Genomic DNA, 72,089 nt, shown 5'->3' with positions numbered 1-72,089 from the left:
ACCACGTAGAAAAGAAAATGACATACTCTGCGCTGTCAGAGTAGCAATTTTTTGCAAATAAAATGATTTTGATAAGAGATGGTGACAACTTCTCCAAATAAATACGAGAACAACATGAGAGTTATTCCTAACTACCTGATTACCTGGCGTTGCCCGGGTATTTATTTATCCCAATCTTCTAGTAGACAGGAAAATAATGAATTCTAACTATAGTGTAAAATGAACTTGGAGTTGAACGGCATTGGGAGTCTCACAATTCATCTTAGCGACCCCGAAAACTATGGATTCCACACTATCGGTAGTTTTCGATTATTTTTACATGTCACCCCTTCCCACCCCCATCCCTTGGGGTGCCAGAGGTGTCTTACCCTCACAGTATTTCTTTATACATTGTAAGTGATATGTGTACCAAGTTTGGTTGAAATTGCTCCAGGCGTTCGAGAGTTATGCCGGAACAAACATTATATACACACATACATACACCCATTTTTATATAGATAGATAATTATTCCTCTGAATTCTTCTAGATTATTAATTCCTCGCGTTATTTATACATATACATACGTATGTACATATTTATACACATAAAGCACCTGTGTCGACTTACATATTTAAACATCTTCGATAATGCGACAAAGTTTGCGAGAAAATGTAAGTAAATTTTTATCCTGTAATATACGGTTATTAAATGTTAATATTATGGTCATAATGTTCTAAATTTTGATTTTAGAAACCACAAATAATAAACTTGTGCAGTTATAATGCAATTCAATAGATTGTTAAATATGCAAATTAAGGACAGACCTAAAAATTACTTCCTGAAACATTCGTCCTCGGTTATGTTTCATTTCCCTGACATCACTTTGCAATACAAAATGAATAAACACACTGATGGACAATTTGCCTACTAATTTCTTTGCTTCCGACCGTTCCATTCATATTTATCACTATAGCCCAGATTTTTATGTAATTACATATCTTTTCCTTTGTATGTAGATAAGCAAGAACCACAAATGTTCACGAATTACGATGTTAGGAACCGTTATGTGAATGTCATGTTACATATTTTTACATATTTTGAGGTGTATTATGTATTTCCTGTTCACATTACTGATTTGTACATAAAGTGCGGTATTTAGACCATTTTTCTGGTTTTTCGTTGAGTAAGGAGCCATAATTGTGGGACAAACATTCAAACTTCGACTTCTACAAAAATTAAAATAGAAAACACTTCTCAAAATGTATTTAGTGGTTCACACAAACATGGCATGTACTGAAACAGGAACACTTTATATTTCTTTAAAGAAATAATGCATTGTTGCATTAAATGTACATTTTATTTTTTGCCTGGCAAATCAATTTGTTCATTCAATGAGAATATTCTTCAACATTGTAGAAATTTGAATGCATCTCTCGAGGTGAAATATATCAAGTGACACTGTACTCAAAGAGTTCACATTATCATATTACGAATTTTTCAATGCAATTTAGCACATTTTAAATTTTATTATTTCAAGAAAACTTCTTAAAATAAAATACATAATATCGAGAAATTAATTTAGAATACATACTAAATTTTACTAATATTTTAAAATACTATTTTTCTTACAGAAATTATGTAAAGAATAAGCGTATTAGATCATGGACGTCCGGAAGGGGGGGAAAGGGGGGAGCACGTCCCCCATGGAAAATGAGTATCCACATACAAATTATATATTTTCAACATAATTTCAATTTAGTCACATTAATTTATGTTAATTATTATGAGGGCGTTGATGGAACATGATAATTTTAGACTAAAACATTGTTTTTTGAGGAGGCGTCAATATTATGGCAAAAAATATGTCTCGTTTGTTTCTTGGGAAAAAAATCCTTGCTTGCCCCCTCCCTGGAAAAGTCCTGCGGACATCCATATATTAGATATTTAAAAATGCGGTTATTTTGGTTTTTGTTTTTTACATATTTCGCCCATTTCTCCTATATATTTCGCATGTTTTTCCTACATAAAAAACCGGGCCTTATTTCTCACAAACGTCTTCCGTATGTTAACCTTCAGTCCCAGTACCTGGAACTCGCCGCTGAACGTACTCACCAGAAAAAGGGCAGAGCAGTACGACGGCCGTTGCCAAATAGAGCCACGGGCTGGCGGCCATCTTGTGCACCAGCTGTTGGAACCACAACAATCGGGATGGTATCACTTTTCACAAGAATCCAGGCCCTTTCCTTGATCGCCCACGGAAGGATCAGCTACGCAAAACACAGCCGACATCTCACTCTTAGCAGCAACCACCAAGACATTGTTGCCAGACCTTGAAGTTTACTTTCATTTACTCCTCCATCCGTAACCAGTTGCCGGCGCTCCTGACGCACGGGAGTGAGTTGGTTGCGAAGTTCTTGCCTGGTCATCGCTAAATGCGATGACTGATTGCCTCTGCTGTAATTGCCATGGGCAACTTCGCTCGTCTATGCCGTGAACGTTGTTCACACGCCAAACTTGGCTTTTCAAAAGCAATGTCAACAAGCAGTGACTTTCTATCTGTGGGAAAATGTTACGGTACTCTTCCTTGGTCAGTCAGGATGACAGGACCTTTGGCATGCGAATGGGCGAATATTTTCAAATTTTCATCTCCATTCGATAAACTTCTTGCATATTTCAAAATATGAAAAATTACATGCGCTTAGAATTCCTTCTAGAGCAGGAGTTTCCAACTGCCGGCCCGCGGTGACTTTTTTTTGCGGCCCGTGAAGCCAGTTTGCAAAATACATTAATTTTATGTATTTTTATTAAAATTCGTTCTATTTGTGGACTTCTTTAAATAACTGGCGTTTCTAACAGATATCACAGGTCATCTAAACGAACTGAACTTGCAACTGCAGGGAAGAAACCAGCTGGTGTCAGATTTAATGGGAAACATAAATGGATTTCGTAATAAACTGAAGATTTTCAACGTTGCTTTCGAGAGGAATAACCTGGTCCATTTTCCAAGCTGTCGGCAGCTACCAAGAGATGAAGAAACACTGGACTTTTCTGCAGTGTAAATAGTAAAGAAATAATGGATGAGTGTGACTTCAGATTTAAAGATTTTGAAGAACTTAAAAGCAGCATCCAGCTATTTAGCAATACTCTTGGCGTTAACATCGAAGAATAAGAAGCTTCTCTCCAACTTGAATTGTGTGATTTGCAAGGCGATGTGTTCCTTCGAACCAGGCAAGAAAAGGGGCCAGAGTTTTTCAAATACCTTTCAAAGGAACGCTTTCCAAACCTTCGTAGTTTTGGGCAAAGAATGACGTCGATGTTCGGCAGCACATACACGTGTGAAAGTGTTTTTTCTTATATGAAGTTCATCAAGAACCGCTACAGAAGCCGACTGGCAGATTCTTCACTGCTTCACCTTCTGAGACTTTCAAATACAGAAATTGAAGTGACTATTCCAACTTTAATAAAAGAAGTGGATCGTCCTCAATTTTCACATTGAACACTTACTATGAAGGATTCTTATTTGTATGGTGTTTTTTTCATTTCTTTCAATTCATCCATAAGTATTGGGTCTTTGTGAAATAAATTCTAATTATACAATTTTGATTTGTGATTCCATTGTTTTTATTGCCTCACTTTAGACATTTAGGTCATGCGAAAGTACTTCATTTTCAGTTCAGTACTTACAATTTTTGTAATTTTAATCCCCCGCCCCAAAATGCGGCCCGCCAATCAACTGCTGGATATAATTTTGGCCCTCGGACCTTTTGAAGTTGGAAACCAGTGTTCTAGAGCATTGACGTGAATTTTCGTGTTTCACTATTATCTAGATATTCCTAATAGTTTCGCGATTACGTAAGTCTATTAAACTATTGATAATATCTAGAGAATAGTGAAAGAAAACTACATGAACATTTTCGTCAATGCTCTAGAAGGAATTCTAAGCTGATGTAATTTTTCATTTTTTGAAAAAATGTCAAAGGTCCAGCCAAACCTTAAGCCTGCCATTCGTCCCGTAATATACGAAACAGTCCCCTTTTTTGGCTCACACGTCTCGTAATTTCTGTTGGTTGATTGAATGATTGATTGATTGATTTAGTTTATTTTACTTCGCGTTTTGTGCCTCTTGGCTAATTTGCGAAGATGGGGATGAGTGATGAAATGATGAAATTGATGAATGGACTTTCACAAACAACCAAGCCAGACCGGGATTCGAACCCGGGATCCTTGGCGTCGCAGCGCGATGTGCTAACCACTCGGCCGTAATTTCTGTTGAGACGGTCAAAAGTCCCGTATTTTGATGACTTCCACTTTTTATATAATTTTATACAAAACTATTTATAGTTTCTCTATGCTATTTTAAATTATGCCTAAAAAGTAACAAACTAGGCAAACTGATTTCAAATTCTGATGTCAGCAACACTGAACTCGGCATATACCGGCGACCATCCGCTGTTACCTACACACTGCTCACTGGCATGGTCTGGGTTGGTTACATATTACGTGCATTGTTCGTGATTTTACGAGAAGAATACAATATTCGTACAAGAACAGCAAAATAGTCCTAGACGCAATTTTTACTACATAGAACACTTTTTTGATTCTGCCCCCTCTAGGCCTCAAGTTAAGCCCATGCTGTAAACTTTACAATGATCCCATTGACTAATTCCACGTCAAATCACCCAGGCTGGTATATATGGTTTTTCATTGAAGGAGACATACTACTGTCAAATTATTTTTTATTCCTGTTTCCAAAGTCATCGAGAAATGAAACACCAAACAGAGATTGCATTTAACTGTGTAACATACTTTATTCCCCACAATATTGAACATACGTATGTTTATATATGCAAGGTCAAAGGTCACATGATGTGACCTTGCAGTGAATATTTCAATATTTTCATATAAATATATTTTCTGTGAAAAATATGCTCCCTTAGCTTCAAAACAAGCGCAAGATGAAAGTTATACCATAATTGGAAGCAAAGTTATGAATTGTTTTATTTGACCTGTAAGCATTTAAATTTTACATTTGTTATAAGGTTGGCAATCCTGCTGTATGAATACCATGTATCACTGAGGACTAAACTTTTACATTTGTAAGTTACTTCATGTCTTCTACATCCTAGCAAATTTCATAAAAATCTGAAATGGTCGGGTTGAAAAGTTCATTTTTTTGTGATTATTTGGCATGGAATAACCCATATCAATGTACATAAAATTTGTTTTAATAAAGATTTATTAATAGAAGCAGTGAGAAAGCCACTACTTTTATTTGATATCCTTTTAGAACATACTTTAAGCTTCAATGTGAAAAAAAAATGGCATGATAACTGTAGTGCCCTTCAGCGATGTCAGACGTTGACACAAAAAATCAACATAATTTACAATACAATGTTTTTTCTGACTCTCAGTGCAAAGGAATCTTGCTGACAACTTTTCAAACAGAGTACACATATATCTATAAACGTGCAAAAAATCTGAAACTTTAGCCTCGTGTTTCTCAGTAACTATGAGGTCTAGAGAGAAATAATTGTGTTCATACCATGCTAGTCTTAACAAATACACCAAGTTACATTAAAATCTGAATAGGTGGGATACATTTTGATTTTCTTTTTGGGTGAATTGATGTGGAATCAGTCCATTGCAAAATAGAATATTGATCTTGAGAAAAGGTATCCCGTAATTTGCTGAAAAAATACGGTAAGCTTAGCAAAGCTATATTTCCGCCGTTGTACTAACCGGTGTGGAATCACAGCACAGAACGACCATTTTGACAAAATCCTGTTTCCCTGCTCGCTGACTGGCTGTTAACAGCGGGTGACTGCCATAAAGGCGGTCCACGCCGGTTCCTGACCCGGCGCGGCTTTAAGCTCATGGACGCCCGCAGAATGGGTGAAAACGAAAATCCTGTGTTGTGAAATTCAATATATTCTCCTCACAAAAAGTTTCGAATATTGTTATACGAGTGTCCGAAAAGTCACGCAACCCGGTGTTTACGACCGTATAACGGAATAGCTAAACGGAATGAGAAGAAACGCTTTCTGCCAAGAGAATGCCCTGTATATTGGGAAAATTTAGAGAGACAAACATATGTAAGAACATGCATGTTTTAATAACAAATAAGCAAAGTGTTGCTAAAGGCGGAAAATGTATTTTTTGCAAATCGTGTGTATTGATGCACAGAACTCACTGAGGTAAATTATTGCAATATTTCACAATACCAACGAACAATTTGGATGGCCATCTATTGAATTTGACAGAAAAAGAACTTTGACGAAGTTTCAAAAACATTGCACAAGGGAATAAATTACGAGGGACACTGGCAACACTGTTGCTGTCACGTGACACTAACAGACGTGTTTCACCTCAGGCTATCACACTAAGGCACTTTTAATGACAAAGGAGAAAGTTGGTTATTCTCGAACATATGCAATAAATTACATACACCTTGCAACCCTGAAATGTGGGTATCCCTACAAATTAAAGCAAATGTTCGAAGTGTCCACCATTTTCTTGGACACTCTGTATTAAGCAATAGGCGATAGGCACGGTGGCACATGTCGGTGAAAAGACGAGAACGTCCACCATGCGTTGTTGCATTCCAAGGCCGTGTCTGTCACCTATTGTCTAACGTAAAAATATTCCAAACTTTTTGTGAGGAGTGTATATAGCAAATCGTGACGTCATGGTTACGGGTCATTATAAAATAGAAATGTAAGACAGAGAGAATGAAAGAACGAAAGAAGGAACAGATAAAAATTTAGAGAGAGAGGAATAGATAGAGAAAGGAACAGAAATAATGGAGAATAATTGAGTGAGTAAAAGAAAGAGAGAGAGGAAACAAACAAAAGCTCAAGAGATAAAGAAGAGAAAGAAAGGAAATTCGAGAAACAAAGGGGGAGAAAGAAAGAGAGAGAGAGCGCGAGAGAGAGGGGGGAGGAAAATGAGAAAACGCGATAGAAAATTGGCAAAGACGAATTTAGAGGAGGGGTCCAGGGAGCCTGGACTCCAATCCTAAAGACTTTCCAAAATGCAAAATACTTGTTTACCGAGTTAATATAAGTTTGATTTATTTCCGCAGGTAGAGGTAAGAATTGAGGATAAAGCATGGCACATTGCACAGTTTAACGCGAAAAACGGTGTTTGAATTATTTTGGCACTTACAGCGTTTACCAATTTTAGTCTTCAATTAGATTGCCATTAGACTCCTTTGCGTTGACAGTGTCGGCGAAAAATTATGCATACCACTACTACAATAATGCGCATAAAAATAATAATCGGGGACTTTTTATCAGCTGGGCCTTAACCTTTTTTGGTATTTAATAATTAATTCATTAAAAATAAATAATAGCTAATACAAATAGATTCTTCTTGCCTTAGTGAATTACAGTTCATGGGTGCGGTATATGTATGTATAAATAATAATAATAATAATCTACGGCGGTGATAGAAGTTGCCATTGAAAATATGCTACAAAAATCACATTTCGCCTTAGAGTTAGGCAACACACATAACGCCTTGCACAGAATCTTCTATTTCAGGATATAGGTGTCTCATTTTTATTGCCTATGCTTGTACAGTGTCTCTCAAAAGTTTTAGGACAACGACATTTTAAACTAGGCAACCCAATTTACACAAGGCGTTGGTGGGTTGCGTGTAGAGTTAGGCTCAATTTCAGGGTTGCCACATGCACAATAGATAATTATAAAATGCACGAAATGAATAAAATCAAGTAATATTGTATAAAATTATTAAAAATATCACTATTATATCGCAAGTGCCAAAATTCTTTTTGAAAGAAAAAAAAGGTTTTTTAGTATTTCATCGCTGATGAGTCTACAGAAAGGAAAAGAGGTGAGAGAAAACGAAAGGTGACAAAGGAGAGGAGAAAGAGAAAGCGAAAGGAGAAGAGGAAAAGTAGAGGAGAGAAGAAAGAGAGGATAGACGAGGAGAGGATATGTAGTGAAGAGAATGGAAAAAGATTCTAGGAGAGATGAGGAAAATGGAGCAAAGAAGAGAAGAAGAGGAGACGAGAAGAGGGGAGTGGAGAGTAAAGTAAAGGAGAGAAAAAGAGAAGAACGAAAAGAAGAGGAGAAGAGTGCAGTGGAGTCGGAAATCTAAGACAGGAGAGGAGATACGAGGAGTGGGATGGAGATAAGATGCGAGAAAAGTAGGGAAGGCGATATGAGATAAAAGCAGAGCGAGCAGAAGGAGGGGAGAGAAGAAGGAGAAGGAGAAGAGAAGAACAGAAGGGACTGAAGAGAAGAGGTAGTTGCAGAAAATATCGTCTCAGCGTCAAAAATTGATGCATTGGTCAAATTATCGACATGAAACATTCAATAACATTTTGAAATGTATTGGAGAATGTATTAGATCGGTTCGAAATGCTTTTTGGCTTAGTTCAGAGCAAGGTAAAATCTTCCATGTAAGATCTTTCATTTTACCTGCGATTATACCACTAAAAACATGAATGTAATTTGAATATTTATAAGAATTATCCAATTTTTGTCCACTTCTCGGTTCGTTGAAATGGAGATTTTGTAATTTAATATTTCCCCTCCCCCCGTCGTTAATTCCAAACTGAATCATTCCGTTTCACAAGGCGTGGACAATGAACACAATGGGATAGGTCTAAAACTTACGAAAATTTTCTGCCACCGGAAGGGTTTGAACCTACGACCATCAGACTGACAGTCCTGAACGGTAAACACTACCCTACAAGCTATCGCTCCTGAAAGTAAGTAGAAGGAGCTGACCAATGTGAAATGTAGATGCAACTCTCCTCCTACATGTAATGTGCAAACAATACTTGTTTGTAACAAAGAAAACAAAGGTACTAGTACGACTCGGCAAAATCATTTAATGGAGAATTATTGCACATGATGAAAACTTTTCATTCGATATTTGGAGAGGTATCCTTGCATTGAACTCGAGTGGGAAAAGGGGTAAAATTAGTATGTCCTGAATTGCCACAAATATAAATAGTTATTTCATTAATATTTGTCAATGTCTTTGAAGCAGTACACAATTATCGTTAGAGTATCATAATTCACGATCTTATACATGAAAATATCTCTTTGAATGTGTGTCAATTCATTTATTTGTTTATATTTTTATAAATTCCATATGCAGAACAATGTAGCCACTCTACACTGTTATTACAAGTAATGTTACCATGAAATAGTTGAAGTGGTTTTATTATGTTAAGTTTTTATTTAGTTCTTGCTTAATGTTAATATTCGGCGCCCACCCAGCGTCGAATAACATGGGTACCTGGGGGAAACCCTGGGGGGTAAAGGCGGTCAGGGGCGTGATGCTGATCACATCACCCCCACTCACGACCGGATCAAGAAAGTGTGGGGCGTTACCCCCACACCCCCTATACGCCATCATGGCGTGGTGCTATGCACAGGGGAACACTTTACCTTTTTTTTTTTAATGTTAATATAAATCAATTAAATTTCATAGTAATTATTGTCTTGCATTCTTGTTTTACTTTTATCGTGCGTATTGATGTAGATTTGTTAATGATCTCTTGAGAGAGAAATAGCATTGAACACTCACAACTACACTAATTTGTGTGTGTTTTCGATAAAGTATATTTGAAATTAAAAGTAATTCCTTATCTATTGTTTGTTATCTATTATTTGAGAAGGTTACATAATTTAGAACTACATAATTTGTATTCATGTCCAGATATTATTAGAATAATTAAATCAAGAAGACTTAGGTGAGCAGGCCATGTAGCACGAATGGGAGAGGAAAGAGGAGTTTACAGGATTCTTGTTGGGAAACCTGATGGTAAGAAACCTGTAGGAAGGTCAAGACGAAGATGGAGGAATAACGTTGAGATAGACCTAAAGGAAATCGGTAGGGATGGAAAAGAGTATATACATCTTGCTCAAGATAGGGACAGATGGAAGGCCTGTGTTGCGCTGCAGCCATAAACCTTCGGGTTTAAGAAGGGTAGAGAGTTAGTTAGTTAGTTAGTTATCTATTGTTTGTTGTAACAAAAACTCTCCCCCTCGGAAATATTTCGTGGGGGATTTTTGAGGCCAAGATTGCTGGTAGGGGGAAATCCCTTTGCCCCCCCCAGAATTTCGCACCGTGCTAACACTCCCACAAACGCTATTCGTTAATTGTGTTACCTCTATATGTCTGCATAATATATTGCCCATACTTTGCAAATGAATAAATTATGTGCAGTTGTTTTGAATTTGCCTTACGAAACCATGTTTATATTCGGTGTAAATTAGTTTCTGAACCACAGAGAGGGGAAGTAAAGGGGGGAAGAGAACATTGGTGCCCCCCCACCCGTAATCAGATTGTGCACGCAATATATCCTATTTCAGAATTGAGGTTTTGCTCTATTATGCATACTGTATTTTGATTGTTCCAATGTTTTTCCGCGCCTGGTAAAAGCCTACAATGACGTCATCTGGTAAAATTCAATCGTTTCGCGTGCAGATACTGACTGACGTGTTATTGTGTGGGTAACAGGCTGGTTGGAGGTCACTGGGAACCTGTTCTGCAACGTGGATGAACGCTCCAGCGCCTCTGCTGGAGGTTGTTGAATCGTCTTCCAGGGCTGGAGAAAAGGAACCGTCAACGTCATATATGGAATTCCCATAAAATGCTCCACGGGGCAAGGTTGAGGTGCACTGAACGATAATGCTCCCCAAGACAATTACAATGGTAATTTCAATGTACTGTTCCTATGCTTATAGTCCTTAAGCCTGGTCCACACGCAATGTCTTGTCAGTCTTGCATGATAAGGTAAATTTGACAGATAAGACTGACGCAAAACACGCGGCTACACTATTCATGCTTTCTCCCAGTCTTTTCTTCAGTTTTTCCAGAATAACTTGGATGAAGCATTATTGACAAGTATAATTTAAGTGTGTACGGTGAGAATGGAAAAAAAGCGCATCAGTCACTGTGGTCTCGAGAGTGGTTACTTGGGTAAATTCTCACATGTTAATTTGCTCCGTGATTTACGGCAGGAACATGAGGATCGGCATAATTAATTACGTATGGATGTGAACACCTACTGTAGATTTTTGACGCTAGTAACCCTAGGAATTGAAAAACAAGACATTACTCGTCCAACATCAACGAGAACCGGTGCAAAATTATGCGAAGTTTCACCGTTTTGTTTGAAAACATATCTCCAGCCCATCCGTCTTTCGAGCGGTCGTCAAACCTCATTCAGCTCATGCAAGAAAGATGTCAAACTTGCCGTCCACACGTAAAGCCTGGTCCACAGGCATGGGCGTATATATAGTTCACGTAAGGAGGGGAGGGGGTTCAACTTTTGGTATGATTAGGGTTGCTATATTTCATAAGTGAAAATCCGGGACACTGCTGACCGGAAGCTTGTCGGGGAGCGGGTGTGTGTGTGTGCTGGACCCGACAAAGTTGTGTGTATGTACATATCCATTATCATATTCTTTACACTTCTTAAAAAGAAACAGCATTCCATTTCGAAGTACAACTTGTATATAATTAATCTTGCAATTCTCTTTTGGTGCTTCACGTCACGTTACTTAGTATTGATACTTTTCTGTTCTTCTTGTGTCAAACAGCATTGGAATGTTACGAAATTTCCCTGGTTTTCTTGCACTGCATTTTTAATAACCAAATTTCTTTCAGAAGACTCGAGCGAAAAAAAATATAACTGATTTGACAGTCGCAATGCAGTTTCTTGTCGCAAGAATTCCGAAATTATCAGGAAATTGGAGACATTTGTTCTGCAGTCCCATCTGGTGTGTGGAATTACGTAATTTCCTTCCCATCCGTATCCAGTCCTATTCGTCTCTAATTTAGGAGAATAAAATAAGTCTGAATTTTTTTATGAAGAAGCGGATAGAACAGGTAATCTGGAAAGTTTACTGAACAAAAGGGGGGGTTGGACCCGTTGAACCCCCCTTAAATACGCCCATGTCCTCACGTAATGTTTTGTCAGTCTTACATGATCATGCCAGACGGATCAAACAAAATATTACTTACTCATCATTCACCAGATAAGTGAATATCAAACATAACTGTTTTTTCCTGTTACTTATTCAATTTTACCCATAGTGTCTACCTCTATGTAGTGTGTCCTCTCACCAGATATTCTTTGGTTTAACTGGCAGAAGACGAAAATAAAAACTGGTTCCTGTATTTGCACTCAATTTTTTCGATTTAAAGCATTTTTCTTACTTCGTTATCACGTTTGAATAATAACTTACTGAACTTTATTTCTGTTATTGTCAATAAAGTAACAAGCTGTCTGTTCCTTTTGTAAATGAAATGAACACTGCAATGTCCAGAGGGGCCGGGGGCGACCCCTCCTGACGACCATGCTTGGAGTGCAACTTTTCCTGTTGTAACATGAACAAGCCCTGCAACGTCTGGACCCAAGTTCTTCTTTGAGAAGCGGTCAAACCATTTCCGTCAGTTCCGCAAGCTATTGTGGGAAGGAATGTTGAATTTCGTGTTTTTTCACTATCAATTGAATAACCTCCGGCGAGAAACGTTGTTGCAAAGTGCTCTGTTTTGTACATACGGGAGGGATTCACTGTTCACCTCTACGAAGTCAGACCTAAGTTGTGACGTCAGGGTGAAGGCACGTGATAGTTTGGCCTCAACTTGTGATGGTATTGGTGGGAGAGTTTGACTCAAAATGAGGAATCTTTGCTATACCCAGGCTGCGTGCGGGTCAAATTGCAATCACTTTGTGAAGGACTGATTCTACACCAAAATCCTTGGAGAGAAAATGCATGTACAGAAATGAGTTACAACACTAGAGAATTGCTTCAAGTAGGTAAACAAGTTATGGGAAAAATACAGGTTGTGAGGAGCTATGTAAACGTCCAGGGGTACCCTTAGTGGGGATTTTTTACCCTTAAAATATTATAAAATGCACCATGTGTACATTTTTGTAAAAGATATGCAGAAATAAGTGTACGGCTTAGCACCATGCTGCAATTATGTGCAAGGGGGAATCAGAACATATTTCCTCAGTAATTCATTTACTTTAGCTGGTTCCAACTCACTTTTGCTACTAGGTGCACAATATTTAATCCTTTAGATGAAGAAAAGAAGAATTTATGAAGTGGTCAAGTAAAGAGTTCAGTACATCTATAGAAAAGTTACTTTTGGTAATAGGATACTAGTAATCATTCTGTCGTAATTATACTCTATGGAAATTAGTCATGATTTGGGAGGGGGGACGAGCCGTTGGCTGTAGGGGATGCTGTATAAACGACAGCAATTTATTTTGCTTTAAACTGCAAGTCGCAGATTAGCCTTTCTGAGCATAAACATGACATAAAGTAAACTCTTACTGGCAGTCTGTGCTTAAACAAAGGTTTCAAAAGTGTCTATTATGTCCAGATTGAGTTGCTGTTGTCGAGAAAGAGCTAACTTGTCCTAAAAATATGAAAGGCTTTCTTATACCTAAGATCTGAGGTATTATGTAAATATGAAACTTGTTCAATACCAATAATACTTGAAGAAAAACTGAAGATTGGAGTAGAAGTTTACATAATATCGACATACTATGCATTACTACAAAGAATAATAGCTAGGGTCAAGGATGTAGATGCCTTCACATATGAAAACACATTCTATAAAATATCTAACGACCTCACATGGCTGCTGTTAAGTAAGCAGCTTCATTTTAACTTTTCTACAAATTAGAAAAGTATGTAGTAAATTATACACAAGTAAAAGTACCCGTCAAATATGCAATTATTGCACTACAAGACTTCCTCCAATTTTTATGTTTAGTGCTACCAGAATTCCATGAAGAGGAAATAAATTGAGCCACGCAATTTCTTTGTAACAATACAATGACTTGCAGAAATAATTTAATCATAAAGAAGAGGCTTACCTATTACCGGAAATATTGTAGAAACGAAACAAATGCTGGGATATAGAAATGAATGGGAGTACGTACTACAAGAACAGAAACTTTGCCACTGCAACTCGTTGGCCTCTTAACATTATTCCTTACATTGCGTGCAAATGAATTGCGGAAACACATTTTTTCACATAATTCTGCAAAAAGCGAAGAGGAGAATACGACGTCAGAACAGTTATTAGAACCAACTTTTTTTCTGCATACATTCCGAAGGGGAGAAAATCCAGGAAGAGAAATTGTTATTCCCACCAACGATACAATTAAAGTTCATCTCGAATGAAGAAGCAGGGAACATAAAAAGGCATAAACACTTTTTGGAAGGCCAAGTTAACCTCGTTTCTCTACGAAAATTGCATTGAAATAACCCCCTGTTCCTCATTACGAGAACAAAGGAGAAACTCACAGCTTTATCTGTTGACAGAATCTTGGAATCATGTTTCAAAGGAAAACATAAGCCAATAAGTAATAAACAAAACTTCAGGATTAAGATGGAGAAGGAAATTACATCTATTGTACTTCCCCTTACAATTGGTGACGTGGCAGTTACATAGAACACCCACAACAGTCCATCAACTTTCCGTGGTGAGAACATGATTCTAACTCTCAACGAGGCGACAGACATATTATGATGAACTCTTCTCAGTTGCAAAGAAAAGAGTCTAAAGTGCTTCCCTCCGTGGCGAACTGGTTACGACACCAGGAGTCCCGTCTCAGGTTCAAATCGCTCTTTGTTAGTGTACGTTCATCGATTTTATTATATAATAATTCATCCTCACTGTCGTGATTAGTCAAAAGTGGCAGAAAAGCGACGCTAAATAAGAAATATCAAAGAAGGAATAAAGAGTCTAAACTAATTCCTAGAAAAATAATGTATTCATTCTACGTTTTAAGGCAAGTATTGTCTCGTTTGATAGTAAATATGATTTGTGAATTGTATAACCTACACCTAATACATTCCATTTACATCTTGTTGTTGTTGTTTTGGTATTTTAAGTCCGCTTTATGCACAGTAGGGCTAATCGGGACTGGACCTACAGTTTAATTTGGGATTCGAACCACTATGAGCCTCCACCGAATATCGAATCCGGGACCCTTTGATTACAAAGCGACGATGCTACCACTGCGCCATTTAGATCTTGTGAATGACAGATTAAATGTTGTCTGATTATAATACAACCTACTATACTAAAGAAACTATTTTATACAGAACCGTAACAAAAACATTCAATGTGGTATCACTGAAGATAAATTAATATATCTAGTTGTCGTGTTGAGTTGTAAGTTTGTGCAAATATCATCAACTGGTAAATATGTAGAATTGCTTTTTAAATGGAAATATATATATATTTTCCTTCCTTTTAGTTTGCGAGCAAAGTGCCTTCACTTTTGGAAAATCCATAATGTATCCAACAACTTGTCTCAAGAACCATCGACTTTACCCAAGGTCACTGGTTGCTTCCATACGAGGCTTTATATTTTCTCAAGCACAAACATCAGGTTTTCCCAGAGAAAACAGCAATGTCTACTCATATCGTGACGCAGGAACATATTTTCACTACCTTTCACCATAATTGCGTTGCTTTTTGCGACGTTTCCTCCAACGTACAACCTACAATATACTAAATTATAATGAAAATAATATTGTTGTCGCTGTGTTGCTAGTTTCTGTATGATTTCAGACTAATGTTCTTTGGATTGTCTCGCCTCGTGCAATTTGGGTGTTTTAAGGTGGGATCCGAGGCACTATGTGGCCCCACCGGGTATCGAACCAGAGAGCCCTTGATTACAAGACGACGTTACCACTACGCTATCGGGTGCATTCTCAAGAAGGTAGTGGAGTTTCCTGTTCTTTCTGTTCCCAATCTTGTCATGCTAGTTACCTTTTAAGCGATGATATCATGCATAACATAATTGGATGGAGCTTGTTAATTCCGAGAACAGTTGACCAATCAAGTGTGGAATCTGGTTTGGGAAGTATGCTTTCCGGGAAATGATTTCGATAAAATAACAAGTGTACGCAATATACTGACACCCAGAAGAGGTGTATACAATTATGGAAGACCACAATTTTCCTTCACAGGTCACTCTTAGTATTGCAACAGCACTTATACAAAAACTATACTATCCTCTTTTCTCACGAGGACATAGTAACATTCCCACGCCATCCTCGTAATGTTAACGTCGTCGCCTTGTAATCAAGAGATCCAGGATTCGATCCCGATACACGCGCATTATTCAGTGACTCGGGTCTCACTATTAAGTGCAGATCTAGTCCCGATTAGCCTATCTGAGCATAAAGTGGACTTAAAACAAACGTTGACAACTAACTTTCATCAATACATAGATGTACTGGTACACCCACGAACACTTATGGATTGCAACGATGTCATTGTTTTTCATTGAGATCGTTACAACACAGTACAGTCTGCAATAAAAATGGAACACCTAGATCCTGAAATAGTCGCTCCCCTGCAAGGTGTTAAGTGTGTTGCCTACATCTACGGCGGTGGTAGAATTTGCCATTGAAAATTTACTATTAAGATCCACTTATTGCAGGGAAGCGAGTATTTTAGGATCTATGTGTTCCATTTTTATTGCTGGTGACTGTACATGAAAACGCGAAAAACATTTCCCCATCCCTTCAACTTGTACCCAACTGTACTCTCTATTAAAGATTAACAAGGAGATATCTCTGCGCAAGAACTTTCTTCAACATCTATATTTCCTGTTTTCTTTGTGTCTTGAATTTTCCCTTTGCATTAACACTTCTATTCAATTCGAATATTCATGCCCACGTGGAAAAATATATGCTGGCCAAAGTATTTTTTTAATTGAATATATTGGCTTAAAGAGAAAAATCGTTACACAAAAGCATTTCTGGTAGTTGCAAGCAGTTTGTAAATATTTCGTGCAAAAGAAGGAAATAAATTTCACAGACATAGAATAATGAATGAAAGATGATAAATTAATGCAGGAAATTTCCTAACGTAGATATATTTCTTGTAATAGCTATTAAACTATAAACTACTGTTCTATATTATCGACTTACTAAAGCGTTGTAATTCAGGTCTAAATATTAAGGGTGCATCTATACTGTTCTCTGCTCCTTCGAAGCTAAGTAATATGTTCTGTGATGAGAAGTAGAACCACGGTTCAGTTAGAGTTTAACTTCAGTTTTTGTCACTAAATTTCAAATTTTTCAAAACCTAAGTAGGGTTTTCATTTCTCAATTTTCTTGACAACTTTATTTTCTGATTTTCTGAATTCGCGAAGTGCAGACCATTAACTTTGGATTATATTTCCATTAAAATGGATGAAATAAATTAACTTTGAAAAAAACGTAATTCATGTTAGAATGCTGATGATGATCTACCCATAACTGACATGAAAATACATATTAAAATAGAGAAGACGTTTCTAAAACAAAGAAAATGAAAACATATTTTATTGATATCATTTAAACAAAAAGGCTGCAGTCATCATCATCATCATCCTTTGCCGTTTCCTGCCTCTGGCTTGGTCGGCATAGAAGTTAAGCCTCTCCATTTGTTCCCTGTTTTGCACCACTCCTCTCTTTCCACGGTATTCCAATCTTGTCCTCTTCTCCTAACACTCTCCGTTATCAGCTCTTTTCACCGACATCTTGGTCTTCCCCTTCACCTTATTCCCACTCCTTGCACATTGTAAGCTTTTACTGTAGTCTTTCTGCATCCATCCTCTTCATGTGTCCGAACCATCTCATCTGTGCCTGATCTATCCTGTCCTAAAGCTTCTCCGCATTCCTTATTCTGTCCCTTCTAGTCTTCCTTAATATACTCCTTAAGAATTTCATCTCTACGGCCTGCATCTTTCTTTTGTCTCTCTCTGTCATTGTCCAAGTCTCTGCTCTGTTTGTAATTATTGGCACATAGTATGTGTTGTTTCTTGCATTTCATAGGTACATCCCTGTTCCATATTAATCTTCGAAAGCTTTGATATAGTCCACCACCCATTTGTCCTCTTCTGTTTACCTCCTCATCTATTCTTCCACTTCTCTCAAGAGCCTTGTTTCCATGATATGAAAAACGTTACGTTTAGTTTATGTTTTTAACAAAATAAATTACTGCCTTGGTCAGCATATTTAGTTTTTCTCTCAATTATGCTTCCTAGATATTTGAAGCTCTCCACTACCGTCAACTCTTCCGTGTTCATCTTTATACTTGGTTCATTTCTGGCTCTGTTTCTTGTTGTTATTAGCACCTCATTATTTTCTGCACTGAATTTCATTCCTGCTCTTCTGATTTCCTCATTCCAACTATTAAACTGTCTCTGTACTTCTTCTTCCCTGTGTCCCCATATTACTAAGTCATCAGCGAACGACAGGGCCTTCATCTCTTCCTCTCCTATCTTCTTCCCCACCTCTTCGTTAATCGCATCCATTGTAATTATGAAGAGCAGTGGGGAAAGAGCACTTCCCTGTTTTAGTCCATTACTTATACTGAACCACTCTGTTCTTCCCACTGGTGTCTTCACACAGCTATGGTTGGCCTTGTATGTGCTCTGCACTCTACACACTATCGCTTCCTCGACACCTTTCTCTCTTAGAGCCTTCAAAATCTTCGTTCTGTCCATGCCATCGTATGCCTTTCTATATCTAGGAATGCCATAATGAGATCGTTTCCATACTCGTAGTGCCTTTCCTGCATTTGCCTTATGGTGAATATCAGATCTACTGTTGATCTCCCTCTTCTAGATCAATACTGTTTCTCTCTCATGTTCAGCTCTGTCACTTCCCTTATTCTTTTATCTAGTATTTTCTGATACGCCTTTGCTGAGTGGCATATAGTGTTATCCCTCTGTCCCCCTTCTTGAATATGGGAACTATTAGTCCCTTTGTCCAATCTCGTGGCAGTTCTCTCTCTTGCCACACTGTTTTCAACACTCTGTACAGCCACTGCACACCAATCACTTCTGCTCCTAGTATCATTTCCACTGGCACTTCATCTACTCCAGGTGCTCTACCTCTCTTCATTCTCTTCAGTGTTTTCTCCACTTCTTCATGTTCATTTCCTATTTTCATGTTCAGCAATTTCTCGAAATGATTTTTCCACATTCTCCTTATTTCTTTATCCTTTTCTACAACTTTTCCCCTTTCATCCCTTAGCTTACAGCTGTCTCCTCTTTCTCTTCTCCTCTCTCTCACTAATTCATATTATACTTTCTTGTTCCCATCTACAGTAGAGCATGTTATTGTATTTTATTTTTATTATTGATATTGCTTTTGTGCATTATCAGTTGTGCATTATCAGTTTGTACGTACACTAACATTTTTAATGATACTGCTAATTACACTAAAAGTGAAAATCTTGGGAAAATAATTATGCAAAGAAACATAAAAATGAACAGAGAAAGAAACAATTATTTTTTCTTTCGTTCTTTCAGTGTTTAAAACTGAAATAAAACGAACCTCAATTGTCGCGTTTAACGATGAGAGCCTTTATAGTGGACCTGCAATTATTTCAGTGGGAAAAAGAACATTATTGAAGCTAAGTAATATGTTCTGTGAGAAATAGAGTCACGGTTCAGTTAGAGTTCAACTTCAGTTTTTGTCACTAAATTTCAAGATTTATAAAACCTAATTAGGATTGTTATTTCTGAATTTTCTTGACAACTTTACTTTCTGATGCTTTGCAATGCCGTTCTGACTTCACAACTACCGTCGTTCCGTAACCATAAGGAAGTATTGTTACATTAAGACAATGGAGGAAAAACAGTTCAGAGAAGGTCAGAAGATATGTTATAACCTATTAACTCCATAGCAAGATGCAATTTATGTAATGGCGTTCGTAATAATTTTTAATCTATAAAGCTCTGACCTTGAGAGGCTTGCTCTATAGTTTGTCCTTGTACTGAGTTGAGTAGTTCAGCCATTTTTAAGAATGGTCCCCCCCCCCTCCAATTTGAATCAAACACGCGTGGTGGCAGGATAACAGTAATTATCTTGTAAGACGATGGAACAATTCAAGATGGCGATCGTATCAGAAGGGGAAGTAAGAAGACTGCGATAATGAGATAAGATTACACAAAAAAGTACGTGAAGGAGTGGAACTTGGTGATTAGTGCGTAGCAGCAATATTAAAAGCTCATGAATCATTGTTATGTCCTGATATTAGTGTTACGTAATGTGTTTTTTCACATACGTACTTTTTGTGCTGGAGTTTGATTTGATTTTGCCATGGCTGTCTTAGTGAGTTGTGATCTACAAAGTCTAAGATTCCAATCCACAATTCACCACCTATTTACAGAAATGGTGTGCTTGTTATCTCCACCAATCAAGAGGTGCTTGTAACACTGTATTTGGGTGGTCTATGTGGAAGAGTAGAAATTCTCAGCCTAAAGTAATGGGCATGTTCGTTCCTGGAGAAGTTAACGAACAGAACAGGACAAGAGAAATGGTTGTGATTTAAATGTCACAAACAATTTCCTTGTACTTCTGTCAGTTCTCCACAGTCGATTATTTTACTCTCCCTAACGGAACGATCAAGAATATTAATGTCACATTATGCTTGTAGTTGTCTTTAACAAGTGTTAATTATCCCAATTCGAATACTTGACCCATCAAATACTTTCTTGTGTTCATGAAATGTCGTGTGACGCCGTGTGCAGCACGTCACAAATTTGCACAAAACGACAGTTTTGGACTTCCTTTTCTTAAAAGAAAAAATACTAGTTATGGCTTTCTAAGAATAAATCAATGTAAGTGTATGTGTATGTAGGGAATTGAAAACAAAATATTATTAGTTTTAAGAATATAAAAATAAGATCTATGCATGTTTGTGATATGCATATCAAGTGTGTCATAGCTTATTTCTAAATTAAAATGCATTAATTCACAAATCTAATATGTAAGTGTTTATTTAAATATTTGCAAGTTGTATAAATTTGAACATGAGGGAACTATTGAAAGGAAAAAATTAATGAAATAAATATTTCTTGAGTTAACTTCATCACTGCTTGTGGAAATATTTGAATTTAAGTCACGTTCATGTTTTCAGTTTTGAAAATATATCTAATAACTACATTTCAACACCAGTAAAGAGACCTATCACCAAGATACAACAGAATAATATAAATAAAAGAAGAAAAAATACTGAAATTTGTGGTTTTTGTAATATAGATTGCATTTAAATACAAGAGTTTACTTTAATAGAATACTGTTAACTTAATTTTTCCACTTTGGTGATGTTGCCTTCATTAATGCATGAGACACAATGATTCCTTTGACCACAATATCACCCAAATTGCATGAAGTAAGACAAGCCAAAGAGAGGAATGAAATTTTCTTCAAGTTTCTGCAATGCTCTTCAGTTCCTCTGATAAGATTTATCTCCAATGCGTTGGACAGATGATTGATGCGATAAATCATAAATTTAAATATAAATCTTGCAGTTTATATCCCAAACGTTGAGCACTAAATGTCTGTTTAAAACGTCCTTGTGGATACTGATTTTATAGCAATCTCCTGTACATTTTAGCGGAAGACTATTATTAGAGGAGATATTAGCTGGAAGAGAAGAAGGCGAAGCATTGATTTCCATGAATAAAACATAACATTCGTTCTTTCCGTATGACTTAATGACGTACCTTAATGACCACGTACAGCAACCAGAAAGAATTTTCTCGTAATTTCGATCCCTGCCTTTACATTAGGCCACTTAACGAGCGAGGAAGATGAAGGTAGTGTTTTTGCAGTCCATTTCGAACAACCAACTTCGATGATTGGTTTTTCATTCGCGTGCAGAAGTAGTAAATGTCAACAAGATGTAAGTGTAGCCAATTATCTCGGTGAGTGAGGAAGGGTGTGCTGAAAGCCGTTTGTTGGTGCGCTTCTGTTAGATCTGTGATTATACTTATCGTATCACTCCTCCAGAAGGATAACATTGTCGCCTTGTTATTCAAGGGTCCCGGGGTCGATATCCGGTGGAGGCATATAGTAGTTCGTATCACACTTTAAACTGTAGCTTCCGTCCCGTTTAGCCTTACTGTGCATAAGGTGGACTTAAAGCACAAACTCACTCACTCATTTTTCCAGAAGAAAATCATTCTGTAAATCCCGAATCACACGGAACTGGATTTCCAGTAGGAATGCCCTAGTTGGCGCTGGACTGGCTACCCATTTGCTAGTTTTAGCCTCACCCGATGCTTTTTACCGTACTTGTCCATCGACTTTTGTTCCCATAAGACATTGCGCAGAGCAGACAATATGTAAAGATGGACAAGCAATGTTATAGGAGAATTACTGCTGTTATTGAAAATGTAAAAAAAAAATATGGACTAAAAATTGGCTCGAAAAAAAAATAGTAATCAATGCTTACCGAACAAGCTTTTTAATGAACTCTGGTATGCATATTCATACATGAGATTCGCAGGATTAATTAAAAAAAAATCAATGCACTTGTAGTAATAAGGATTTTCATTTTCGGCTAATCATGTCACGTACACATCTCATCGCTTTGCATAAATACCTAGAATTAATGAACTGAACAGGAATGCACTACACGTAATATCTTTACTTTTTTCCTTTTATAGCCGGCCCCCGTGTCGGAGTGGTTAGCACATCGCGCTACGATGCCAGGGGTCCCGGGTTCGAATCCTGGCCTGGGCATGGATGTTTGTGAGTGTCCATTCATCAATTTCATCATATTATCACTCATCCCCATCTTCGCAAATTAGCCAAAAGTGGCACAAGAAGCGAACTAAACTAAATTAAATAAAAAAATATTTACTTTTTATATCGAGAAACTAACAAAAGCAGCCAACACTCAGAAACTCTCCTTTGCAAACTCACAGATTATCTTCACATGGCCAAACTTTGCTCTGTGTTCCACAGAATCCAGTCCAGAAGAGCCAGTAGCAATTGGAACATGGCCTATTCCTCAAGACCGGTCAAGCAGCCAGCCAGGCATCACTTCCGGTCAGGTACAGTGGCGTCTCCTGACCCTGAACTTAAGGTGTTGTCAAAGAAGGAATGTTAACCCCTCCCCGTCTCATTTCTGTGACCCAATATTACTCATTTTCTCCGAACATTTTTGGTGTAAATTTAGAAATATTTAGAAAAACATTAAATTACAAATTATTTTAAATGAAGTAAATACTTCATTTCAAACATTAATATTTTTGAAGGGTAAGGACAAGCAAGGACTGTTTAAAGGAGAAAATTAATGTTCAATACTCAACACTTCGCCATACAATTAATTTTTAAAGCAGCAGTTTGCAACCAGAGGGGTTGGTGAAACTCCCATCGCCCCTACAAAAATCACCGTGGACATAAGAATGACCCGTTCATTGAAAAATCGCTAAAATGCACATTCCCGGTTTTTCCCCTTGCCCTGATCACCTGATTCCCCTTAACCTGCGCTGATCACCGCCTCATAAAATTTGGATTTATCCCCTTCTCTCAGCTTATAAAGTAATTCTTTCTCGATGGAGATAATTCAACTGACCACGCATTGTGACAGTCAGATTTACCGTCATTATTATTATCATTATTATTCATGTATGTAGCGGTAAAAAGACGTTCAAAGTGTTAAGTGTTTTAATTTGTAAGATTACATATTTGATTTTTGCCAAGCCGACGGGAGGAACGAGACATTCGCTTGTGTTAAGGGTGAGCACCTGAAGGGTCACGCTATGCGTCTAAAGCTTAGGAAATTCGACCGTAATGACAAACATTTAAATATCTCGGTTTCCAACAGTCCGATTCATGTGAAACTTATACCAGCGCAGCGGCATATGTGCAAGGACAGATGTGTGGAGTTTCGTCACGATCAAGCGACAATTACGGACGCCAGATCAAATCGGTTCTAATTGATCAGTTTGTGGACAGCGATTGCAATTGAGCTATGGGCGACAGCCAGGCGGAAGCTTAATCCGCGCAAGTCAACTTCGGACACGGTACGTCCTAGTTTGGAGACAATAGAGCAAAGTGGACTGACCTCTTCGGAAGCGTCGCTTCAACGATCGCCTAGCGTCGTTTTTCAAAATCTAAATAAAACGAAGGACATGGTTTTTCGATACACAGTCTTACCGCGATCCTTGTAGCGAGAGGAGCTCCGTGCTACCTCTCCATATACAGTTTTGCCGCGATTCTTGGAACGAGAGCACTTTCGTGCTACCTTTCGTGTACAGTGGACTTTGTTGTGTTGTGCGAACACCAGTGTGTGTGATAGGCAGTAAGTCTACACGAGTGCGCCTACCTCAACCGCTGGGGGAAGTTGAAGCGAAACCGTGTTTCCGTGATTACCTTACGCCATTTATAATTTTTGAGAAACGAGGAACACCGGAAACTATGGCGGGCTAGAGGAAGAAGAGAGATGGGGGCGTTACGTCGATTCGCCCGATGTCAGAAGAAGCTACGCCGATGATGCCTATCCGCCGCCATGAAGAGAGAGAGAACGTCGAACGCCGCCCTATTGATACGCCGACGACGCCTACCATCCGCCACGTTGACGCCCCGACGACGCCTACCAGCCGCGACAGAGAGACGTAGAGAGAGATGTTGACGCCCCGACGACGCCTACCATCCGCCACGTTGACGCCCCGACGACGCCTACCAGCCGCGACAGAGAGACGTAGAGAGAATTGTTGACGCCCCGACGACGCCGACGACGCCGACGACGCCCGCTCAGATGCGACGTCCGAACCGCGCCATACCACGGAGATCCACCGATCCCGAGGGGAAGAGGAGCCGGGGAACTAGGTGTTTGAACCCTTTTTGCATCTTCATCGTCACGACCCAGGAAACCTTTCGCGTGGATACTATGTGTTTTCAATCGCCCGTAAAGACGCCAGGATGCACCTCGGAAGCTGAGAGTTGGTAATGTATTCATCTGTGTGAACCTTAACACGTGACGGCCCGATTGATTTAGAGAACGCCCTTGAAATTCGTCGACATTTTGAAAACGCCCACTCAACTCGAACTTCATACCAAACTCCCGTCGCGCTTGTCATTTGTAATCTATTCGTCTCAGGTCAATTTTTCGTATTCCTTGTGATATTTTTTATGATCTTAAATTCATTGTTGTTTGTGCTCCTTTGTATTTGTTTAAAGTGCGTACTATTAGAGTAAAGCGCCGCCCGCTTAATTGCATATTCTACTTGAGGTTTGTTCATTTTTATGTGTCAGCGCTGTGTCGCTGCTAGCTATGTCCGGTCGCATATGTGATTATTTGTTAAAGTATTTGCCTGGTAATGCGAATTGCTCGTCGCGGCGAAGTGTTTAAGTCCCGCCTGCTAGAGAGTATATGTTTGCGCCACTCAACGGAGGTTATTTGTTATGTTTGGAACCACGTGAGGTCTTGTAAAAGGAAAACGTCCGCCCACGTGAATGTAATTGCCGTTGAGACGCCTTTGTTTATACTGGTCAAGTAATGTATGGTCACCGCGCCGACTAGTTACTTTTTTAAAAACAAAAGGTGAACTTAAGTAAGGGCTGGCTAGGATTTAAGTAGCACTGGAGCAAAATCACAAATGACCTGATTAGACAAAAAGTAAGATATAATTAATTGAGAATGCAATAATTAGGGCTTGTCGTCATAAAACCTGTACATGTCATGTATAATTTCTTGTGTCGATGACCCCATGAGGATTGAATCTGAGAGAGAATGTGAGAGTGCAAGTGTGGGGACCTGTAATAGTTCCATTTTTGTTGGTTATGAATAGAATATACTTTTTATTTTCATGTTAATTTTGGGCTATATCATTTTCGTATGCATGTCGCTACCCGTGATTTTCAGGTATGCAGCTAGCCGCTTCCCGGCTACAGGTAAAGAGGTGGTAATTTGGAAGTACATATGTCTTTGTTTTTATTCGATATGGCTTATTACTATGCACTGTTAGTCACCGGTTCCTACACACGAACTTAACCTGGACCATAACGCTATTTCGCTTGTCAGAGGGAGATTTTGCCGCCTCTATCTAGGTAGTGGTAGCATTTGTTTTCCCGGGCAAGGGAGGGCGTAGCATACATATCATTACAGAAGATCCATTGCATGTCTGGGCAAATAATTTATCCCCACACTTATATTTATCCCTTATTTCCGTCACGTGACTAAAAAAACTCCTGCAGTTTTATCGGCGCTCATGTCATGAAACCCAAGAAATCTTTCAATGACTTTTTTCTGTGAGTCCGAAAAAAAACGTAACATCGTTGACACCGGAGATTTTTTGCTAATGTCTGATGTTTCATCCACAATGATAGCCACAAAGTCTGTGTTTTGAATTTCATTGTAGATTTCATCTCTCAGAACATCGAAACTGAATTTATTAAATAATTTTGAATGCCTGCCGAAGTACCGCGAAAAACTGTAGAATTTAATAAATGTTCTTTTAATGAGGGATCAAACTCGGCACTTGCAATAAGGAATTCCATGTAATTGCCCTTATTTAGAGAGGCTGCATTTTCCTCATGGCCTCGGAATGGCAGTTCTTGCTTTGTTAAATAGCAGACGGCGTTAATCAACCTCTTTAATATTTTCCTTTTTTTTTTTTTTACATTTTCATTGTGTATCCAAAAGACCGTCAATTCTAGTAGGGGTGGCAACAAAACTACTAAATTTAAAGAAACTAGAAAGATGCAATTCAGACTCTGTGTTTTTTCACTGCAGTATTAAGATGATTCAAATCCGCATACCCTTGATAATTCCAAACACCTTTTTTAGTCGAAAGTCGGGACGGGATATTTATTAAATCCCGACATTCGGGACGGGAAAAATTCTCAATTTCCCGACAAAGTCGGTAAATTTTCGGGACGGGAAATGTTCGAAATTTTCCGAAGCTCTTGAAAAATCAAATTCTACACGTCATTTTCACCTTAAGTGATTGTTTTTGCATTTCTGATACAAAAACTAAGAATTTCCGATAAGTTCCAGACATTTGCAATGCCGAAAACATCGAGAATTAACAACGTTTTACAACCACCACACGTTTAAAAAATAATGCACAACAATCACGAGCAAAACAACGTGGAACGCGGGGTGAATGAAAGCCAAACCGTTGGGAAGGAATACAACGCCTTGAGAAGCTAACCATGGAGGTGGGTGGCAGGGTGCGCATGCGCGGTCATCCTATGTTTTGGCAGTGGTAAGACGTTGTATTTCCCCTCCAACGCCCTGGCAGTGCGGGACCTATCTGCCTGCCTGACAACAACTGCGCGCTGCGCCGCGTTCGTAAACTACCGGGCGCTCGAAACTGACAATTAAAGAAAAATGCTCAAAATCGTAATTTATAAAAGTACAGATACTTTCTTCTTTATTTCATTTTCCTTTGGCCGTTGACACACAACTTACACACCCAGAGAAATCGCCACTGGTCAGGTAGCCAGTTGAGCGCCAACTAACTGGATATCTAGTTCCGTGTGATTCGGCCTTAACTCTGTGTCACTTTGCTACCCAATTTGTCGAATTGTTGATTAGACTTTAAAACTGAAATTACGTTTTGGAGGAATGACAAGAAAGAAATATTTTGATTTTGGACGGCATATCGTCTCATAACCTTAGGTATGAAGGATCGAACCAGCCACCCCTGATAGACTTATTCGGGAATGTACAATAAAATCTCCTTCATCCTCAGAGGAGAGTCGCACTCGCTAAAAGCTGGCCTGATGGTAAGGCCCAAGAGATACTACTGTACTAAGATATGCTAATAAAGAACTAGCAATGGCAAACAGTTAACACTTGGATTTTAAAACCTTCGAACCTGAATCATACATGGTGAGGGCAGGCTAATTACCTGTCTAAATGAAATCTGATGATTGAATCCAAGAACGAATCGTTAGCCTGTGCTAAGTTTCTGCAGGCTTCTCGTTGGTTGTCAGCCTAAGTCAGGCAGACTAAAACTTGTTTTAACACAAAACAGAAGAGTGCTGTTGACTATTCCAAATCAATCCCAAGAGTGATTCTACCTTTCTCCTCCGTCCCTGTTGCCAGTGGAGACTTCCTCCACGCCGATTCGTCAAGTTTTGACTTCCTAGTCTCTTAGCAGAATTACGGCCTGTTTACCTGTGAGCTGTTTACTACATCAATACTCCAGAAAATCTGTTTACACTTGACTTTGCAAAGAGGAGCAACTGGCTGGTAGGATAAGTGAATGACCCTTGGTCAGGTTGAAGCTTCTTGAAAATGTACAGACTCACGCTCCGTTACGATATGTACATTAAATGTTTATTAATTTTTATACATATTATTAATTATGATCATGTGGAACAAAGCAACTTCTACCACCGCCGTCGAGCTAGGCAAGCCACATGACGCCTTGCAAGGAAGTGAGTATTTCAGAATCTAGGTGTCCAATTTTTACTTTTTTTTTTTCATCGCTACGTACAAGAAACCACAACAGACTCTCATGATTGACGCTCGTCCCACCAAAGTCCTCGGCAAATCCAAAAATGGAGAACTCCACCAACATTACCGCAACGTAATGGAAAGATTGGTACTTCACAAAAGAATGACGTCACCATGGAAGGAGTTTCTCCGCTACCTATTGTGATGTCATGCAGATCGGGGAACCTTGGAAGAACAGGATCCAGCGTCCATCCCGCCCACCTCTACGGTCTGGCAACACTTCTCGATTCCAAGAAGCAGCAGCGAAGGGGCGTGCCACCTGGAGAAGTGGCATAGCCAGAGGCCACTTAGTCTTATTCTCCGAGCTTGTGCTTCGAAACAATTTGGTTCTCTCACTCGTGACGTCATTCCAGATCCTGGTCAGCTAACAGAAGGTGAAAGCTTTTTGATAAACGTTTCGTTAAAAGAAAAAAGAAAAAAGGAATTGGCAATTTGCGAAAGCCACGTGCATAATATAACTGTATATTCAAGACCACTGACGTATTTTCAACAAAGCATACGTCACGTGATATTGCGAGTGAAATAAATAGCTGAGAGGTTGAGATTTTTGCCACCACCACGTCCAGGGTTTTGCCCGCTTTAGACGAAACCATTTTCCTTAACATTTACGCCATGACCAAAATGCTACCGTGTAAAGTGAAAACTTTTATGGCATTTCAGATGCCATGGCATATTTCATGGCATTTCTCAAGGATAGAACCCGTCCTATTTCCGTAACATTATTCGTAGCATAACCAATCAGAAGCAAGCTCTAGGTCACGAGTGCAGAAATAATGGCGGCCGCGTGAGATGTAAACAATGTATCACTTCACATTTTTAAATGTCGATAACTATTCAACCGAGAGGAATAACGTTTTGTATGAAAAGGTGCTAGGTAGAAATTAATGGCACTACTTAAATCCATACTTTACAACGCATACAGTAAGGAAAAGGTCCCGATTATCGTCCCCTCTCCCAATACCGTCCCTCTTGGTATTGGCTTTGTAACGTGCTGCCAACTACGGAAAACAGGCAGAACTACTTGAACGTGGCCTGTTTAGTATGCAGTGACAGAACAAATGTTGCTGTGTGCACGCTAGCGATTGTGTTGTGGAAAATAAGTGTTTTGCTGTTTACAAAAATTTAGGAATGCTGTATTCATTACCACCGCACCACAGAAAGATAGGTGTCTCACTTTACCTTAATCTAGTACATCAAAATAGAGGTTTTAAAGTATAGTTAAATGTATTTGATTGGTCGTTTCTCGTACCACGTCATGCTCAATCACGACGCCATAGTGCTTATAGGTCCGAATATCGTCCCCTATGTGTGCTAAATACCGTCCCCGGGAAGAACCTGAACTTGAGCTTGTAAGCACAGATGACGACGACAGCGATGACGATTATCCAGACGGAGACGAGGATTATGAAGACAGTGAAGAAGATGCCGTGTGCTTGTATTGTGATGGTTTATTTTCTGCCGACAGGAATGGTGAAAAATGGGTGCAATGCTCAACTTGTAAAAAGTAGTACCACGAGGATTGTGCTGGAGGACAGAAGCCACCTATATTCACTTCACCTCTTCAGTTTGCTTAAGTGCTTAGATAAATGTTTGCGTATTTTTTCAGTCCAGCGTCCATCAGCTTACGTTTTTCTCATTATGGTTGCAGGGGATGATATTAGACAACCCATTCCTTACTTTCGTGCATTTGAGCACTTTTAAGAATCTTTTTTTTTTCGTAGGTATTTTGTAATTATATTATTTATATACAGCCCACATATATAAGAAATATATATAATATTCTACTAAATCGTGTTGTTTTCCATTTTTTCACTTAGCTTTGTCAATTGAAATTTTTGTTTTAAAAAAGGGACGATATTCGGGTTCTTTCCCTTACACGTATGAAAGAATAGTTTAGTTGTTTCAATTGTAAATACCAAAACACTCACCATAGATTATGTAACTCGATTCGCCTTTAGTGCTGTATATATTATACATCGTAATCGCTAAAGCTAACTGAAATGTTACATGATATACTTCCGTGTGAAATACTATCTGCTAGGATTTTTGGAGGCATTTACATGGTATTTATGCTAGCAAAAATGTTAAAAAATATGCTTCCGTCTAAAGCGGGCCTTATAGTCGGACAAGGCCAAGTAAGAAGCAGAATTGTCCAAGTCAAATGGCCAAAACAAAATGAAACTTGATGCGTCGATTGGTGTTGGACTTATGCAGAGATTTATCCATCAACCCCTTAACACCTCTTCAAAATTTTCTCAGCCCTTCCTGAAATTTTTCACGAATGCTCAATTTATGATCACTTTAACTCTAAATTTACTGGTACACCTCTTAAATACGGAAGCATGTGCTCCGAAATAGTCAACGTTTGGAATGACTAGTCTAGTCTAGACTAGTCTAGGAAGTCTAAGAATAACTACTTTACAGCCGACCATGTATGGCTTACAGACCAGCAGCCAAATTATATGTTCAGTGGATCATGGCTCGCTATGAGTAGGGCGAGGAAGATTTGGGAGGCCATGGACCCTCCCTCGTTCGATTTTGTTTTAACTATGTCTTTTCTTACTTATGGACCACCCTGTTCCAACTCCTGCCTGATCCGGTACCGCGCCGACCGTTCATAATGAGTTTCAAGTCGATATTATACTGCTTAACGATCTGACAAATCACGTTAATTACGAGGCAGTCAAAAAAGTAATCTTAATAGCAATAAAAGATCAGAATAATCAGATGTATAGTCACGGACACTTCTGGCTTGTAACAACCCTACTGATTTTCAATATGATCATCACAACCCGGAAGTGTCCGTGACTGTACATCACACATAAGATCATTATTTTAAGATCTTCCAGGTTAAACTTAACTTCTTTAATGTTACATAACAAATGTGGGCTTGTACAGTCACCGCCAATAAAATTAGGACACCTACATCCTGAAATATTCGCTTCCCTGCAAGGCGTTATGCGTTATATGTGGATTGAATAGCAATGTATCAATTACAACTTCTACCACCGCCGTAGAGTTAGGCAACATACATAACTCCTTGCAATGGTATTTCAGGTTCTAGGTGTTCCATTTTTTAGTGGCCGCGGTGGCTCAGTCGGTAACGCGTCTGACTACCATGCTCAAGGTCCCGGGTTCGATCCCCGGCCGGTTCAAATCCGGGAACTTTTCTAACGGTGGAAGCGGCCCCGGCGCCTACCCAGCGTCGAATAACATGGGTACCTGGGGGAAACCCTGGGGGGTAAAGGCGGTCAGGGGCGTGATGATCACATCACTCCCACTCACGACCGGATCAAGAAAGTGTGGGGCGTTACCCCCACACCCCCTATACGCCTTCATGGCGTGGTTCTATGCACAGGGGAACACTTTACCTTTTTTACCTTTTAGGTGTTCCATTTTTATTGGCGGTGAGTGTACATCACATTAGGAAAATTCATTTAAGATCTTCCAAGTTAATCTTAACTTATTTTACGTGACATTGTGTGCATTGAAGGTGATCGAAGTTTTAGAAGAATTTTAGCTTATTCCAACTCTGTCGCAGCTAGGCTAATCCTCTTTGGAAGCAAGGTTGAAGCAAGGAACGAGGTTTTGCTCCAAATTGCTATAGAACGAGTGACCTTTGTTGCCTTATTGTCGTTTTATTGAAAGCGCTCTTGCGGTATTGCATTTTTATTGCAGGTAATGAAATTCAGCTGTAAAAGAGAAAGTTGAGATCATTTAGAAGACATTGAAGATTCAAGTTCTTTTCCGGGCAAATGCCTTCGAGAGCCAACATTGTTTAACCGTGATGTCTTGCTTCAAATAAAAGCAATCTTGCTCTTGGGTATAGTGCAAGCAGAAGGAAAGAAACCTGCGCAGAACCTCATAGCGCTGGCGGGTGGGGGAAAGGACAGGAGTATAAGGAGCCTTCAGCGCGGTTCACGTCAGTGTTGCCAGACCTATTGATTTCTCGGGAGAAATCCTTAATTAACTATTGTTATGGAACGTCCAACGGCCTGTTCAAAAACACGTTTCCTGCTCATCTTACTTGAACATGGAGGGGAGAGGTAGCGTGGAACTCCACTCAGCCATGAAAAGTGCTGTTTGAACTGTGAAATTATGCCAAACGATACTCAATTGTGCTAGGACATAATAATAATAATTATTTTATTACTATTACTACTGTACATTACTATTTTTAGATGGCTGTATTTTATCCCACCCCAAAATCTATTTATATTTCAGTTATTTTACGTCGCTTTTGTGTCTCTACGGGTAAGTACGACAACAAGGATGAATGAAGAAGTGATGAAATGGATGAAGTGACACAAACACAGTGAAACGTCCTTGCCTTACTAGGTAGAAACACTGACTTCGTAGCGTGGGCAAATTATTTTATACATGTGTGTGGGTGTGTGTGTGTGTGTATTTCTAGCAGATGGGGAGAATAGGTGGCACCCTAGCATAAGCGCTGCTATCTTGAATTATTGAGGAAGACATGCTGTCTAATTCACCAAATATATTTCACACACATAATGCATTTTCTCATTATGGTGCAGGACGCGTGCCCACCCCTAACGATAGCTGTACACCGAACACCATCAGAAGGCAAATTGATTTGTTATTGTTAGCATTCGACTTGAAAGATTGTGGAAAATGAAAGTTGACATAAATGTACCTATTATTTCAGACGTATGAGTTAATTTCAGTCACAGTAATTAACATCCATTATTATAATAGGGACGTAGGGACGTGATAATTTCAAATTCAAGTGGCGTTTTCTGAGAGGGCAACATTATTACGGGGTAATATGCCTCGTTTACCCGCTTGATAAAAATACACTGTTTCTCCCTCGCTGGAAAATATCTGTGGACGTCCCCTTGCCCCCCCCAGTGCGTAAGCCTATGCCGCCCCCGAGAACGTTGTTCATCCGCTACTATTAGATCATCGGATTTTGTAGCAGATCTTCTGGTTTCCCAAGGAACAATCTCCCGATTTTTTTCAAGTCTGACCTGGCAACACTGCCCCGAGCACCGATAACGGCAGGGAAGATGCGCGAACGCTTTTGACGGAAGGTTTTTTATCCTTGTGGTCGAGCTATAGTCTTTCACTTCAGTTTTTTCTGATTCGTGCACTAATAGTAATGAAAATTTATGTTATAAAAGGTTGAGATCATTAGTTCATTTGACATGGAATGACCCAACTGTAAGTTAAGTAAAAGGAAACTGTATCTGAACGCTTATGGCAGTGGATCTCAACCTTCGTGAAACCGGTGCTCGGTAAATTGTTTTTCTGCTTAAGTCAGTGCCCCGATTCCAACTGTTTTACTCGTATGTACTTTTCTAATTTGTTAAACTTTATTAATTAATAGGTATCCTCGATATTAAATATTAATGAATAAACTATGTGTTTGTGTGTGTGTGTGTGTATGTATAGTCCAGTTGGTAGGGGGTTTGACTGCCAGGCGGGAGGCGTGGGTTTGATTCCCGGGTTTGATGACTTCATGTGGGAATTTTTCCAACAATGTCTACACATGAAGCGACTCGGATGTTCACTCAGCCTCTATTTAATGAGTATCTGGGAGGGTGTGGAGCTAAAGGCTGCTGAAGTGTGGTACTGATCACACCACTTCCACAAATGTCCGAGATTGTGAATGTGTGCAGCCCTATCTTCACATACCCGCATATGCCTTCCCGGCATATTGTAATGCAGGCGGTAGCTTAACCTTTTTATCTTATATATACATATGTAGGTATGTATACCTACCCATACATATGTCAGTGGTATCGTCGTCGCCTTGTAATCAAGGAGTCCCGGGTTCGATTCCCAGTGGAGGCACATAGTGGTTCGGATTCCACTTTAAACTGTAGGTCTAGTCCCGATTAGCCTTACTGTGCATAAAGTGGACTTAAAACACTAAATCAACCAACCAACCATACATATGTTTATGTATCGAACGAAATCTCTCTCTCTCTGTGTGTGTGTGTGTGTGTGTGTGTGTGTGTGTGTTTGTATGTGTAACTGCATGAATGCACAATCATTTATTGAACATACCGCAATATTTTGAGTAGTTTTTATGACAAGAAAATAACAATAACAATGGAACTTGAAGAGTAGCCGAAAATTTCATCCCAGAAAATTTTATTCTTGTTATTAAGCGTCGCTTTTCTGCCACTTTTAGCTAATCGCTACGTTGAAGATAAGTGATGAACTGATGATATGATGAAAATGGTGAAGGGAGAATCATAAGGGACATACATGCCCAGGTTTGGATTCGAGCCCGGGATCCTGACGTCGTAGCACGCCGATAACCACTCTGTCGTGGAGGTCGGTTCTTCCCATGCTACTAGTACATCTTAGCGTTCTAAACTCCCGTTTCCTCCAACGTAGATACCTTTAGTGCCCTAAAACTTGCCATCAGCCGCCGCCGAGCCTGGTAAAAGGCGAAACCCGCTCTCTCGAAGGCCGCTGTAGCACCAGTCACCGCCTTCTTCGCTTATATATCATACAAGAAGAAGCGGCTCTCCCAGTCAGGTCGTTGCAGGCTGCCAGCATGCAGGGTCCGATAGTGTTGTGTTTTGTCTGTGCCTTCGCCGTTTTCTTCGTCCTTGGTGAGTGCACTCAAGTGTTACCATCATCTCTGTGTACTACGTCATCATCGTGTTTGTGCGGAGTGCGAGGATGATGGTGAGGGTGGGTGTCGAACTCGGTGTGGTTCAGTGGCTGTTCGCGATTCGTTTTTCGTTCATCTTGGTGCATCCTGAATGCGTCGATTTCGCTGTTGTCTAGTTTTTTCGTGTAAAGTGTTCAAGTTCAGCTCTTATTATGTTCTAGTGTCGTTTCTGTGGTTTACCTCACAGTGCGAATTAAGCTTTTTGCTTTGGGGGAGGGGGGGGATGCTCACTCAGTGGCGTATTTGTAATTATATTTTTGGAGATAGTTTTTGTTTTCTTAGTATATACATTTGTATATGTTACCAGTCCGTAAACTAAACAAACCGTTGAAGGCATATAGTGGTTCCGGCATAGGCGCAACTTGGCGGGGGCAAGGGGGAGCACTTGCCCCCTAAAATTTTCGAATTTTATTAAAATTTACAAAGTTGGGGGCCTGAGGAGCAAAGTTATAAAGAGTAATATTTGTAATTTCGCAAACGCCACAGTTATTTAGTAAATAATCCTGGACGCTATTTTTATGGGATGGAAAACTTTTTGAGTCTCTTCCCCCAAAGTTAAGTCCCAGATTTGATTCTACTCCCTCAAAATTAGACCCCAGGTCTGATTCTGCTCCCTCAAAATAAGGCCCAAGTTTGATTCTGCCCCCTCAAAATTAGGCCCAGTTTAATGCTGCCCCCTCAAAATTAGGCCCAAGTTTGATTCTGCCCCCTCAAAATTAGGCCCAGTTTAATTCTGTCCCCTCAAAATTAGGCCGCTTAATTCTGCCCCCTCAAAATTAAGCCCAGTTTGATTCTGCCCCCTCAAAATTAGGCCGTTTAATTCTGCCCCCTCAAAATTAGGCCGTTTAATTCTGCCCCCTCAAAATTAGGCCCAAGTTTGATTCTGCCCCCTCAAAATTAGGCCCAAGTTTGAGTCTGCCCCCTCAAAATTAGGCCCAAGTTACGCCTATGGTGTTTCGGATCACACTTTAAACTGTAGGTCCAGTTTAAACTTGTTGATAAGCTCAAACTTGAGTCCACCTTTTAAATAGAAACTGAATTCGTCTTGCTTCATTTCCATAAACATCTCTAAATTGTTTGTAAATACTTCTCTTCCTTTTAGACATCAAACACTTGATGAATAAATTCTCTCGGGCTATAGACCAGGTCAATTCTGGAAAAGTTTCCGAGCTTTCGAGAGCTAACGTCATTCTCATCTTCAGGGTAGAAGATGTCAAGACTTACTGCTAGAGATGACGTAATCTGCTCTGCTTCGTAGTACCTCTGATTCATGTTTTTACGAGCCGAAGGGTACTGTAAAAAATTCAAATAGCGGGACATCAGATCCCGACTTTGGGAGATGATTTCCCGACTTTTTGCGATCCCGAACAGCCAAGATCGTATTTAAAAGTAGATAATTTTTGGTATTTTCTGCACTGTAGGTGTCAGAAATTTCTTGAAATTAACACTTACCTCTTTGAGGAGTACCTAAATTGTGTGTAGAATTCGAGATTTTCACCGCGTCTGGAATTTTAAAAAAACAAATCCGACCTAGTCCGGAAATGGCGAATTTTTTTCAGTCCCGAATGTCGGGATTATGAAATGTCACTTCCAAATCCCGTTTCGATCAAACATTTTCCGTTCCGCACACCCTTTGTTATGGCAGTCAATGTGAAAACATTTTCTGTTTATTTTGTTGGACATGACAGTGAATTGTTGTAACACAGTCTTGTAAATCACAGAAAACAATATTGTTTGTAATAAAATATCGGCACACTTTCACATTCGAATTACATGAACTTTTCCCAGATATCTTAGGGGGCAAGTGTCTCCTCTGGCCCCCTTGCGGTAGTAGAGGCACTAGACAATAAATAATGTTTGAGAGGTGCTCTCTGTCGAAACATAGTGTTAGAAAAGCTCAATATGCTGCCCAAGGCAGAAATTTATTTTATTTTAAAACATAAACTAAACGTAACGTTTCAACCTTCTAGCATGGTATTCTTCAGACTACCAAGAACAAATTTGCAATTGGTACAGAGTCTGAAGAAGACCTTGCTAGAAGGTTGAAACGTTACGTTTAGTTTATGTTTTAAAATAAAATAAATTTCTGCCTTGGGCAGCATATTGAGTTTTTCATATCATGGAAACAAGGCTTAATGGTGTTATAATATTGTTAGAATAAGGAAACTCATTAGAAGCACGGTAACGATTAATGTCCAATTAACATTGTATGCTAAAGAACAATCAAAGAATTATAAGTAAAACAGTGAAAGCGAAAAATCAGGCGAAGCCAGCGCCGTCTCGGTAGCTCGTTTGGTAGAGCAATGACGCTGTTCACGGATCGAGTCCTGATCGAGCCTTCTAGTTTCACTAAAATTCCTACATAAATTAGCATTTACTTTTGCATAACATTCACAACTCAGTTTCCGTGGCGTAATGACTAGCGTGATGCACCCCAAATCCAAGGATCCTCATCGTCGCGATTGGCTTAGGCAGGTAGACATGCGGCATAAAAATAACAAAAGTAGTAAACATGTGTGTCATCCACAAATGCGCTGCAGCAGAAATTCACATGAAAGAACGTTGTGTTAATCGATGATAATCAACTTGACGTCATCACCCAGTGTACTTTGCAAAGCAATCGGGCAAACAGATTCGCGTGTGCTAAGGAAAGCATATAAGGCCTTCTTACGGTGAGAAAATTTGCTTTTCACTACATTACACACTTTCACTGTTTCTGCATGTCTTCGGAAATGGTAAAAAAAAATGCACATTCCTCATCACTTTGGCAAAGACCATACGCAAAATGCTTACCAGGTATGTATTCAACGCACTATCTGATCTGTTTTGCCAATAATATGGCGCAATGAATTGTGGGGGAAGTTTTTCACTGAATGCCATATATTTTGGAATCTAACTAACTAACTCTCTAGCCTTCTTAAACCCGAAGGTTCATGGCTGCAGCAACACAGGCCTTCCATCTGTCCCTATCCTGAGCAAGATCTATATACTCTTTTCCATCCCTACCGATTTCCTTTAGGTAGATCTCAACGTTGTCCCTCCATCTTCGTCTTGACCTTCCTACAGGTCTCTTACCATCAGGTTTCCCAACAAGAATCCTGTAAACTCTTCTTTCCTCTCCCATTCGTGCCATATGGCCTGCCCACCTGAGTCTTCTTTCTTGATTTAATTATTCTAATAATATTTGGACATGAATACAAATTATGTAGTTCTAAATTATGTAACCTTCTCCACTCACCTGTCTCCTCATCCCATACATTTAGGAATCATATATTTTAAAGTAATATGTTTTTAAATAAGGAAATGAACGAGAGGGATTGGGGAATAGGACTCACAACAGTGCGGGCATCCACCCTACCTCGCTATGGTATCGTCCTTGGAAGTGTAATAAAAAAACGTGTTGTACCTCAATTCTCAGTTAACATGGTATGACATTCTCCATTCTTATGACTTAGAAACTGGGACACAATATTTCATTGATTTATTGAACGAACTTAAAAATCACATTCATTTATATTGTTATTATCCAGATTTTGTAGACCTTTCAGTAAATTCACTTTTATTTTTCAATCTTTAGTACTTTCTAACCAGTCAGTAGGCTTTATCTATATGCTTATCGACTATACATTAGACCATATAAAGTTGATAATTTGTAGATTTTTCCGATTTTCTAAGGTATCGAAAACTAACGTAATTCCTATTGTTGCTTACTTATTGTTTAATTTCCATAGCTACACTGTACCGATTGAGATGCATATTGCAATGAGGTAGTGTCAGGTAGGCATTTTTCTCCACTAAAATTTTTATATGTAGGCTATAGTAGTTCCTGTGTAGTTTCCTATTTTTAAGCCTTTGCTGGTTGTTCACACAGATCCCAGGAACCAAAATATCCTAGCAATTGACACAAATATGTTGTCTCAAGTAACACATCATAATGCTTAAACATTTTGTGCATTAAAGGGTACTGTATCATCTGCTGTTCAGTATGATGCATCAATGAGAACATGGATGTATATAGATAGAAATAGTGTAAGGGGTTCAAATTTCAGCAGCTCAAGGATAGAAATATTTTAGTAGCTGTAAAGAGTTATAAATCAACAGTTAACAACTAATTAATCAATATTATAGTTTATTTTAAACACTCTCGCTGTATATATCAATGCTCACCTATTCACAACAATATTATTATTTTTCATTATGTTTAATAGGAGTACATTCATATTTCTATTTTTGAACTTTTGAAAAAAATCATAATATGTCTGAATTTTCACCCTTTCAGACTAAGTACAATTAATTATTGCCAATTACAGAATATTTTTTCCACAACAAATTCTGAAACATTCTTAGGTAATGATGAAAAATACATGATTGAAATTGAATTTCGGAATTTCCATTATAAATACATTTTTCAAATTTCTTCCAAGTAATGTAATGAAATGATGGATTGTTGATTTGCTTATGTAATCAGTGCAAAATGTTTACTAAACCAATAGGAGGGGTTTGGACTCGTTAAGCTCTCCACTTATATACGGCCATGAATGGGAAGATCTACCTCTCTCTCTCTCTCTCTCTCTAGCATTCTTAAACCCGAAGGTTTATGGCTGCATCAACACAAGTCTTCCTTCCATCTGTCCCTATCCTAGGCAAGATCAATCCAATCTTTTCCGATTTCCTTTAGGTCCATCTCAACGTTATCCCTCTATCTTCGTCTTGGCCTTCCTGCAGGTCTCTTACATCAGGTTTCCCAACAAGAATCCTGTAAATTCTTCTTTCCTCTCCCATTCGTGCCACATGGAAGATCAGATACAATAATTTCAAAGAAACCAAAATTACACGGTTGACTGTGTTAAATTATTATAATTAAATTATGCATACTAAGAATGCATCAATGTTGATTTGATGCATTTCTAGTTCTGTGTCCTTAAGTGGCTATCGGTTAGAGTTATGAAAACATGATCCTGTGATCGAATCCCTGGCAAGGCATGGATGTCTTCACATGTCAGTTCATTCTCACTTCATCGCGTTAACCTATAGGTTGAAATAACTCACTAAATCAACCTTGCGATGAGTAACAGCAATTGCAACCAATGGACAAAGTAGCTCCTTTCATAATTTCCTGTCTGGATAGAAATACCTTGCCCTTGAGCATTGTGAAGCCTCTTTATTCTTGCATCGTTAAGGTCAGTTGCTGTTAGTGCAAACCGTATTTCACTTATTCATTGCCCTTGGAACTTGAAAGCTAGCCGAGCGAAGCAACGAAATGCGCAATGAAGAAAACACTTGGAAATTCTCGTGAACTTACGTCATGGGTGCTTGGTGTCATGAACATTCTGTTTGGTAGAAGCAGCGAGGTGGAAGTCTAGGTAGAACGGCGGAAAATCTAAAATCGTTTGTCTTTTGTTGAGGCAAATTGATGCAAGGTCTTGCCTAGCTATATCATAGTGGCATGATGGGTAGGGACCAGTGAGTGTTGTGCAGCCAATGAAGGAGGCAGCTGTTTCCCCACTTGCCGCCATGAAATATTTAGGAAAACTTTGCATTGCTTGACAACCAAGCAGAGTGATAGAGATTCAGCTACTCTAGAGACTTTTGTTTCATTGCCTAGAAGTGTAAGTGTCGTGAAAGTGGTTAGTTTAGCTTGTTTCAAAGGACACAAAGAAAATATAAATATGTATCCAACCCAGAAATCGAAAACGTAACTAAATAGACTATATTAAAGAATGGTTAATACCACAAATATGCCTATCTATCTAAAGTGAATATGTACTTCGAAAACAGACTTTTGTGGAAAAGTTTGATTTTTCGTCATTAGAAATTACATCTCATGCTATGAGGCTAATTACATAACAAATAGCTTTGTTCGCCATAATATTATTCACTATCAAAGTACTTTATCATAGCAAACTTAAAATAATCAAATCGAAAACTAAATATATTATTATATAATAAGTTGGTGTCTAGAAAATACAAAAACAGGGTGGCGACAGACCTGGAAAACCTGGAAAACCGGGAAAGGTCAGGGAATTTGAGGTGTCAAAAAAAGTCAGGGAAATGTCAGGGAATTTCGTCTTCATTGATTTTTTGGATTTTATTTATTTATTTATTTATTTATTTATTTAAAGATATCATTACGGAACTCTGCACGGGAACAGGAAATCTCGTTCGTAAGTTTCGGCCTGAACTTTTAGGGCCCTTTTATGCGCAACACAACCACGGCGCCAGAAACCAGTGATGGCAGGAGGAGAGAGAAATTCCTCTCGCCCGGGCTTCTCGGCGGCAATTTTAAATTCGAACATTCTATGGAGAAAAATTGTTATAACTCGGGCACTATGGGAGCAATCTACTTCGGATAACTTTTGTTTTTACGCTAAAACATCAGAGCATGCAACCGTGTACAATTCAGACCGCCGGACCAAGGAAGGGTGGCTCTGGGGGGCACGACTCCCGAATTTCAATGGAAAAAACATAAAAATCTGGAGTTTGCACCTTCTTCCCCCGCTATTTTGGGGAGAGGGGGCGAAATTTAGTATTATTTTCAAAGAATGGACATTTCTCAAGAGAACGTAACATGTTTCATGTTCTTGGGTGTCATACAAGTTAAATAATAAGCCAAAATGTGATTTTTTTTCTTTGCGAAAAATAGGTAATTTGCCTTTTTGGAGGAAAATTGTTATAACTCGGGCACTATGGGAGGAATCTACTTAGGATAAGTTTTGTTTTGCAGCTACAACTTCAGAGCATGCAACCGTGTGCAATTCAGGTCGCCGAACCGTGGAAGGGGGTTTCGGTGGGCGCGACCTTCGAATTTCAATGAAATAATCATAAAAATCTGAAGTTTGCCCCTCTTCTCCCGCTATTTTTGGGAGAGGGGGCGAATTTTAGTATTATCTTCAAAGAATGGACGTTTCCAAAGAGATTGAAACATGTTTCATGTTCCTGGGTGCCATACAAGTTGAATAATGAGCCAAAATGTGAATCTCTGTTCGGAAATGTGGCATGGATATGTTGTGCAAAAGGGGGGGGGAGAGGGGAGAGATTGGTCATCAATATGAATTTACCAGGCTTGCTCCAGACCTGTGTCAGAGTTTCTACCCAAACATAAGAGTATGAAGGTCCAAAAAGCACATTCATTTCGTAATGAGCACCATGGTACCATATGGTATCATCGGGCGGGTACGACCTTAATCTGGTGATACCATATGGTATCATCGGGGGAATAAAGGTTAAGCCTCTAAATATTACGTGGAAAATGCATTGAATTATGATTTTTTCTTGTCCGTATGGAAGTAGTAAGGGAACTTGTCAACAGATGGAGGGGATAAGAGCGGGTGGCGCCGTCCGATAGTTGTCTGACGTCGTAGTAAGGCATTTTGTTGGGCAAACTAAAGGAACATGGAAACAAATAGGTTCCATTGATACATACGATTTTTGTCGAATATCGCCACCCGACAAAGTATGTCACTACAACATGCGACAGAAATTGCATGGACTGCAACATCCAACAAAAATCGCATGCATAAACAAGAAGAGCTTTAGACTGCAAATATGCTGCTGGAATTTTATAACTCTTCTGCCTCACTTCACCTTATTTAATGTAGCAGTGCTTTCGAAGGTTTTCTTTCATCATCTTGACGTATTACTGGTTTCGCACAAGCTAACATACGTTTACAATGGTATTGCACTATTCTTAGATATCAAGAAAAATGCAACCAAATGGGATATATATTGAATACTATCACGTAAAAGTTAAATATAAATCTGCATTGATGAACGTTATAAAAATTGGCAAGTGCATGCTCCCAAACTCAAATATACTGCAACACTAGTATTGCAATGAAATTAACTCCACTCTCTGTTCTGTCTGTTTAAACTCGTGAGAGATGGTGATTAATCTCTCACTGAGTAAGGTTAATGTCCAATATTATAAAATAAAATACTAATAATAAATACGTAAATATTTTAATATATTTACTCGAATCATTCCATCATAAAAGCAGATCACTTTCTTCAAGAATTGACTTTTCTCTGCCAGCCCTGCTAAATTTCCATCTACTGATTTATACGAGGGGTGGCAAGAAAGTAATTTCCAAATAGTAGCTACATTGATTTTTCGCAAACGCCAAAACCGTGAAAAATGGTAATTGCTGCGAAGTTATGTTTAGGATGTCTAGTGCAGTGATGTCTGGACACATTTTTCGCCCGTTCGAAAAATCAAAATAATGCGAATTGTTGGCGTTTCTAGTTTTTTTTAAAAGAAATCTCCTAAAACAATGAAAAATTCCATGAAATCCAACATTCTTGTCTTTTCTAGGCCATGTTTTTGTGTACATAGAACATGCAAGTTTTCCAACATTTTACTCAAGAGTAAACTATAGAGTTATACGTACATGGAATAATTCCGACAGCCACATTAAATCATGTATATCCCACGATCTTTTCAACTTCTATCAAAACCATTTGCATCACAGAACAAAGTGGCAGAGTTCTAACAGGAGATCGAGTGCGTATCTACCGTCACACGGGAGCCACATCTTCAGATTTGTCGCACGAGATATGTTTTGAATTACCAAGCTAAGTGCGCACCATCGACATTTGTCGAGCGAGTAATAATGGAGCCCAGCCGTTAGGACATCTGGCTAATATGCGAGAGACCCGTGGTCAATCCCCTGCGGGGGAGAACCGGAATGTTTTCCACATACTCAAACTGTTCCGGTGCCCACCCAGCATCATATGAAGCTAGTACCTTGAGGAAACTTTGAGGGATAAAGGTAGCCAGGAGCGTGGTGCTGGTCACATCACCCCCACCTTCGGCCGTGATCAAGAAAGTGTGGGACCCTAACTCCACACCCCTATACACCTTCATGGAAAAGTGCAGGGGAGCACTTTACTTTTACTTCCTCAAAAATCTGTTCCAACATATCAAACTGTCACGAAAATATGTAGACCATGTGACCTACAATTTAAAATAATAGTTTAAAAGCACAATGGAGTATTAAGTTTCGGTATATTTGGCAGATAAATGTTCTAAAACAAAAACGCGAATTTTAGGAAACGTAACAGTAACAAGTCAAAAAAGGATAATGCCAATTGTTGGTGCCATAATATATCGGTATCTGTCACGTGAAATTGATTGATTTTAATATTTTGGATGCGTCGCCACTTATGGTCATTATGCACTCTTCAGTATATACGGGGAAAATTCCATTATCTAAAATCCTTACCTTAAAATTAAAAAAGGGGTATGGAAAATAACTCTCCCATAATAACTTTCAAGATATCAAACTCTCACGAAGAGGTGTAAGCCATGTGACTTACAATTTGAAACAGTAGTTTATAAACACCATGAAGGTATAATTTCAGATATTTTTCAGAAAATGCGCTAAAATGAAAATGTGATTTTGGGAAAAAATAACACCGTATAGTAAAAAATAAAAAATAAGAAAATACACCAATTTGAAAAAAATAACAAAATATCAAGGTCCCTACCAATTAGACATAAATAAAACAAGAAAATCAGTTGTAATTTATTGCATTAGTAACAGTGAGTCCTAACCTAATTTTCGGCATAATCAACACCGTTGTTCTGGCATTTGTCGTAGCATGGCACTAAATTTTGTATGCCCATGGTATATGTGTCTGACAGCAAAGACTGGAACTATCTCTACCGCAGTGTAGCTGTCAAATCCTTGCCCTGCCAGAAACTTCTTCAGTTAAACAAAGAGATGAAAGTCGGTACATTCAAGGCCAGGGTTGTACAGGGAGTGGTCCAAGATCTCTCACCTGAAGTGATGCAAAGGTCCCGTGTGTACTCAGCTGTATGGGGCTGTGCACATTCGATTGGCCTTCCGTGAATTGTCTGCACCATCGTCTGACCATACTATCACTCACGACGTCCGGTCTGCACACCTCACACGATTGCTGCTGGCTCTGTGCCAAATTCTGAACGTGCAATGTAGGCTACATCGCAGTCGGTGGGAGACTGTATGAGAGCTGCAATCTTTAACCTAGAACTGTCCTAAAACGGCTGCATTGCAACTGTACCAGATTACAGCTACATGCCACTTCTACCTGCCTACATGTGTGTGTGTCGTTTTCTGGCCACTGGTGCTGCGTATAGGCACCATTGGAGCTTTTTTCAGGATGCCCCTCGTATATGAACTTTTAGAAGCTTTTATTATTAGTGTGTTCCTGTTTTAATGTGTGGTTAGCTAAATCAGGTACCTATACAATGCAATTCTATAAATTCCTTGCGTTAAATTTCTACGAGACCTACATACCCTTTTCGTCAGCATTAATGGTATAACTGCATGTTGTCAGTTTCACAGTACTTCACTTGGATATACTGTACTGAAGCAGAAATCCCATTGATAATGTAAGGAAATATGACACTTTATTTTGTTTGATTCAATTGTTTCACTTATATGCAAGAGTTAAGTTGTTTGCTTTACAGAGAAGAGAGAAATAGCTTTATGCATTGAAAAATGAGTCCGCACTCATGGTTCTTGCAAGCAGAGGGTTCCAAACCTCAGTGCAAATATCAACATATAATACCAAGAATGTATAAGGAGACTGATAAATTACAAAATGTATTTCTTAGTTAATCACTCTTCACCCTAATCTCATTTAGTCGCAACTTTAAAAATAATCAAGTATTTTATTTTAAACTTACTGCGTATGACAAAATTCCGCAATCCTTCCCTAGCTTGTGAATTGTAATAATTTTCCAAATTCACTATTTTGCCGTTTGAATTCAAATCATAGAGAATAGAGAAATTAAGTCAATTTCACAGAAGATAATATAGGTACTTAACAAAACCATACGTGGATCTGTATGAGTTTATTATTTCCATTTGCAAAAACATCGATTTAGTTTAGTTTGTAATTGTCAGGGGAAAATGTAAATTTTGTCCTGGAAAACCTGGAAAAGTCAGGGAATTTCAATTCTGCTTGTTTGTAGCCACCCTGAAAAAGTAAATGAACACCATCCTTTAACTTTCTTAACCCGTTATTCAAAAACACGCACTCAATATGTCAGACTTTTTGTCTAATTGTTAAGTCAATGTCGATTATTTTTTATTATACATTGTTTTGTGAACATATAGATTAAAAAGTCAATATAAGGATACTAATAACAAATCACCGCAACAATAACTAAATAATGTAATAATAATAGTAATGTGCAATTCAGCCTTATCAAGTTCATGACGCTTGTATAGCAAGCCTCCATTTAGGGGTGTCAGCTTCATGTGCGAAAACATACACTGTAGCATTCTACGCTTGCACAGAATAAAAACATCCAGTGAGAGGGAGAAACCATTCTGCTAGACTCGCATTGAATGTTCACATAACATGGTTATGTTACATCCACTGTTCACATATGCCTCATTTAATCATCTATTTAGAGCCTCATTACAGTTTGTATGAAATGAGTTTAACTTTTGAATATTCTTTTAAAACAGGCGTGGGCAACTCTCTTTATATAGTGTAAGAGCGCTCTCGTATGCACAGAGCGCACGCAAATCTGCACAACGTGGTGTACCCAAAGGGTTGTTGGTGGGGGCTTAGTATTTCTAAAAAGAGATCAAAGGTAAGAAGAGATGCCAAAATGAGGGATGGCTACTAAAAATATATATTCGTACCCCCACCCTTTCGAAACTGCTGAGCACGCCACTGTCTACACAAGTACATCTGAGTTGTACATGCCTTTTAATAGAACACACTACTTTATAGATTCCTTCTGTTCGGTCCACTCAACTATTATTCTCTGTTTCAGGTCAGAACTTCCCACGAGAACCGATTTCAGACTTGTGCCTAGGATGCATCTGCGAGGCCAGCTCCAACTGCAACCTGACGATGGGCTGTGACGGTGATGTCTGCGGACTCTTCAGGATAACGTGGGCCTACTGGGCGGACGCCAACAAAGTAGTCCTTAAGGGTGATGATCCCAATAGGGATGGAGGTAAGGGCTATCATATGGAAACTTTGATAAAATTAGAAAAAATATCACATAAATTTATATTCCTCTCCTCGACTTGAATGCAGGGTTGTTGAAGGTCCAGGGATTTTAAATAAATTCAAATCCGGTCCAGGAGAGAAAATCAGCAAGCGTAAATGGGTTCTAAAACTTTTTTATGTTTAAAGTATTTCAATTCGGTCCAGGAACCTTTTATCCCGATCAATTTAAATACGGTCCACGAACCTATTTCCGGATCAGTTTAATTAGGGTCCAGGAACCGTTTTTCAATGAAACAATATGCAACTTGGACCGAATTTAAATTGTGCGAGAAAAAAATGTTCCGGTCCCAATAGAACTCATTAGAATTTATGGATTCCTGGTCCTTTAACAACCCTGCTTGAATGTCTGGACATTCACTAGAAAACAAGTAATAATAATAGTCAAGGGGTCCCGGGTTCGATACCCGGTGGAGGCACAAGTGGTTCAGATCCCAGTTTAAACTGTAGGTCCAGTCCCGATTAGTCTTACTGTGCATAAAGTGGACTTAAAACACCAAATCAACTAGAAAGATTATTTGAGCGGTTGATAACCCACACCTAGGGTTACCAGATGTCTTCTCTTTCCCGGATATGTCCTACATTTTATCTTAATGTCCAGCGTCCGGACATAAGTAATGTAAACAGAATTCAAACGACCTACATTTAGAGCGCCACATAATATGAATTAAGAAAATATGTGCTTTGATCAAAAAAAAAGAGTAATCAAAGAAAACATCTACACATCTCAAATTCTATAGACTCCACTCCCACAACCAATAGTGAATTCAGACACTGGAAAAAAATAAGTGCCAGAACAAAGTTATTGAACCATTAACCACCCAAGTGAAATTTTTGGAACCATTTCAAGTTATCTTAAGAACATTATGTTTCATATTATTTCAAGTTATGTTAATTGCTGAATATTTGTTTGTCATTCCAGGTAATAATGCAAAAGTTTAGAGAGTATTTTCATTAATGTCAGCACAATGTAAAGTGGTGAAAGAAAGAAATTTATCACAAACTCTGTAAAAGGTTTGGTACTGGTTTCTGTAAATTTCAAAGGGTTCGGAGTTCCAAAAGTATATTTTGACTAAATCTGAAATTTTAAGAAAAGTTGGCTCCTCAGAGAAATATGACTGAAAACACGTGTGGTAGGAAATGTATTGTGTATTGTTGATTGCAAGTTTGGGAACTTTGTATCTAAGAAATCCATAAAGAATATTATCTTTTAAAACTGAAAATGTGTAAATTTTTACATTACTTACTAACATGTTCTAGTAATTTACTGCGAATGATTTGTGTTGTACATTTTGACTTAAAGTCCTACATTTTGGGATAGCAAGTCCTTCTTTACCCTTATAGTGGTCTCGTAACCCTACCCACACTCCGTTCAAAATTGAGTTAACACTGGATTCAGTTGCTGCACAGTTATTTCGGAGTATAAAAAATAAAATATATTCTTGCCGCAAACAGGAGTTTCAAGATTGAAAATTTGATATAGCATGTTGTAATCATTATCTGTAAGGAGTGTAATTTTTCTTCCATTTATAAAACAGCAGTGTGAAGTATACAAGTGTGTGTGGAAAAATTAACACCTGCAACTTTTACATTCATTACATGCTAAATCGTATGAGCTGCTTACATGTAAGGGTTTTTGCAGTAACTAACAGAAAACATTTGAAAAAGGCACCCTGTTGTTTTTTAAAGTGCATATTTATTTACATGTGTGCACCTTTCTAGTGAATACTTGCATGCATATTTAAGGTTGTCCGGGCCCTGTACATATTTAATTCAGCATTACTGTGTTCACTATTGATTTTTTAGTTGTGTATTTTCTATATTTTTATTAGTGATTTTTTTATGATTTCAGCTTACCCTACGTGTGTTAAGGATGCTTTCTGTGCGGCACAAGTTGTGAGGCAATACATGGACAAGTTCAGTCAGGTAATCTACAACGTTCGTTAACTCTTAAGACTTAATGGGAATTACATTTTACATTAAATAGGTATCCACACCGTTCTAACTTGAAAAATGTACCAGGCCGGGGGAGAGAACTACAGAACTTACCATTATTCTCGTTTCACTATTACGATAAGTAAATTAAAATTAATTATACTAACTATAGCAAAGCAAAAATCCAATTTGAGTCATATTCTGTACAAACTGGAGACTGTTCATTACACAAAAATACCGTTTGTATAGGTATAAATTACAGGTTTAGGACTTCAACTTGTTTTCTATAAGGTTTGACATGCCAGTAGTGCAATTATCACTTTTTGTTATTAGAATTAAGTTTTGATATTGTAATACCTTCCCGAAATTTTGAGTCTGTGAAAAAATGTGTAAAATACGGGGAAAGGGAATCCCCTCCACCTTCAATTCGAACACTGGTTATATCAGGTTATCAGTAAACTCGTTGTTAAATTGACATTGTTATGCAAGTTATACCGACCACTCTGGGGACGCTCTTTGGCCTTTCTCTACATTCAATGACGATTTAGACTAAGGTTCTACACTGCTACCATAATGCTATGAAACATGAAAATACTGATATGGGTTCAAGAAGAGAATTACTGATAAAGATATTCTCTCAGTATACCAGCAGTGTTATCTCCGGATAGGCTTCCGACTAAAGTCCTGCATGGAATCACTTTCGCTCGCTTGTATTCGTTAGAGTCTCCCACCCTCGAGCGTATACCATGGCATAACATTTTATAAAATATCCGTCCGGGCAGTTTCAGCCCACAATCATCTATTTCATTTTCATATATCACTTTGTATTGGTAAATGATATGATAGACTAAACTACATTTTAACATGGAAATAATGACTATGTTCACTTAAGTTTCAATTTCACTGCATCTTTCACTTCAAGATCCATATTTGAGGGCTTACTAACACAGACAAATTACGGTTATATGTATACTACTGGGTGTATACCGCTCGAATAAGCTCTCAATTCCGTACGCTATCTAGCGTCACCCTTGCGAACTATTTGGCGCCCGAGCGAAATCCTCTCGCTGCAGCACACTACTTCCGACCATTGGACGGATAATGTCACATTCATCTTGAGGGGTTGAAATGAATGATGAAGAGATTCTCTCTCGATATCATTCCGGCCAGACTTTCGAAGTTTGGAGTGCTAACATCAATCTCAACTAACTAACTCTCTAGCCTTCTTAAACCCGAAAAATTATGGCTGCAGCAACACAAGCCTTCCATCTGTCCCTATCCTGGGCAAAATCAATCCAATCTTTTCCATCCTTACCGATTTCCTTTAGGCCCATCTCAACGTTAACCCTCCATCTTCTTCTTGGCCTTCCTACAGGTCTCTTACCATCAGGTTTCCCAACAAGAGTCCTATAAACTCTTCTCTCCTTTCCCATTTGTGCCTCATGGCCTGTCCATCTAAGTCTTCTATCAATCTCAACTTGAGGGACTAAAGGGAATGATGAATATATTCTCTCTCATTATCAGCCAGGTCAATTTCGGATAGGCTTCTCATCGGAGCTTTCGAAATCGAACGTCTTCTCGTATTTAAAACTTGAAAGAAGATTGAATTATAATAGTGACATTATAGCTCTTGAAATCTCAGAAGTTTATCCATAGCTGACCTTGCCATCATTCCTCGAGTTTCGTAGGCGAGGAAGCTTCAAGACATGAGGGAAATTCTTGTTCGCCACAGTCACTGCACATGCATTTCATACGTGACCTATCTGCTCCTCGAGAAGACTTGGGGAAGACGTTGCGTTCCCAGAATTGTCTTTATTATAAAGTTGCTTTGTCTTTTTTTTGGTAGAAACGAACGGCTTTGTTACAGCAAGGCATCTTTCGTTATGTAACTTATTTCAGAATCAAATTCCAAGGTTGTTTTCATCCCCATTTTTAATTTTCTTCAACAGTCTGCAACCAACCTACTTAGGACTGTATATTCAATTTCAGGGCGAACCCTATGTGACTGCGGGTCCTGGGGCATATAATAAACGCGGGCCCTATAACCAAAGGACGAAAATATCAGAGCTTTTTGTTCCTTAGTCTGAAGTGCAGATGTCCCACGTAATCACAACATGAACATTACTACATTTTAATAAACAATTCATTTATATATTTCATATTATTACCTAAGAGCAATAGGGCCTCCCCGATGGCGCAGTGGTAGCGTCGTCGCCTTGTAATCAAGGGGTCCCGGGTTCGATACCCGGTGGAGGCACAAGTGGTTCGGATCCCACTTTAAACTGTAGGTCCAGTCCCGATTAGCCTTACTGTGCATAAAGTGGACTTAAAACAACATATCAATCAATCAACCTAAGAGCAATAACGAGAACATGTTCAAGGTTAAGGGCCTCCTTGATGGCGTAGTGGTAACGTCGTCGCTTTGTGATCAATGGATCCCGGGTGGGGGCATATGATGGTTTGGATTCTAATTTAAACTGTAGGTCCAGTCCCTATTACCCTTTCTGTGCTAAAGTTAATTTGTTAGTATGTAAAATGAATAAGTTAATTTGTTTAATATGTAATATAGAAGAAATTCCTCTACAGTGGAAAGAATCAATCATTGTTCGTATGTTTAGAATATATGATAAAATGAACTGGAATAATTAGTGTGAAATTTCTCTCCTCTCAACATCATCATGTGAAATATTATCTAACTATCTTTTAACAAGTCTAACCACATATGCTAATGGAATTATAGATGATTATCAAACTATAGATCAAATTGATTAGATTTATTTTACTTCGATTCTTGTGCCACTTTTGGCTAATTTGCGAAGATGGGGATGAGTGATGAAATTGATGAATGGATACTCACAAACATCCATGCCCAGGCCAGGATTCGAACCCGGGACGCCTGGCGTCTTAGCGCGATGTGCTAATCACTCCGCCACGGGGGCTGGCTTAGATCAAATTATTAGCATCAGACAGACACTTGAGAAAAAATGTGAGTATAGTCAATTGATTTTAAAAAAGCATATGATTCCGTTAAGAGAGATCAATTATGTAATATGTTGCTGTTAGTCGAGTTTGGAAAACCTAAGAAGCTTGTTAATATGATAAAAGTATGCGCCAGTGAAACAGAAAGTAAAATTCGTGTGATATTAATATGTCTGACAAATTTACAATTCATGATGGTTTATAATAGGCCGAGGTGCATTATCTAAATTGCTCTTTAATTTTGGCTTAGAATATGCTGTTAGGAAGGTAAAAGAAACTAAAGAAGGACTAAAATTAAACGGTGTGACTCAGTTGTTAGCAAATGCAGATGATGTAGACTTACTAGGGGATGATGTAAATACAATTAAGCATAATTCTAAAATATTTTTTCAAAGCAGCTAAAGAGATAGGTTTGGAAGTTAGCAAAGAGAAAACTAAATATAGCCTATGCTTACAGGCCGAAACCAAGTGTTAGGTAATAATGAAAATTTAATTATTGAAAACAACTCTTTTGAATCAGTTTCCAAAGTCAAGTACTTTGGAGTAATACTAACAAATGGAAATGATGTTAAAGATAAAATAAAAAGCAGACTTAATTCAGGAAATGCGTGTTACTTTTCTCTTCATAAACTTTTATCTTCTCGTATGATATAAGAAACTAAAAGTTAAAATATACAAAACAGTAGTTTTGCCTGTAGTATTTATTATATGGATGCGAAACTTGGTCCATTACATTAGAAGAGGAACATAAATTGAGAATATTTGAAAATACGATCCTTATGAAAAAAATTGGGCCTAAAAGGGTTGAGGAGACATGTGAGTGGAGAAGGTTATATAATTTAGAACGGCATAATTTGTATTCATGTCCAGATATTATCAGAATGATTAAATCAAGAAGACTTAGGTGGGCAAGCCATGTGACACGAATGGGAGAGAAAAGAAGAGTTTACAGGATTCTTGTTGGGAAACCTGATGGTAAGAGACCAGTAGAAAGTACAAGACGAAGATGGAGGGATAACGTTGAGATGAATCTAAAGGAAATCGGTAAGGATGGAAAAGATTGGATTGATATTGCCCAGGATGAGGACGTATGGAAGGGTTGTGTTGCTGCAGCCATAAACCTTCGGGTTTAAGAAGGCTAGTGTGTTAGTTTATTAGTAAACCCAAAGGAAATAGGTAAGGGTGGAAAATATTGGATTGATCTTGCCCAGGATAAGGACAGATGGAAGGCTTGTGTTGCGTTTAGAAAGGCTAGAGAGAGGGAGATAGAGAGAGAGAGAGAGAGAGAGAGAGAGTATTATACAAATGTCAATAATTACAAAATTGTTGAACATAACAGAATTGATATCGTTCTTCCAGGATTGCAATGGTGACGGGGCCATCAACTGTGATGACTACGCCCGCATCCACCGCCTGGGGGGATATGGCTGCACGGGCAACATGGACGTCAACTACAGGGTGAAGTACGAGAGCTGCATGCAACAGCTGCAGCTGGTCGGAGGGCGGAAGTAGTCACAGTCTTGCAAAGACATTTTCCTTCACTTGATCATTCAAGACAGTTTCTAAGGGACGGGTTTTTCCGTCATATTATTTAATGTGCTTTATGTATGTGTGAACGTGTGGTCTAATAAATGCTATATTTTGGTGTAACTACATTGTATTTCTGTTTTTGATATTAGAAACCGGGTTCAGATTTAGGGGGCATGAAGGGCTGTAACCTCATGTGTAATGAATTCAGGGGTTGGTCCTGGGGGGAATCTCCCCGGAAATTACTAAGATTCCAGTAACTTGGCAGAGCATTCGGACAATAGCTATAGTCATGCTCACTTTGGCTTTCTTTCTTTCACTTTAGTTTAACATAGAACGTACGTGTATTTTTCTGTAATTTGTTTTTGTTGTAATTAGCACTGATCATCAATCCTCTTTATAATTAAAAGTCAAGACAATGAGCGAATTAAAATTATCGTCCGTTTTGTTGTTGTTGGTGGATCTTAAAACGATAGTTAATTAAACGTAATTGCACTTAATTTAATTTAATTACATATCATAAGTAAGGCGAAGCTTAAGAATATTAGATTTGTTTTATTGGTATTATAATTTGTTGCCAATGACGTTCCCCCCGTGATGTTACATGCCCGGCCCCCTCCCCTCCGGAGGAAAGTGGCCCGATTCAACACTGCGCAGAGTGGGGTTCCACTGCTTTGAGAAAGGCCACAATATGAAAAAAGAGGCATTTCAAATGTAGAATATGTACACTAACCAGCTGCCATGATATAACGTCTCATACCCTTAAAGACTCGATGAAATACATTAGGTAAGTATTTTGAAGATACTGGCATTCCTTTGTGCAATATTGAACAGAAGTTTCAGTCAATATAAATCTACCTTTACAGGGTAGGGACAGTGGGAAGAGAATTCACATTTCAGCACTTTGGTAATCCATTGTTTTCGTAACGGAAAGTAAAGCCGTATCAATCCCTAAGATTGTATGTTTATTTTATTAAGTCTCTCTGAACGCTTCATGTTGACCAGGGCATTCACTTGTTTTTCTCAGCTGTCTCAAGCCTCTTAGGCATGTTTACAATGCATTGTGTTGTGCCATGCAAACCTCCTGAGCATTCAGGAAACAGGTAACACTTCTGGGTTTGGTGTCAGCGGTTTGCATGGTAGCAATTATAATAAACACGATTCGGCGATTCGGCATCGAGGAAGAGCTCGATGGCCAGGGAATATAGAGGTGAGACAAGCTGGGAAGTGACTGGACTTTGGGAATTGAGTTGGTAGAGAGAGGAGGTCAGCAAGGCAGGAGGTCGATAGTGGAAGCACGCTTTGGTCAACAAGTTAGAAGCTCACAGAGGACTTCGCTATTTTGATTCAGCTCAGAGACTTCAGTTAGACAGGTAATTATCCTACACCCCGCCATGATACAGGTTCAACGGTTCACAAAATCCAACGAGTGTCCATTGTCTTTTCAGTAGTTTAATTCCTTTGTGTAATTTGTACCTTTCGCATGCCAAGCAATAACTCGTCATGTCAATGACGAGTGGTCTCATCAAGAGGATGAATGATGAGTAGTTTACATCACCCCATCGATTAACTGGTTCAGATCCCTTCATCTATAGAATGACACGAAGCATATTTTGTATTTGAATTTGCATCAGTGGCGTATTTGCAGTGCTGAATTTCAGTTTGTAATGAACCTGAGTGCTTAAGGTTTGATTTGTTGAGATTTTAATATTTTTTAGAACGTTTGCTATTTCAAATAATGCACATTATATCACAGACAACTACAAATGTACGGCAAAGCCGTTAATTGGACTTGTAATATCAAAATTCTGAAATGCGTTATAATCTGCCAGTGTTGAAGTCACATTTTCAACTCTCCAGTGAAAGTGTGAATGGATCCTTCTGAATATTGTTACCTAACGACGGGCTGAGTCGGAAAACGAAGGAATGGTGAGAATGTACAGGAACGTGGTAACGCCAAAGAGAATGCAAAATTAGTTTTTCGGTTTTACGTTTTCCTTCTTCCCGATACGTGAAAGCTCTGCACTAATTATGTAACTAAACTTTCGTGGTTGGAAGCGGCCCCGGCGCCCACCCAGCGTCGAATAACATGGGTACCTGGGGGAAACCCTGGGTGGTAAAGGCGGTCAGGGGCGTGATGCTGATCACATCACCCCCACTCATGACCGGATCAAGAAAGTGTGGGGCGTTACCCCCACACCCCCTATACGCCTTCATGGCGTGGTGCTAAGCACAGGGGAGTACTTTACTTTTTTACTTTTTAAACTTTCGTGACATTGGAGCGAATTGCACAATGTTAATTTTGAATGTTCTTGGGCTTTACTTGTGAGTGATTCATCTTTCCTGGCTTGAAGTAACGGTTATATATCTGTATGTGGTTAGTAAATTTATATATATATAAATGGATATGCACGTGTGAACATAAAACTTTGTCTAACTTTAAGAACCGTGTTGTGCTTTAAACCCAGCAAGCCCTAGCGAGTTATATAAAGTCTCGTGTTCTCGACAAAAGGAGTAGCGGACTAACTTTGTGACGGCTGGTTTCCAACTGGAGGACGTTCCAAGTTAAGATTCTATTTCATTGTGTAGTAGTCAGTGCATTTTTCTCCGCGTTCTTCATAATCGATTCTAAAATACCACATTAGAAAAACCTAGGCTGTTTTAGTGTTTTGCCCATAATAATTATGTGTGTATATATAATACTTTATCGGATTTCCACTTGTGATATATATATATAGCAACCCTAACCGGACATCACTGAATGAACTTGCTCGCAAAAGTCAAAGGTTTCGCCATTTTGGATTTGTTTCTTCAAACGTCATGGCAATGTCAAAGGCTCGACAATAATTCCGTCTACAAGGAAGTGGATAGGAGGACCTTTTAAAATTCCAAAAGCTATTAAAAGTGGATGCACACCGTGAACCCTTTGACATGGAGATTGCTGGACATGTTCTTCCTCCAGCTCCAGACGTGACGGGAAAGCAGAGGAGAGTTCCAGAACTCGTGGTGGAATCCAGCAGGAATGGGGGAGGGGGGATAAGTTGTCTGGAATCCACCGGTGGAATGTTCCATTTGCATCTGGAGGGCAACGCGAAAGATATACTGGATTCCTGCAAAGGGAAAGGAAATATGCCACACATGATATACAAGCGAGCAGGCACGTATCTAGAAATATATTTCTGGGGGGAGGGGGTTTGAACCAAGTATCTCAGAAACAAGAACAATGTTTAAATTAAAATAATTACATAATTATATTAAATTAAAATATGTAAATTAATGAATATTGTATTGTTACTATTGTATGAATAGGTAAAAGGTATAGGAATAGAGATGTGACAGCATGTGTTTATTATCTATCTTACGTGTAATTAAGATCGCTAAAATTTGTAAAAAAAACAAAAAAAAACTGCTCTGACAAGGAAATTAATGTCAAACAGATAAGGAATTAAATAATTATTGAATATAAAAGGATGTTAGGTCTTATTGATAAAGTTAATTTCTTGATTAACATTTTATGCATATTATCATAAGTAGCAGTGTGCATACATCTTCTTTGTTACGGTCATTCAAAGCCTTGTGATCCCAATAAGTTCGCCGGAAATACCTATCGATAATGCAACAAATGCTAAACAAGCATATTTTCATTATTTAATTTTGAAACCTGGTAAGTCTTTCGGGGGGGAAGAGGTCCGGACCCCCTGGGCCCCCATCCAAAATACCTCCTTGCAAGTGAGAACTGTGAATAGCATGATGACTACGTGAGATGAGTAGACTTGTGGAAAAGGCTAGACTCATACTATACTCTGTCCCAGCTAACTGTGGAGCAGGCAAACGAAAAGAAGTCTCTGCGCAAATAGTGACGCGAGACGGCTTCACCAATGAACACGCGAGAGGGAACGGTTTTGCGTGAAGGAGGGGAAAGTGACTGCAGTTACCAGTTTTTGAGCAGCGTGTACAGCTTTGCTCTGGCTACTCGATTTCCCCCCTTCTCTGGCGCTATGCGCGGCCTTGCTTCACAGTTAGCTGAGACAGGGTATACATACCAGGGTGCGAAGTAGAGTCCTGTATGGAACCAATTTCTCTTCCTCGTACTCGTTTGAGTCTCCCACCCTCGAGCGCTTACAATGGAATGTAATTTTAATACATAACAATAATCGTAGACACAAGTATACTTTGGCAGTTTCAGCCCACAATCATCTATTTCATTTCCATATATCACTGTGTATTGGTAAGATAGACTAAATTACATTTTAACATGGAGATGATCACCATGTTCACTTTTCACTGCTTCATTTACTTCACGATCCATATTGAGGACCCACTACCCCAGACAAATTACGGTTACACGTGTACTACTGGGCTTCGAGTGTATACCGCTCGTTTTGCCTGTTCGAGCGTTATTCTCTCGAGCGAAGAAGCTCTCAATTCCGTACGCTATCTAGCGTCGCCCTTGCAAACTATTTGGCGCTCGAGCGAAATACTCTCCCTGCAGCACTCCAGTGCGAAGTAACGGAGGCTAGGGGGGGGAATCAGGGAAAAATGCGCCCGGGAAATATGCGCTCTCGCAATAAAAGTGGGAAAAATGCGCCCTCCCAAGAGTAACCACATTAGAAAGTGGGAAAAATGCGCCCAGCACACAATTAAGCGAGTCTGTGGCGCAAAGTTCAAGACGTTGGATTGGTACCGGACTACACGAATGACGAAGAAGTAAGGCTTCATGTCCGCATGTGCAGCGCTCTGGCAATGATCCCCCGCGAGGACGTTGAAGATGGGTGGCTCCAAATCCATAGTACGGCGCCAGCAGGAGAGAAACTGACAGCGTTTCTTGACTATTTTGTACAACAATGCCTGCAAAATCCAAATCTACCAATTGATGTGTGGCACTGTGGAGCAAAGCACCGCACGAACAATGCTGTCGAAGGGTGAAACAATAAGCTGCAGGAGAAAGTTCGACTTCATCCCAAATTTTACACCCTTCTGAAGACGCTGAAGCAGGAAGCGGAATACAGCGGATACAAATATGACAGGGCTAGCATCGGTTTGGAAGGAACGAAGAGGAAACGAACGTACATAAAACTGGATGAACAGATTAGCAAAATTTTACATACTTACAAAACAAGCACACCCAAGGACCTTACCAAGTGCCTGAGAAGTCTGGAGTAAAAGATCGTCAACGGAGGTCACAAGAAACGGAAATACAAATGTAAATAAAAACCTTAATCAAATAAAATAAAAATTACAACATATTAAATAGAAATTACAAAAGTAAAAAAAATATGACAAAGGACATCATCTCCAGCTTCTAAACACGCCAGAAAAGATAATATTTTTACTGTACTTTTTTAAAAAAAAAACTGTCTTTCCTGACAGTCCCAAGCCTGTGTTAAGTGTAAGGGGAAGCTGCGTCAAGGTTGTTTTAATCAACATATTATCATATTGATGAAGGTCGTCTGTGCTGGGCGCATTTTTCCCACTTTTCATTGTGGTTACTCTTGGGAGGGCGCATTTTTCCCACTTTTATTACGAGAGCGCAATTTTCCCGGGCGCATTTTTCCCGACACCAGGGGGGGGGGGTGCATGTCCCCGCATAAAGTGGCTCTGGGGCTAACCCAGCCTCAAATAAATGGATACCTGGAGGTAACCCTGGGGGTAAAGGAGACCGGAGCGTGAGCTGATCATATCACCTCCAAAGTGGCCGAGATCGAGAATGTGTGGGACCCTACCCCCACATCCTTTAAATGTAAATGCTGCTTTACATTAATTGGTTCTAGCGCTGCCTTAAATAAAATTCAAATAAATGGGTTATCAATTAATATTAATGATGTGAGGGTCCCACACTGCACAACTGTTAAGAACTTAGGTGTGATATTTAATCAGAAACTTGACTGGCAAAACCACGTAACGACTCAGAGTTCAAAAGCTTATGGTATACTTAGATCACTCTATAAATCATCGCACTTACTTTCGACCGATGTTAAATTACGTCTTATTCAAGCTCTCGTTCTTCCCATTTTCGTTTACTGTGACGTTGTTTACGGTGTTAATTTAACCAAAAAGAATGCTAAAATTGCACAAAAAGTACAGAATTCTTGTATATGTTTTGCATTTAGCTTGAAACGAAGGAATCACATACTGCCTTACTTAAATGACGTTAATTGGCTGAATATGACACGACGCAGAAAACTGCATCTGGCCTGCACAATATTCAAACTTCTGCAAACAAAAACACCGACATCCTTATACGACAGACTCCAATTTAGACACGACATACACAACTACACGACTCGACACTCTAAGAAACTTAATCTGGACAGATTCTCAAAATCCATATTCCTGTCATCCTTCAAAGCTGCTTCTGCATATTGTTGGAATGCGCTGCCACCAGATGCTACCTCGTGTGAGGCATACAACAGCTTTAAAAGGGCAGTAACAAAAGTACTTCTACATGAGCAAGGACAGAGCCTCAGTACACATGACTAGATTCAGCATGCTTACGTTGAAATCAAAACAAAAAAAAATAGCAGATTTGAACCCAAGATGAACATTTGATGTGTGTGAATGAGAAAAGTTGTTTTTATCTTTTTAGTGTGTTAATTACTGAAATAGTTAGAAGTGAAAATGTAATGGAATTCTTATGTTATAGTAGTACGGTAATTGTATTCTGTTTGTTTTAGTGTACTAGATTTTGCGGGTTAAGTGGTAGAGCAGCCACAGGCTGAACTTCGCCCATGAATAAAGAATTTCTAATTTCTAAATGTGCCTTCATGGATCTTTACCTTTACAGCTATTAAAATTTTAACAAAATGTTTGTTATTGGTGATAAGTAAATAATAATAAAAGAAACACTTTCTTAACTAATTTATACCCGTTTAAAACCAGACAAAATGCTAGTGGGTTTGTAGTAATAACAGATAATTATATTAGGCAAGTAATTATAGTTGTATTACTCTATTGACATGTCTATCTCCCTACACTGAAAATTGTGCATAAGATTGCCTTATTGCATGTGTATGACTACAAACTTACTTCAGCATGCCTTCACTTATTATTACTTAGAGGTGAAAATTGGGGGTGAGGAAGGGGGTGCTGACCTCTCCCCCCTCCCGTTTCCGTCCCACTGAATCACATAACTCAAGTATATGTCATTCACACACTCTTCGTTAAAGGAACATATTTCAAACCTCTTGTGTTTAAGATCTAAAAATCGAACCTAAGGGTCACTTTACAGTTGCTTTCAATATATTTTCGACCTTCTGTTTAGTTTTAATCAGATGGAAACAATGGAAACGGATGTTGTGGTGTCACCGCAAAGATAAAATCTGTCCTTGTAGAGAGAATGTCTTCCCACCCTGCTGTAGTGGAAAGAACAGAGCATGTCTGACTAGTAATCCTTGGATAGGATTAAAATGACACGATCGAAGTGTCGATATGCTGCATGATTCAAAGTTATGTTATTCTTAACAAGTTCAAGTTATTCCATTTACTTGAATATCGGCAAAATGGACCACGTGAGAGCTGTTTGAGCCACTATACCGGGTGTTTCATAAATAAGTGAGGGGTCAAAAAAGAGTTATTGCAACTAAACTATTGAACTTACGTTAATGAAACCGCAGCGCAGCGTTTCCAACCGTATGGTTCTGACCGTATATGTACGGACGTACGGTCCAGACCTTAGTCCGTACGCTAAATGCACGGTTTGTCAAAATTTGCTCTTGCAGTTTTATCCCTAATATTTCCCTAAGAAACTCTTAACCAATAGTACGGACCTGGAGACAAAAAAACAGTCAGTTTGCCATGTGCGTTCGGTATTATCCTTTTCAAAAGTTAGCAACACTTACAGAGCCCATTACACAATCCCGTTTCTCTCACTGTTCATTGGTGGAGCCGTCTCGCGTTACTACCTTCGATGACTTGTTGTCGTTCGCCTGGTCTACAGTTAGCTGGTACAGAGTTTAGTTCTTGCTACATTCGCATCAACACGTGCCTGTCGATAGTGTCCATTGCTTCGATGATACGCTCCCTTAGGCCTGCGATATCGAGACCTGTAGGAAGGCCAAGACGAAGATGGAGGGACAACGTTGAGATGGACCTAAGGGAAATCGGTAGGGATGGAAAAGAGTATATAGATCTTGCTCAAGATAGGGAAAGATGGAAGGCCTGTGTTGCTGCAGCCATGAACCTTCGGGTTTAAGAAGGCTAGAGAGTTAGTTAGTGGTAGGCCTGCGATATCTCGTGGCATCGTTGAGACGAATACCGTCTTTGATGAAACCCCGCAAGAAGTCACACGGTGTAATGTCCTGTAAACTTGGGGACCAAAACATTGCACAAAAGACTGTGAGTGTTGTGGGTGTTTTGAGCGTCGCCTAACGGCAGGGATGTGAACTCTCAGCTTAACAAAAAATACTCCGCCCCCCGTGGCGTAGTGGTTAGCACATCGCGCTCCGACGCCAGGGGTCCCGGGTTCGAATTCTGGCATGGGCATGGATATTTGTGAATGGCTATTCATCAATTTCATCATATCATCACTTATCCCCATCTTCGCAAATTAGCCAAAAGTGGCACAAAAAGGGAAGTAAAATAAAGGAAATCAATCAATTAACAAAACATACACGCGCAAACTGTTTGCGTTCCTTGATCGTTCTGGACTGGTTTCATTAACGTAAGTCCAATAGTTTACTTGCAATATTTTTTTTAACCTTTCAATTATTTATGAAACACCCTGTATACTACATAAACCTGTGTACCCGCAAGGATGGTCAAGTGGGGTCACTTGATTCACCATGAAGTAAAGATAAATGATTACTTATCCAGTTATTCTACTCTTCCTCCCTCTTCTAATTGATTTCCTTTTATGATTTCTTTCTCTCTCGATTCTTTTTCTCTCTTATATTGTTTCTTTATTTTACTTTCTCTGTCTGCTCTTCTGTTTCTTTCAATTACCCTTTTTCTGTTTAGTTTATTTTTATTTATTTCTCTCTCTTCATTGTTTATTTATTCCTCTTTCTTTTCTATTTCCACTTTCTTCTTTCCCTTTCTGCCTCTTTCATATATTTATTTCGCTTCTATGTTTCTTGACCTTTATTCTCATCTTTTCTCCGTTTCTTTTTTGTTTCGTTATTCTCTTTTCTCTCCCTCACTATCGCTTCTTCTTTCTCTGTCTCTCATATATTTCTTCTCTCACACACACTGTCTGTCTGTTATTTCTTATTTTCTCTATGGCTTTCTTCATCTGCCTCATTTTCTTTTCTATCCCTGTCATTATCTTCTCCCTTCTTCCTCTCTCCATTTTCATTTCCTGCTCTCTCTATGAATGCCCATTTCTTAACTTCTCTCCTTTCATACCTATACCGCGTCTTCGCCTTGTAATCAAGGGGTATCGGGTTCGAAACCCGGTGGAGGCACATAGTGGTTCGGATCCCACTTTAAACTGTAGGTCCAGTCCCGATTAGCCTTACTGTACATAAAGTAGACTTAAAACACCAACTCAAATCAAACCTATACCCTGTCGCCGCTATCTCTGGAGCTGGCGAACGAAACAAGGTGTCTGCGCAAGTAGTGACACGAGACAGAGCCACCAATGAATACGAGAGAGGGAACAGTGTTGCGTGAATGGGATGAAAGCGACTGCAGTTACCCGCTTTCGAGCAGCGTGTACTGCTTGGCTCTGCCCACTCGATCCTCCCCCTTCTCTGCCGCTATGCGCGACCTTGCTAGAGATGTCCGGGACAGGGTATATTTTTCTTCCTTGAAATGCATCTATCTACTAATGACACGTAATAATAACATCAACTCATCCTTATTATGGACACAATTTTGATCTCCCTTATAAAATGTTCCACGGGGGTGGGGGGGGACAAATGTAATTGTGCAGAAAAGCATACCCTCCATTATACTTCATGATCTCCGATTGATTGATTGATTTGATTTAGTGTACTTAACTTTTCTTCCACTTTTGGACAATGAAGATGTATGGTGATAGGATGAAATTCATGAAGGACAATGACAAACACACGTGGTAAGGATGAACGCCAGGGGTCCCGGATTCGAATTCTGGTCTGGGCATGGGTGTTATATCTTTCTGAGTGTCCCTTCATTAATTTCGTCGTATCATCACTCATCGTCACCGTCGTGATTAGCCAAAAGTGGCAGAAAAGCGATGCTAAACAACGAAAATTAACCTAAGTCAACATGGTGAGAACACAATACAAGCCCCAAACAGGATTATATTGGCTATGAGTCCAGACGCCAGAGCTTCGTTAGTCTGCAAAACAGGAGCCATGGTACCCGGCAGCACGACAATAAACGCTACATGCACGAAAGCGAATGTAGCTCACGACACTTGCCCTAAAAGTAAATGCCTTTACTGTGATGCATGCAAAATATGATTCATATTTTGATGGGATTCTTTTATTGTTGTCTAGAATTGCTATTGAAGATATGTTTTCTGTCTCGAGTTGCATGTAGCCGGCCTCCGTGGCGGGCTGGTTAGCACCTCGACATCGCGCTACGACACCAGGGGTCCTGGGTTCGAATCCCGGCCTGGGCATGGATGTTTGTGAGTGTCCATTCATCAATTTCATCATGTCATCACTCATCCCCATCTTCGCAAATTAGCCAAAAGTGGCACAAAAAGCGAAGTAAAATAAAGCAAATCAATCAATCAGTCAATAAAAATCGACTTGCATGTAAAAAAAATAATATAAAAAATTTAAAAAGTGATAATGCGCAATGTGCATTTGCTTTCCACTTTCTGAACTGAATCATAGCCAGTTCTCGAAGTGATGGGTGGGCCTCCTCGATGGCGCAGTCGTCCCGGGTTCGATTCCCGGTGAAGGCACATAGTGGTTCGGATCCCATTTTAAACTGTAGGTCCAGTCCCGATTAGCTTTACTGTATATAAAGTGGACTTAATACACCAATTCAATCAATCCAAGTGAGGGGGGATGGTATCTCCCCAGCTAGCGAAATTTTTGCAAGGCATCCCCCGAGTTGTCTCATTGTCGCCATATTATACTATAGAAGCATCCCCCCACTCCCAGCTAACCCCAAGGTTCGATTCTCCCCTTCAATCACTGATCATAGCTACATTTGTTATTTAGCCTTGCTCTTCTGAGGAACCAAAATTCCAGCAAATAGTTTACAAATTGCTCACTAGATGGCAGTAGAAAGTAAAACGGACAAAACTGCCACCTGCAGGTATCTGTTGATACTATAAGAGGTTGAATCAAATCACAAGTGTAAAGAAATCATTTGCTTTTATGGAATGACATTTTGTTGTCAGCGGCATTGAAAAAATAATAGTTATGGACTATTTTGTTCAATTTCGTACAATGTTTTAATTTGGAAAGTCAAGTAAGAAAAGGATTGTTGTATAATAGTTCACCAACATGTGCTCTTAAGATCTTAATGTTCAAATATTTATTAAATGGTCCTCCTCCGTAGTCGAGCGGGTTAAGACGTTCACTCGTCTTGAGATCGTTCTCTGCGGGACGGCGTAGGTTCGAATCCGGCTCTGGTCGGAATTTATTCGGCCTACGTATAGGGCCGGTGGCAACCCACCATCGTGAGGAAATTGGGGAGCTCCGAGTGAGTGAGCGTAATCCGGTCGAGACGACCTACTATAACGGCTGGGGATACGTCGGGCCAACCCCCCGACTATTCCAATACTGGTTGAAGATCTCCACGCTTAGAGGTGACGAAGGAAAGTGTGGGAGGGAGACCGGCAGTCGGTAGGTAAGCCAAGGCCCTTCATGGGCTGTCACGCTAAGGATTATTATTATTATTATTTATTAAATGTGTGTCCCAACGTCTCATTTCTCTTGAAATTCAGAACGAGATGCTAAAATCTCAGACATAATCACAAACATGAAAAATAACTTCTTTAATTGTGTATTATTAATTTCATTTGTTCATTTTATTTGTTCTGGTTTTTGTTTATTTGGTAAATATGCGATATCGCCCGGACGGATTTCTTCAAATTTACAGGAGAAAGTACTTACTGAAATGAGTTTGTTTAGCATTCTGGACGTTCTTGGAGGTATTTTCTTTCACGGAAAGTAAAAACTTCGTAGTTTAATGCTGCTGAACAAAAATTAATCACTTTTTACGTAAGAAATTGGCATTGCCTGCCGCATTATGCCGTTGTTTCCATTGTGTGCGTGCAGATGGCGTCGCGCTTTCTTTTTTCGATGAATTTAGGGGTGAAATGAGTGCTAATGGAACCTAACCTAACAGGCCTAACCTAACTTTGTGTGAATGGTTTGTGGGGCTATCCGTGGATGGTTTTTGGGGCTAACTTAAATGGTTTGTGGGGCTACCCATGGATGGATTTTGGGGCTAACGTCAATGGTTTGTGGGGCTACCCGAGGATGGTTTTTGGGGCTAACGTGCATGGTTTGTGGAGGTAAACATGGAAAAAAAATCGAAATAGTACGTAATTTTCCGTCTTGAAGGTTTGAAACACTGCTTGCGCACTGAAAATCGACAAACACAAACTGGCCCGTCATGACGCGCGATGATCCATTACGAGTGCACGTCATATTGTCTATTACAGAAGCGGAACAAGTAAGACAAATAATCGATCGTAATATGAAAAGTTGACACTATTTTATGGAAAAAGGCATAACTTCACCTTAAAGAATGTTCCGCAAGGCAAAATAGGTAAGTACCAGTGATAAAATTAAGGAAATAAATGAGTGAAAGGTGTCCGGGCGTTATCGCATATTTACCGTTTATTTTAAGTCCACTTTATTTTCGCATAGGTTTATATGCACTGGGTCTACAGTTTAAATATATTGAATCCGAAACACTGCGCATTTGGAATCGAGCCCAGGACATCTTTTATTATAGTCCTAAGCGGAAGTTGAAAAGCCTTACCAAGGTAATAGAGGGAATGGATTGAATAATAATATGAAATGTTCCCAGAAATATATAGACAACTACATGGACCTTCATATCATATCCTGAAATACAGTAAAACCTCGTTAATCCGGATCCCGATAAGCGGGACTTCGCTTAATCCGTAACGGCTAAGATTACATACATCCAACGTCCATGGGAGAACTTCCCAAAGTAAAGGCAGTCAACCACTGATGAAATTCTGTTTCCCGCAGACTTTCGGGAAGAAGCCGCATTGACACAGGAATACCCCATAAATACACCATAATAAACGTGTTTTGTTGCTATAAACGGAGTTTTAATGCACTTTCTACTGTTCTTTTAGGTTATTTCAGTTAATCCGGGCTTTCGTTAAACCGGTCAACTTATCCCCCCCATTAGTTCGGATTAACGAGGTTTTACTGTAATAGTAAGTCAACAAAAGTCAAGGGTACCTCCTGCACTTTCCAACATGTTGTCAGAGTCATTTGTGGATGAGGAGATGTGATCAGCACAACACTCCAGACACCATAGTATCCCACATTGATTAGAGGATGGATGCACTCTAGAGCCGCTATATGTACTGGATAATTACCACTTGATATCATTCACTCCGGAACTCGAACGTGGGTCCCCCGCCTAACAGTCAGACGCCATATCCACTGGAGCACCACCTAGATAGTAGACATAACACGTTAAATGAAGTAAACGCACAGCCATGAAATGAGGCGGGTGGCAGAAGTTCGCGCTGTTGCCACGTCGAAGCACAACCCGTGTGTTCTGAGGTTTAAGAGAATGAAAGATCTCGTTGTAGAGTTGTTCTTTGTAATCCATATGATACAAACTGACAGTATTTGCTCGAAAGGTCGGGGACGACACAAAAGTGCCCCGGAGAGAGGTCGGTCTGACGCTGGAACTAGGCAACGCTGCCCGGTTGACGTTGCCACACAGTGCGCTGGAACCAACGAGACTTTTGTCCCGCTCTCGCTTCGCTTTCCCATATGTGGCACCAGCGCAATTCTGCCCAGCCGCCTATTTTCATGGCCGTGCGTCTAGACAAGGATAGCGGGCTGCCATGGTTACGGCGTGTTCAGCACTGCTCAAAAGTTTTAAAATATACACAACAGATGGCAGTAGCATTCACTTTCAGAGAGAAAACCCCACCACATCCTGACTGCAGTGTTAACCCATGAAAGGAAATTTCTGTTGTATTCAAAAGCGTCCGCAGAGGAGCGGGGTACACTTGCCCCCCCCCCCTGAGATTTCTGGAAAGAGTTTTTAAAATCTAATTCGAATTGCGAAATTGTAGCCAAAAATATTGTCTTCTGTGACTTACAGGCCGTACGTTACAGCAGTATTTACTATTATTATTAGTATCATTATTATTTTACTGTACCTTTTGGCACGTAAAAGCATGGAGCAGAGGTACCATGAAGAACAGTAGATTAAGTGGTCTCTGACTCTGATTGATATCTGTGCATTGTGAGAAAGCACAAAAAGAGAAAGAACTGTTCATCAACAAAGTGATGGATGTTTATTGAAAGGATGAAGGGTGAATCCAGTTTCTAACTACATAGTAATACTCCAGCCTGAACTTGTATGCAACGCTAAAGTGTTTTTAATTCAATTTGAATTTTATGACTTGAACTATAAATTATAAACACTCGAAATTGAAATTAATTTCATGTAATCCAAAAGGGGAAATAGCAACCTACTTACTACTTACGCAAGGTTTGGGCTCTGGGTCACGTGTAGGTTTTCTTTGCTTTTCTTCTTAACCATATTTATATTACACCTAATAGTCTCTCCTCCTCCCCCCCTCTACCTTCTTCTTCTTATTTCAGTATACATTCACTTACAATGTAAATTTACCCTAAATCAGACTAGTCTCTGTTTATTCTTAATACGCTAATATCTTGAATAACCATATCCAATTAAATGTTCAACCTAACATGTCACAGCCACTTAATCCTCAGACTTCACATAAATTTATTCTCTCGTACCGACGCAATAATAATACAAACATAACGTACGCTCATGACACACTTCAACAATAATACCTAGCTACATACTCACAACATATGAAATACACAAGTTCACGAACACACACTCACTCATAACACAAAATATACAAGACACAAGTAGTAATATATGTATAGAACTATGTAACCAACAGTGTACACCATGCTCATTATTGGCTACCAGACATGAGTATGGTACCCAAGCAAATTTCTTGTGCATAACTAACTAACTCTAACTCTCTAGCCTTCTTAAACCCGAAGGTTCATGGCTGCAACAACACAGGTCTTCCATCTGTCCCTATTCTGAGCAAAATATATATATATATATACTCTTTTTTCATCCCTACCGATTTCCCTTAGGTCCATCTCAACGTTGTCCCTCCATCTTCGTCTCGGCCTTCCTACAGGTCGCTTACCATCAGGTTTCCCAACAAGAATCCTGTAAACTCCTCTTTCCTCTCCCATTCGTGCCATATACTGTTTTGTATATTTTAACTTTTAGTTTCTTAGATATTAAACGAGAAGACAAACGTTTATGAAGAGAGAAGTAACATGCATTTCAATGAATTAAGCCTATTTTTTATTTCCTCTTTAATATTACTCCTAAGTAATTGAATTTGGAAACTGGTTCAAACGAGTTGTTATCAATAATTAGATTTTGATTATTACCTAACACTTGGTTTCGGCCTGTAAGCATATATTTAGTTTTCTCTATGTTAACTTCCAAACCTATCTCTTTAGCAGTTTTGAAAAATATTTTAGCATTATTCTTAATTGTATTTATATCATCCCCTAATAATTTCTTGTGCATATAATAATTTACTTACATGTATATCAATAACACAATAAAGTGCAATATAAAACTGGGGACCGATAAATTCCGATAAAGGTGCCAGTACAATAAGTGCATTCCTGAAAGTATTGCGGGTGGGGGCGAGCTTTATCTCAGGGATTCCCCCCTTTATTTATGACTTGTGAAGTAGTAGTAATAATAACTAATAATAATAATAAACGTTTCTATGACTCTGCCCCCCCCCCCGAGAAAAAATCCTGCGGGTGCCCTTGGTTGTATTCTTAATAAATAAGTAAATATATAGTTCACTGCTTCAGCACGGTCTTCTTTGCAATGGTCGACATGTTTCGCCTCTGTCAAACATCTTGGTATGCATCTGATTGCACTCCGTGTCCCATATTTGTGTCACTCGTTCACTGACTCATCTGCTTGGAATCTCGAAAATGTCTCCTCGTCACGGATAAACAGCAGTTTTCGGCACCGCAGAAGAGAAAGGTTGCTTCGCCCACTGCTGGTGTTGCTGTCGGAGGTTCGAAAAACAGAGCTTGAACTGGAGAACAAAGCTGTCTGCACTTCATTTAATGAAGTTCAATGCGGTGGCATATCCATAGGCAGTGGCGTAGCAACATATCGTTAGGCCCTGGGCGAAATTAGAACAATATGTATCGATGGAAAGTATTCAAGGATACGTCATCAAATTTTCATATTTAATTAATAATAATATTAATAATAACAATACATTACTGACAAAAAACAAATTTGTATAATATGTGACAAGAAATGTACGGCCCCTTAGGCTTAGGGCCCCGCCCGACTGTATGTTACGCCTCTCATTTGATGTATTCATTCAAATTATAACGTTAAACTAGAATTTGAAGCCAGATTAAAACAGAATGTTTTAATTCAATTGCCCACAAAAATTAGCCTTTCCCATCTAATTTTCTGTTTTATTTGTTCGTATCCAGTAATGTGCGTCTACGCGTAAATAACGATAGTGTACATTCTACACGTAGACTATCTTATACACGTAGATGACGTAATCTATGTAAACAACATGGCGATAGGTGATAACTTAGCAAAGGGCGCCGTGGAATAAATAGAAAATTATACTGCGTGTCAGTTGCTGATGTGTGAGGAGAACTTTTCATACTCTTTCTTCCAAATTCGAACATTTTCTCACCTAGGAAGAAACCTAATATAGGAAATATTGTAGTGTTTTATGGGAAGAAGATCACTCTTGCCTCACGACTGCCATCTGTTGTTGTTTTCTGCATACTATTTATCTTCTTCCATAGTTGATGAGAGAAGAGAAGATAAATTTTGTTGTAAATTGGATTCTTTTCAGTTTGTTAGGAACCGATATAGTTGAAAATGTCACTTTCCTTTCATGAAACCCTTGAAAATTAAGTTTAATGCACTTTAGATTGTCTACGTAGTCTATGTAAACTACAACCCAATGTAATCTACGCGTAGATTACGTGTAGACAACGCATGTAGACGTAAACATATAGTCTACGGCACATCACTGTTCGTATCAACCCCATGGGACGCAAGGCCCCGGGCGGTCGCCCACTTCGCACAACCCTTGCTACGCCACTGTCCATAGGCGCCGACTTTGGGGGGGGGTAAGCCATTTTCTGCCCCCCTACAAATTCAGGTAGAAGGACATTTTATGTAGCTATATTTACATAATTGGTTAAAGTTACAGTGGTGTAAGTAACTTTTTTTTTAAAAAAAAAAATACTTAGACACAGAAACCATATCTACAGTAGTGGCATTAATTCTGGACACTTTTTGTAAAATGTTAATTTTTTTAGAATAACTCATACGTAAAATTATATCCTGTATAGAAAAATTAAACAATTTAAATTTCATCATTCAGTAACTTCAATAATGCTGCTGAGTGCATTATTGTAGCCTGATTATTATTGTTATTGTTATTTTCATCCAACAGAACGCTTGTGTGCGATTCTTGTGTATTACATCAACTTTGAGCATCACTGTTGTACATCGTTCGCTGACCTCAAGAATAGCTCGCACCTTACTGCAGCATTGTTGTTTGATTATTGGTATATTTATTAGTATTGTTATTGGTATTTGTATTGGCAAGTCAATCTGTTAACAGAAAACGTGAAGTAAATCAGAGATTCATTCAACTGTCAACAGATGACAGTTTAAGGTCTACTGATAAAGGAAACAGCTGGTGTGTTGATCAGCAAAGTGCTGTGAGTCAGACTTTCTTTTCTTTTTAAGAAAGTGGCTTACACCACTGTAACTTTAACCCTTAAAGTATTGCTTTTGCCGATCTTGTCCCCCAAAAATTTATTTTAAATTGGCGTCCTGGGCGTATCCATGGACGTCCGCAGATTTTTTTCCCATGGAGGGGCAAGCAAGGTATTTTTTTTTCCAAGGAGGAGGCAAACGAGGCATACTTCCCCGCATAATAGTGTTGCGTCCTCAAAAACACATCTTCAGATTGAATTTATCATGTTCCTGCAACACCTTCCAATAATTAACATAAATTACGCACTGACTCGCGGTGACAGCCCGCAATTTCTACGGTTCAACGGACATCACTGCGTGCGGTGTTGCCACGTACATCTTTACTACGTTGAATAAAAACCTGTATAAAATCGGTTTCGCACTGTGAACTAACAATTATACTGGATTTTAAAAATAGATGCAAAGAGTTTGAAAACAACGCCAATATTGCATTTGCAGGACTATCCAATACTAAGAAAAGGTTGTTTCACAAAATTGATAAGAATGATTGTTTGGCAAATTTTAAAAATGTGAAAATTAAGAATTGTGTTTAAAACCTTTCTGCCTGCACCGTAGTAAAATTTCATCACGATCGAACAACTCGTTGTTTATTTATAGAATTTCAAAAGAGCGATCGTTTTCAAAACTAAAAAAAAGGCACTGTTTTTGTTCTCACGGCGATAAAAAATAAAAGGCATACTGGAAAAGAAATTGGTTAGCATAAATTAACGCAGAAATGAATAAGCTAAATTTTGATGTAACTAG

The 72,089-nt window shown here is 39.1% G+C and overlaps 2 protein-coding genes across 2 annotated transcripts in view; one reads left to right on the top strand and one right to left on the bottom strand.

The window, feature by feature from the left end:
* Positions 1-2,382, bottom strand: part of LOC145996532 (lysozyme-like) — a 19,800-nt gene extending 17,418 nt beyond the window's left edge. Inside the window, exon 1 of the mRNA XM_083133034.1 lies at positions 2,093-2,382. Within this exon, the coding sequence (XP_082989160.1) occupies positions 2,093-2,153 (61 nt within the window). The 5' untranslated portion in view covers positions 2,154-2,382. The remainder of the gene's footprint in view (positions 1-2,092) is intronic.
* Positions 2,383-34,735: 32,353 nt separating this feature from the next.
* Positions 34,736-53,495, top strand: LOC145996531 (lysozyme-like). The gene is made up of 4 exons (XM_083133033.1): positions 34,736-34,857; positions 46,693-46,878; positions 48,784-48,857; positions 53,205-53,495. The coding sequence occupies exons 1-4, from the start codon at positions 34,800-34,802 to the stop codon at positions 53,355-53,357; spliced, it is 471 nt and encodes a 156-aa protein (XP_082989159.1). The 5' UTR covers positions 34,736-34,799; the 3' UTR covers positions 53,358-53,495.
* Positions 53,496-72,089: the final 18,594 nt, after the last annotated feature.

Source organism: Lepisma saccharinum, chromosome 12 (genome assembly GCF_977018435.1).
Source record: "Lepisma saccharinum chromosome 12, izLepSacc3.1, whole genome shotgun sequence".
NCBI lineage: Eukaryota > Metazoa > Arthropoda > Insecta > Zygentoma > Lepismatidae > Lepisma > Lepisma saccharinum.
Note: the sequence above shows the minus strand (reverse complement) of the source record. Positions and strands in the feature narration are given on the sequence as shown.

Bases quoted from the DNA above. Each gene is read 5' to 3' on its own strand.
- LOC145996531 (XM_083133033.1), top strand. From the start codon at position 34,800: ATGCAGGGTCCGATAGTGTTGTGTTTTGTCTGTGCCTTCGCCGTTTTC. The intron at 34,858-46,692 runs GTGAGTGCACTC...TCTCTGTTTCAG, and splicing joins CGCCGTTTTCTTCGTCCTTG to GTCAGAACTTCCCACGAGAA. The intron at 48,858-53,204 runs GTAATCTACAAC...TCGTTCTTCCAG, and splicing joins ACATGGACAAGTTCAGTCAG to GATTGCAATGGTGACGGGGC.